The 72,089-nt window shown below is 37.0% G+C and overlaps 3 protein-coding genes across 5 annotated transcripts; all 3 read left to right on the forward strand.

The window, feature by feature from the left end:
- Positions 1 to 2,572: 2,572 nt before the first annotated feature.
- Positions 2,573 to 4,241, forward strand: LOC141401585 (uncharacterized). Its single transcript, XM_073981899.1, has 2 exons — positions 2,573 to 3,025; positions 3,127 to 4,241. Exons 1-2 carry the CDS (start codon positions 2,893 to 2,895, stop codon positions 4,110 to 4,112), a joined length of 1,119 nt encoding a protein of 372 aa, XP_073838000.1. The 5' UTR covers positions 2,573 to 2,892; the 3' UTR covers positions 4,113 to 4,241.
- Positions 4,242 to 10,840: 6,599 nt separating this feature from the next.
- On the forward strand, positions 10,841 to 42,434 carry LOC141401584 (uncharacterized). Of its 3 annotated transcripts, none has more exons than XM_073981898.1 (2): positions 10,841 to 11,106; positions 41,335 to 42,434. In XM_073981898.1, exons 1-2 carry the CDS (start codon positions 10,959 to 10,961, stop codon positions 42,291 to 42,293), a joined length of 1,107 nt encoding a protein of 368 aa, XP_073837999.1. In that variant the 5' UTR covers positions 10,841 to 10,958; the 3' UTR covers positions 42,294 to 42,434. The 3 variants fall into 3 exon arrangements, with proteins under 3 accessions (XP_073837999.1, XP_073837998.1, XP_073837997.1); XM_073981897.1 differs by lacking the exon at positions 41,335 to 42,434 and adding an exon at positions 11,333 to 12,467 and having other exon boundaries at positions 10,902 to 11,106; XM_073981896.1 differs by lacking the exon at positions 10,841 to 11,106 and adding an exon at positions 27,199 to 27,389.
- An 8,323-nt stretch (positions 42,435 to 50,757) lies between these two features.
- Positions 50,758 to 52,695, forward strand: LOC141401583 (uncharacterized). Its single transcript, XM_073981895.1, has 2 exons — positions 50,758 to 51,058; positions 51,300 to 52,695. Exons 1-2 carry the CDS (start codon positions 50,911 to 50,913, stop codon positions 52,370 to 52,372), a joined length of 1,221 nt encoding a protein of 406 aa, XP_073837996.1. The 5' UTR covers positions 50,758 to 50,910; the 3' UTR covers positions 52,373 to 52,695.
- Positions 52,696 to 72,089: the final 19,394 nt, after the last annotated feature.

Below are 72,089 nucleotides of genomic sequence, written 5' to 3' on the forward strand. Positions count from 1 at the left end.
TTTTTCAATGAAGGATTTTTATGATTTTATGGTATGTGGACATGTAAACCCATAATTTTTGATCATCAATTAATTGTTCTGTGTGTAACATAGGCGGTATATTCAGAAAAAGTGAAAGTCAGGTAAACGGATTTCGAAAAATATGCTACATTTGGTCTATTCCAATTATAATAATGGTAAATCCGCAAGAGAAATCGCTAAAATCACCTCTCATAAGCTGATAACTATATGCAACATTATATACCGCACCGTGAGAGAAGGCAGGTTCAAACTAAAGACGTCACATTGTAGGCCAAAAGTAGTAAATCCACGAATTGGCAGGAGACTGATTAAAGAAATTGACGAAAGACCCCAAAGCAGCACCAGATAATTGCTTTTTCTAATCAAAATAGAATTCGGAGTAAGTGTTTCACATGGAAAAGTCAGAAAAGTGCTACATAATAACAAGCCTTCATCATGAGTGACTAGGTAAAAACTATTGCCCTCCCAGCACAACATATAAAAACTATTCAGACTTGTTACAGACAACTTTTCATGCCATCTTAAGTATTGGGATGACGTTATATTTTCTGATAAGACTAAAATTATGTTGTACTATCACGATGGGCCTCAAAAAGTACTGCGAACCCCCTTTATAGCCATGGAAACACAGAATTGAATACATACCGCAAAGTTCGGAAAACTGTCAATTATGGTATTGGGTTGTATACCAACCAGTGACGTTGGTGACATCCAGATTTTGAAGGAAACAATGACAGAGTACGTTTATTTTCGTGTTTTAAAAATTATTTAACTAAAACCGTCAAGAAATTTGGACCTATTGACCTTGAAAATGCAAAAAATTTCAATATGAATACTACCAAGACAACGACCCTTCCTCATAAATCGTATTTATGTAGGACTTGGTTGTTATACAACTGCACCAAAGTCATTGACACCCGAGTCCAAAGCCTAAATATTAACCCAACATCGACGATTCATGGGTACACCTAAAGAAAAAAGTCGGGAATAGGTCGCCCACTAACCTGGGGTACTAAATAAAATGCAATAAAGAAGAATGGCTAAAAAATACCATTGGAATATGACATTCCGTAACTTATTTATTAAATTCAGATACGTTTACAAGCTGTTTTTGATGCCAAATGTGGGCATAGGAAATATTAAAACCAACTTTTCGAAAAATACCGTGAAAAACTGAAAAGTTGTGAATTTTGCAATTCTTTAGTTGACAGTGCAAATAATGAGTTGTACTCATTTTTGTTAATTTTAAGAAAATGTTTAGTAAAATTTAGCTACTTTTTATTTTATTATATTAATAAACATGTGTAAGAATTGTATTGTTAACAAAAATATTAATAATGATATTTATGTATAGCAATAAAATGATGTTCTTTTTAAAATTTTCTAATAATTTTGGTTTTGCAATAATTTAGTTGACTAACTGTATTTCTTATTAAACAGAAATCGAAAGAGAAGTGCTTGGGCGCTATCACACCCTTTTGAACAGGGCTGCTGTATACATACATACATGTATGTATGCATGTAATAATTTGAGCCCATGCTCTACTTCTCAGCATTCTAGCTTAAAAATAGAGTATTATAGAGAGTAGAGCACATTGTACAATTTCTTTTTGCAGCAAAGATCATCCATATACGTTAACGTGACTGCAACAACAATACATATATGTTCTCTTTATTCTCATCTGTCGTGGTTTAGCACAGGGCTGCTCATTTCTTCACGGTAGCGTAAATTCACTGATGGGCAGAAATGCTCGGCCTCACACACAAAAGTGTAAAAAATACATGAGTCTCTCGCAATTTGCCCACCATTGGCGTAAATTGAGAGTAATCGTCAGCCGTTGTTTGGCCTGCAACGGAGAAACACATGTTGAATGTGAGCACCACTGTACTCGCTCAGAGAGACTAATGCAGGGGAAGGCATTGTGACTCACAAGAGAGCCCATGTGCTCTAAGTGAGCGTAAATTGGTTATCGCTCACAGCCTGTGTAGATGCTAAAACATTGTGAACAACAACAAATTTACTCTCATTGAGAGCACAAGAGGGACCCAAAAATGTTCTCTGCCTCACTCTGGACTAATGCACAAAATATTTTTAGCACACTGATCACTGATGGGCAGAAATGCTCTGCCTCACACACAAAAGTGTAAGAAATACATGAGTCTCTCTAGCAATTTACCCACCATTGTTTTAGCACCACCGTTTTTGTAATCCAAATTTACGTATAAATTAGAGCGCTGAATGCATGTACTGCAAATATAAAACAACAAACATCAGACAAATAGTTATATGAGAGAACTAATGAGGCAGTTTGGGACATGGGCAAAGAGAGATAAAGTTCGGATTACGACAGTGTATATGCCATATACTATATAGGATGTGATCTAAATTATTGGTGCTCGCTTCCTTACGGTAGCGTAAAAACAAACAACATGTATTCTCTTTTTATTCCCGATTTGCCATTGCTTTTAATGGGGAGAGTGTCTTACCACTACTAATACACGAACTATTCTGAGCACCCCTGATCTAAATCTTTAACCTAAAACAGGAGGGAATATCGTTGCTTTGTTTGTGCCTTGAAGGCGAGTTGAGAGCGAGTTTCAAGAAGAGTACCGTTCCTTTGATAAAGAACTTTGCCATCTGGCAAAGCAAGAATAACATTTGGTTTGTTACGAGAACTTTTATGAGCTGACGTCAGTGCTTGAAGAATAAAGAAAAGAGGAAAGCGAAAATACAATTCGCCATTTAACAAGGATCGGCAAATTCATAGTTCAGTACTCTCTCGCAACAATGCACAAAACAGAGAGGAGTCCGATAGGTAGAGAAACACAGCTAATAAAGCGGCTTTAGTTGAGCGATAACAAGCAAGCGATATGGATGTACGACGCTTAATCGAAGAAGTACGTTTGAGACCAGTTTTATGGGATGCAGAACATCCTAAATACAGATGTCATGTCACAACGGGACGTAAGTGGAGTGAAATAGCAAAGCTGTTTAACATAACTGGTGAGTATTATATTACATATTACGCAAATAAAAATCTCTATCTTTATCAAATAACAACCTTTAATAAATTGAATTTGTTTTACTTTTGTTCTCATTCGCAGTTGATGAATGTAGAAAAAAGTGGAAATATTTGCGTGATTCCTATCGTGCTCGTCTGAACAATGCAGAGCGTCGCAAAGAGAAATCGATGGCTTTGGGTATCTATGACCCAGACAAGGATTATGTTGTGCCCTGGATGTACTTGAAAGAGATGAGCTTTCTGAAAGATTTTGTGCGAATAAAGAAATCGTTGGGAACTAATGATACAAATTCCGAAATTGATAACTCTGATAATATGATGGAAACCGAAAATAGTTTGACCGATGATGGAATTTGTTCTATCGAAGAAGCTGATGGAATTATTGATTTAGACGGTAGCGGCAATATGGATGAATTTCTTGCAATAAAAAAGGAATTTGAAGATCCAAGTGACTATTTAACCGAGATAAAGTACTCTAAAGAACACACCACCATAGCAGCAGCAACAACAACTGCAGACATTGAGAATTACCTACCGAATTCTTGTCAAGAACCAAAAACAACAACCACCAATAACATTGTAAATTGTTTAAGTAGCTTGAATTTACCAGCTGCAATAAAAGTAAAAATTGTACCTAAAACTTCCAATGGAAATCCACCACCACCACCAGCTCAAATATTGCCGCTCACAGACAACAACAGCAACAAATCCATACAAACTCTCTCAAATCCGCAAAACTCCCAAGAACAGCAAAAGAGAGTAAGTTTCCTTAAGAACCTGGAACAAGAAGAAGAAAAACTCATAAAATCGTCACAGGAAGACATGCAACTGTATTCCTCGTCTTCTGCCTCCCAAGTGGAAGATCCCGATCGCAATTTTCTCATGAGTTTTTTGCCTCACATGAAGAAATTGAATGATTTGCAAAATTTACAATTTCGCACTCAAATGTCACAATTGATGTTGAATATGTTATTGCCCATGCAAACAACAAAAAGTCAAGCCCCTCCTCCACTACTTATGGGAAACCCGCATTTAGCTGCTCAAAATAATATTACAAATAATAGATAAATTATTATACTATTTGAGGGAATTGTGGGAATTAAATGTTATCAGACTGAATTTATGTGTAGTTGTTAAAGATACCTTTATAGATTTGTTACAAATAAAATGTATACAAAATAAGCAATTAAAAAAAAATAGTTATGGTTTTTTATTAAAAATATTAGAGGGAATAAATACAAGAGGGGAATTGTTGGGGGATGTCTGCTTCAGATCGGGAAGAGTGAGAGAGACGGAGTAAAGAATAATAGTCGAGAGAAATATTATATTATAGAAATATTACATATGTATGTATGTCCGCCCATGAAAGTTGACGTAACAACAATCCTAATTTTTTTCTCTCCCAAAAATACTGCAGCACACCTATGAGAAAGATTGCAGCATTTTTTTTATTTTATTTTTTACATTGACATTATTTGATAAAGTACTGATGAGAGTTAAAGCAGAAAAGGAGAGGACAGAATTTCATCTTCCACAGGAAAATTAGATAGAGATGGATACAGAAAAAAGTAGATGAGAGATGAACACGGTAAATCATCACCGTTTACTTCTCTGATCGAGAAGGTGAAGACTTAAACAAGGGTTGACCATGACACAATAATTAAGGTAGATACATCGAAAAATTTCTACAAAAAATAACCTTACCAAAAATAATTAAAACAAGTAAGAACAGCGTTAATTAAGTTAAGACTAACTCCTTTGAGGAGGATAATATCTTAACTGACGATAATCAATTAATACTGATAATTTTTTTTAGTGGAGGTTTTCTACCCTTTGAGATTTGAAAATACCAAATAACATTCACTTCAATAAAATTTGAATTGAATTCAGAAGGAAAATGTAGTAACACTCTTTAGAAGAACACAAATGGGGCATCATCATTCTTCTTTATATTCTCTGACTACAGACTATTTGAAAATACCCTCGAAATACATAAAATTTGACAATACCAGTTCATGGGGTTAGATTATTGGCCTGTTTCTCTAAGAAGACTCAAATTCAAATTCGTTCGAATTACTACCAAACGCCTGTTATTTTAGAAAATATTTGTTTGATTGAAAACAAAAATGAATCAAACCTTTTCAATAAACGGAAGTTTTGGTAGTACTTCGAAAGAATTTGTATTGGAATAGATTTATTGAAATAGGCCATCAAACATAAATACCCAGCAAAATTTTAAGGAAGGGGTTCCATGTGATGACGTGATTTCATGGCATCTTTTGTATTGGTTCAAACGAAGTCGTGGAAGATCCGATTTTTTCATTGGCATTTGAACCAATGCAAAGGAAGCCGTTAAAGATACGATCTTTTCATCTGCATTTGAACCCATGCAAAGGAAGTAGTGAAATATCCGCCCTTTTCATCAGCATTCCATCGATCTAATAGAGATGAATTTTGAGTTTTTATTTAAACACATTTTTCTAAATATGGGTAAATCCTGCGTGACGAACGCTACATTTGTACGCGTTTTCGGGCAAAAATATTAAAATTTTTTGAACTTTCCAAATAGATGCATTGAATCTATACATGGTATTTAATAGAATTTGAGAGCACTTTCAAATGCTATAAAAATTTTTTTTTAACAAGTATAATTAGCGGAAAAAATTGATTATAAGTTATTGTGACGCACGCTACAAAAAGTGGAAGTAGCTTCCGACCTTGTGCTATGTTTTCATAATTTTTAGCAAATTTTGCATAATAAAGCACACAAAATGAAAATTTTAAAAGAAAGATGAATATAAGAGAATTCTAAAACAATTAATTTTTAGGCAAACAATTTTGTATTTTTTTTCCAAAATCAGCGAACCTAATGTGACGCACGCTACGTGATGCACGCTACATTTTTTCCAGTATATAGTAAATAAAAACTAGTGTATTTATTTTAACGAAACAATGTATATTTCTTGTAAATAACGTTATTTAAGTCATATTTTATGTTCATAAATAAGTTTATCAATGCGTATATGTTTATAAATAAATTTTATAAATTTTATTATCTGACGTTAGTGCGATTTTGAGCGCATTTTTGTTATATGACGAAAAATAATGTTTGCTTTTAATTCCGGGAATGCTCTTAACGTTAGCCCATCTCTCCGAAAGAATTCCAGCTGATTTTTGTATATAACTACTGCTTATATATAAAATAAAAATACCATTTGTATTCATTTTTGCCAATTTAAAAAAAATCATGGGCATTATTAAGAACAATATTCTGAGCTTTTACCATTTTCCATTTTTTTTTTTCTTTACGACAGCTCCGATTCCGTCTACTGCACCTTTTTTGTGAGCAGTTGCAAAAAATTCCACTCAAATTTTTCTTTGAAAAAGGGTATACTACTTAAAATGAATTTGTTTTTAAATTGACTTGCACATCCATCAGAAAATAAACATAACTTTGAAATATCATTTCATTTTTTAAGTTTCTTAACAATTAACTGAACTCAAATCGGTACGAAAACAGAATAAAACAAAAATAGAATACAAGAGAAAGTGAAAACAGAATTAAAAGGCAAAATTTTTGTTTTTATTTTTTGGGAGAACTCAAATCGTGACGAACGCTACAGAAATTAATGCACTGTAATTTTTTTATTTTTTATTATTGTAGATTTTTTTTCTATTTCCTTTAAAGCAGGATATTAATTTAATTTAAATTTATAGATGGATTTAAAAAAAAAAAGAAATTTCTGCCCACAGTATAAAAAAACATAATTTTTCGTGACGAACGCTACACCACTTGGATCTGTCTTTTCATACCTAATTTCACTTTTTCCAAAATAGTAATAGATAATATTTTCTGTCAAAATCTAAAAAAATTGAGTGAATAACAATATAGCTTTTGAGTTTACCACTTATGTTAACACTAAAGTAATAATATGAACATGTAAAAAATGTACAATTTTTGTATAAAATTAAAAAAACCTGAGGTAGGGTAGAATTTTGTAATAATTTTTGTGTTAATAATGATAGAAAAAAAAGTTTTTAACATATTTCTAAAATTAGATATCCGGTCTAATCTTCTGTGAAAAAATAAATTAATTTGGATAAAATAAAAAATTTTGGGCTGGTAGACTGTTTCTGGGATTTGCCCATATATAAGATTGGGTGACGTAGGGGATGGAGGATACGAAGGAACGATCCGAACCGGCTTTAACATGGCAAAGCCCAGGATTTATATTGGTTCCTCATTCATCTCAAGTGGACACTGACCACCCCGTGGTGTCACCTGGGGAACTGCCTTTAACACCCGCTAAAGGTAGTGAGCTAACATGTGCCGCGCGTTCACCCTTAAGAACATTAAAAACTTGGGTTTGGGCGTCGCGTTAGTAACCCTCCCCTAGAAAAAAAAAGCCTACTATGAAAAAACGAAAGAAAAGAAAAACAAATCCCCGCAAACGTTTTAAGGACCATGATCTGCGAATCTGCACCTGGAATGTTCGCACTCTTTATAGAGAAGGTGCAGTTTACGCATTGGCAGATGTACTTGAAAAGTACAAGGCCGACATTACTGCCATACAGGAAATACGATGGAACGGGAAAGGGGTCACAACAACACCTAAAGGTGACGCACTGTATTATAGCTGCCATGACACAAAACATGAGTTTGGTTGCGGATTTGTAGTTGGTCGGAGGTTAAAACATTTGGTGTCCAGCTTCACTCCAGTGAATGAAAGACTTCCTGCAATTCGAATAAAAGCTAAATTTTCAACATCAGTTTTATTTGCGCTCATGCTCCCACTGAAGAAAAGGACGAACAGACCAAAGACATATTTTACGAGCGCTTAGAAGAAACATATGACCGTTGCCCTGCTCATGACATTAAAATCATTCTAGGCGATTTTAATGGGGAAATTCATTCTCAGTGAAACGTCTGACAATGGTGTGAGGCTGATAGACTTTGCGGCTGCAAAAACATGGTAGTTAGCAGTACCAGATTTAATCATCTCGATATTCATAAGGGCACCTGGCTGTCTCCAGATCAAAGAACAAGTAATCAAATTGATCATGTTGTGATAGATGGAAGACATTCATCGAGCGTTTACGATCGTTCCGAGGCGCAAACCGCTACCTTATTGCAGCAAAGGTACGTACCCGTCTAGACGTTGCAAATAAACCACGAACAGACACAACGCGGAAGTTGGACATCGATAGGCTGCGAACACAACAGATAGCCGCAGCATATTCCACTCAACTAGCCCAATTGCTTAATGAGAGCACTCCTTGTCCCGATAACATAACAACACAATGGCAAGATATTGCCCACTCCATGCAAACAGCCGCAAAATCCATACTTGGATACCAGAGACCTCCACAAAGGAATTCATTGTATGACCAGGAGCGTCGTGCTGCTACCGACGAGAAAAATGCGGCATATAGAGCTACTTTACAATCAGTAGCAACACGTAGCGCACGAGAGAGATATCGGGAGAAAAGGAGAGAAGAGAAACGTCTTTTCCGCAAGAAAAAGAGAGAAATGGAAAAGCGGAAGTGTGAAAAAATCGAGCTGTACAGGAGCCAGAATGAAGTCCGAAAATTCCACCGAAGAATGAAACAGATGGCTTTGGTGCAGGCCCATCCTCCTATAGAGACCAACAAGGTAATCTGGTAACAGATACAGACAGCGGGCTCAGGATATGGAAGAAACATTTCTCCAATCTGCTGGTATCCAATAGTAGCGAAGACGATGATACCACAGATCCAATCCAAGAAGATTGTATTGAATGTATACCGCCCCAAGAGATGCAGATCGACACCTACCACCTTTTTGTCGATTATAAAGCTGCCTTCGACAGCCCGCTGCGTTCAAAGGTATTCCAAGCCATGTCTGAATTTGGTATCCCCGCAAAGCTCATCCATCTTTGCAAAATGACTTTAACTGACACGAGGTCCTCAGTTAAAATAGGAAAGAACCTCTCCGAAGAGTTTGGTACCAAAAGAGGTTTCAGACAAGGAGACAGCCTTTTGTGTGATCTCTTTAACATCCTGCTGGAAATGGTTATACAGAGGCAAACATCAAAAGAAGTGGCACAATCTACACCAATAGTCACATGTTACTTGCTTATGCTGATGATATAGACATCATAGGCCGATCAGTAAAAGAAGTAACTGATACCTTTATGAAGGTCGAAGGAGAATCTGCTAAAGTGAGTCTGGCGGTAAACGGTGAGAAGACCAAGTTGATGGTGTCGACGCGCAATGCGTCCATTGAGCTCGGACCTATAATATTAAGGTAGTAAAAGACTTCGTCTACCTCCGCACCTCCGTAAACACAACAAACGACATCAGTTGTGAAATAAAAAGAAGAATTATATTGGCCAACAGATGCTACTTTGGTTTAAGTAAGCAATTTAAAAACAAAGCCACATCTCGTCAAACAAAAATAACGCTCTACAAAACACTGATACTACCCGTGCTGATGTATGGCTCCGAAGACTGGGTACTTGCGCAAGCAGACATGGCAGTGCTTGGTGTGTTTGAGAGAAAAATTCTTCGAAAAATCTACGGACCAATCTGCGTTGACGGTGAATATCGACGTCGCATGAACCACGAGCTGTATCTGCTGTACAACGACATCAATATTGTTAAACGTATCGAGATGCAGCGATTGCGTTGGCTAGGCCATATCATAAGAATGAGCGATGATGACCCCGCTAAAAAGGTGTATAAACACGGACCGCTTGGCGGTGCACGCAGAATTGGCAGGCCAAGGAATAGATGGCGCAAACAAGTGGATGATGAGATGAAAAGGCGCGGTATTCCAGAGTGCGAAGCAACAAATAGAGAGAATTGGAGATCTTTTCTTAGTTCGGCCTATAGAACAAATGTTCTGTAATGGGCCAGCTAAGTAAGTAAGTCAATTTGATTTCTGACTATGTTATTATTGTGGTCTTGTGGTGGCTTCCAAGTATATAATCGTATCGAATGGAGACTAAACATAGTGTTACTAATTTAAAACTTGTGTTCTTGGCAAAATTGGATTAGCCTTCCTCCTCTTTCGTTACGTTGGCCTAATCCAAATTTAACTGTGACATCAGTTGTTTCTTCCTGTCTAACTTTCACATTAAAATTCCCCTGCATAATTGTGATATCATGGGGTTTCGTCATTCTCAATACTTTTTCCACATCACTGTAAAATTGTTCTACCTCCTCATTGTCGCCATCACATGTGGGTGCATAAACTTGTACAGCAGTTTTGACTTAGCTGCCGAAAAAAGTTTTGCATGCATTTTGTGGCAGCAAAGCGAATTTCGCACTTATCTTTAGAGTTTTTAGCTGCCAAAATGTGGCAGTTATCTGCTTCTGATATCTGTCTAAGAATTGTTTATTTGTTATATTATATTTATGTTATATTAGATGTGATTTTTACAGTTCTCTCTTTTACGAGTTTTGCTACTAAAAAGAACGGGAACGAAGCTTATATTTCTGTTTTCATAGAGTTGTTTCTGACCCTTCTTGAACTTCCTTCGTTATATGTATATCATAGATCGCATTTGTGCATAAACTATTATTCGGGATCAACAGTCAGTTCTGGCGCTCTTAATGTGCTTTATTTTTTCATTCTCTTATTCATTTGTCTATAGGTAGGTACATATTTTTTTTTATTATTTTCGCTACAAAATATTTGTTTAAATTTAACACAAAATTTGGCAACCCTCAGTTGTTTTTTTTATAGTACAACGACTAAAGTAAACACAATACAGAATCGATAGGGTCGCTTCGCGTTGAATATGTATGTATGAATATTACCTCCCAATGTTATGGAACCTATTTCGTTAAATTCGCTTCAAGTGTTGTTGTGTTTGGTTCGGCGGCTATGCAACGAACAACAATAACGAATCGACTTTAGTTGAACGAAAAATGTCAAACGGGTTGGATGCCGGACGCTTAATTTACGAAGTACGTAAAAGACCAGCTTTATGGGATTTAAAACATGTGCACAATAAATCGTATAAATTAATTGGCAAGCAGTGGAACGAAGTGTCAGCTATTCTTGGTGTGGATGATGGTGAGTAAAGCAACAAATAAAACAGAATTATTCGTTAATGTTTGAGTGGTTATTGCTGTGGTGGCGGCACAAACACACAAACGTAACACAATAACCACGTATGCATTGATGAATTCGCTTTGTTTTATCTCTCCCTCTCTTCGTTAACAATATGCGCTTTTGTGTGTTTCGTATCATTTGTATATTCTCTATGGTGTGGATGACGACTACGCTACACCCGGTTCAGTTGACCAAGTTCGACGTAAATGGAAAAATTTACGCGATGCATATCGTGCCCTAGTGAGACGTTCAGAAATTCGTAAGGAAAGGGATAAGGCATTGGGTATTTACGATCCACAAATTGATTATGACAGTAAATGGATATTTTTTAAAGAGTTGAGCTTTATACGGGACAATAAAAGAAAACGTCGTCGTCGCCATGAAATAGTCAAAGACGAGGGCAATAATTCAAAAAATGATTTAAATGAATCGGAATTGAAAGACATTTCCGAAATTAAAATTGAACAGACGCAGGTTGGTGACGATGAAACAGCGTATTCTGGTGATGATGATGATGTGGATGAGCGTTATGAAGAGTTTGAAACTTATGATGATCTTGATAATTTGGATATGTTACCCGAAGAGTTTCAGAGTATATCGTTGCCGGAACAAGAATTTAAAAGTATACGACCAGCAAGTATATCTGTTATTCCCATTGCTAATGAGAAACGGCAAACAGGGGACGATTCACATGAAGGTACAACTTATATTCCCAACAACGTTCCCACAATGCAACCCGAAACAAGCACACATCAGCCTTCAAATGAGAACACGGCGAATTGTCAATGTTCTTCGCGAACTGAAAAAAATGTTCATTTTCTAGAAAATCTTGAGCAAGAGGAGCATAAATTAATAAAATCTACCCGGGATGATATAAAACGAGCCACAAATCATACCGGTGATCCGGACTATAATTTTCTTGTTAGCTTCTTGCCACAAATGAAGAAAATGAACGATTTACAGAATTTACAATTTCGTGCACGCATGAGTGACTTGGTATTGAATATTATGGTACCTACAATGCACAATACGGCGCCACCACCTCTAACAGCGGCACCAATGACCTCCGTACGCAGAGAATATCGCGGTAATTCCCAATCTCTTAATGAAGAATGTGATGATAATGACTTTTCCATCAATGCAGCGACATCTACCAGTTAAACATTTTTGTCATAAAAATATGTATGTATATACTGTAGTATAAGAAATGTATTTTGTAAATAAAAATTGGTTGAAGAAAGTTGTCAAAAACAATGAAAGAATCTTGAAATAAATGATGAAGCCATGCTGATAGTACTCATTAACGAGCAACCAGCTAGGTAGGGTATAAATAAATGTATACTCCTAAATTCCTTTGTAATCTTGTTAAGAAACCTTATATATAAACATATATGTACAGTCTGTCGCAAAAGTTAGTATACACCGTTGAAACCAAAATGTATTAGGGATAAATATCACTATAACTTATTGAGAACAACAAACGATTAGTTTTATTTGATAGACAAGAAGGTTGTCTTCCGTAATAACAATTAAAAGTGGGCAATATCTGCATACATTAGCAAATGTTCGGTTCGAATCCCAAAAAGACCAAAATTTATGTCGCAAAAGTTAGTATACAACGGAGAATACTCGTAGAACGGTGTAAAAAATTCTTGATATTTTTGAACAAAATGAAACGAAATCTGTACTTAAGATCATAAAGAGTATATTAATTGGTTTTAATGACAGTTATAGTACTTATAGTGACAAGTCCAACGTACACTGGATCGTAAAATCTACAAAAATTGGTCATCTACAAATACAACAACTGTAGCGAAAAAATTCCGGGTGTTATGTCCTGTTTATGAATTCTAAAGCCATGAAATGCTCAGAAGAGCTCTAAAGTTTCAATATGGGGTGATCTTGATCGAGTTTCGACTTGTCCTGTTTGAAAGAACTGGAATTTCTTGAAAGAAACCCATAATTTTGATGCCATTGTCCTTTTGAAACATGTAATAATCCTTAATCCTTACACATAAGGACTTTCCTTTTGAGTTAATTTTCTTAAAAATGTTGCCCCTTTTCATATTACCATGAAAAGTAAATAGTAGGAGAACCTCAAGGGCCGTTGTAAGCCCTACCGTTATACTGTCCTACCGGCCTTTTAGCAGTATCGGACATGCTTCTCGCGTCCCTAGTGTCTAATGTACTACTAATGTCTAATGAACTACTTCTAACTGATCCATTTAGTTGTACTTTGGTCCTAAGTGAAGCGAGCACAGATTTTCAGAGCGTTTTTGTACTATCAATGCGTTATAACAGCAGAGAAAGCTCTGTATTAAAATTTTAAATTAGCTATCATATCCTTCTGTGGTGGTGGAGTATCACTGTAGTGCTTACACCAGAAATTGAGGTTCTCCTACTATTTATTTTTGGTGGGAATGTGAAAAGGGACATAATTTGTGAGAAAATTAACTGAAAAGGAAAGTCCTTATGTGTAAGGATTAAAGATTATTACATGTTTCAAAAGGACAACGGTCTCTAAAGTATGGGTTTCCATCAAGAAATTCCCGTTTCTTCAAAAAGAACAAGTCGAAACTTCATCAAGATCACCCCATATTGAAAATTTAGAGCTTTTCTGAGCATTTCATGGCTTTAAAATTCATAAACAGGACATAACACCCGGAATTTTGTGGCTACAGTTGTTGTATTTGGAGATGACCAATTTTTGTGGATTTTACGATCCAGTGTAGCTTGGACTTGTCATTATAAGTACTATAACTGCCATTAAAACCAATTAATATTCTCTCTATGTTCTTAAGTACAGATTTAGTTTCATTTTGTTCAAAAATATTAAGTATTTTTTACACAGTTCCACAAGGATTCTCCGTTGTATACTAACTTTTGCGACATAAATTTGGGTCTTTTTGGGATTCGAACCTTACATTTGCTAATGTATGCCAATATTGGGCACTTTTATTTGTTATTACAGAAGACAGCCTTATTGTCTATCAAATAAAACTAATTGTTTGTTGTTTTCAATAAGATATAGTGATATTTATCCCTAATACATTTTGGTTTCAACGGTGTATACTAACTTTTGCGACAGACTGTATATGCATATGACTTTTTGACATTTTTCTCAAAAATGATTTCCTGTAATGAGAATGAAGGAACTTTTGCCTATTTATGTCTAAAATAACATTCATTTTATTATAAAAAATAGGTAAAAAAACTTTTTAAGTTAAACGGTTTTATGTTAAACATACATTGCAATGTTTATGATAAATGTACTAAAAACCAAAAAATAATAAAATAGATACAGTCGTGGGAATTATAAACATATGCATAGACTAGACTAAAATAAAACCGTGGGGCACGTCAATTGTCTACAAATTATCGACTTACTGTGCGATAGAAGAATCGTTTAATTCGTCGTTAGGCAGTTGGCCCGCAGACGGTGAAGAAATTACTTACTATTTCTTGCTCATGGAAATTCCAATAGTTATACACTCCATGTAAATAAAAGAGATGTTTCAACTAGTTTATCGTTGGACATTCACACTGCTGCCTGGCGAGGAAGCGTTTCACTGCTCGTAGTTTGTCTTTAATCGTCAAAGTACTACTCGCTCACCACAATGAAACCCTAAAACTCACTTATAATCGAGCTTGCTAGCTTGTTTCCACATTCTAGCCCTACTTATCACACGTCCATCGTTGTCGGTTGAACAACTGCCTAATTATAGTGTAACATTACAAAACAAACATTTTAATCAACGATTGTAGACAATTGACGTGCCCCACGGTTTTATTTTAGTCTAGTCTATGCATATGTTTATAATTCCCACGACTGTATCTATTTTTTGGTTTTTAGTACATTTATCTTAAACATTGCAATGTATGTTTAACATAAAACCGTTTAACTTAAAAAGTTTTTTTACCTATTTTTATTTTCTAGTTTTTAGTTTTTATTTCGCATTCTGTTTAATTAATTTAGTGCTTCATTATTGCAAGGTTTCTTGCCCGTTAGTTTATTGCAGTCCAACTGTACCGCTAACGACGTATCATTTTTAGCCACCCTAACGCCACACAGTCCTCAGCACGATAAAAAATCTTGACTTAGGTGGTGGATTCAGGCTGGATTAATCAGATACCTAAATTACAGATTCAGTTTCTAAATTTAAATCTTAATTATACGCCATTTAGTGGCTGCGCCCATCTTAAATATTGAGGTTGTATAGTGCACTGTATTCTTCTTGTCAAGCCCTTTTATTTGATACCCATATTGCACAGTGGATCCACTTGTATGGAGAAAGTGACCAAAAATATTTAGAGTGTAAAAATCAAGGCAATGCCCCGGTTACAGCTTTATGCTGCCTCGAAGTGTGTTTTAAGAAACCACGAGCGTGACATTCGCCCCCCTTTCCCCTCTGGAGGGGGTATACGGTAAGAATTGTTTTATGCTGTTAATACAAAATGACATGAACAAAGGGCCCGATTATCTTATGATGCAGAAATAGGCTTGGGGAAACAGAACAATCTCCAAAACAACAAAAAATCCAACCAATTTAGCAGATTAAAAAAATCAATTTTTTTCTGAAAATTGGTAACATTTTTAATATACACATAGCCCAGAAAGTCTGCGTTCACCTTACTACTATTCAAAAACGATGCTAAAACTTTAATAAATAGGTAAATGAGATCAGTTTTTGTAGTTAGTTTCTGTAGGTAGAACATATTAGTCTATACATAGAGTGATAATTAACTATAAAAAAAATCGGAATTTTGAAGTCAATGCCCAGATCTGGACGGTCAAAGCTCAGTTTTGGACGGTCAAAAATATTATCAGAACGGGAGGAGCGTAACATAACTAATATAGTTAAAACAAACAGTCCGATAATTACTTCAAAAATTGTTGAAAATGTGAAAATGGCATCCAAAAAAAGTATTTATGCACAAACCGCCAGAAAAATACTGCATAAAGCTGGATATCATGGTATAGTCGCACGGCGAAACCCGTACATATCACTAGTGAACAGGCAGAAGCATATTGAATTTGCTAATGAATACATAAACAAGCCTCCAAGTATTCCGGAATCAAGTCATATTTTCGGCCGAAAGCATGTTCTATATGTTTGCAATGAAAGGACTTCAAACTGTTTGGAGAAAGCTCGAACAGCGCTTGAAAAAACAAAATCTTGTTTTACACTGTAAAAACTGGCGAGGGTGCTGTTTTAATTTGGGGTGTGTAGCAGCTTCTGGAGTGGGCCAACTTGTATTTATTGAATCGGTAATGGACATGTATGGTTACCTGAAGCGCAATTTGAACCAAAATGCAGAAGAACTACGAAATTTTGGTTGCAACAACATAACGTTTCAAAGCATACTGCTGAGACTGTAAGGTTTTGGCTCCTATATAATGCCCAGATCTGGGTTTTGACATAAAAATTCGGGTTTGTTTATAGTTAGTTATCACTCTATGTATGGACTAATATGTTCTACCTACAGTTTCGCCAATATTTCGATAGCTTTTTCCATAATTTATCTAAAATTTTCCTTTAACGATGCCAATTTCTTTGCCCTTGTTTTCCATTCTTGAAATAACTTACTTTTTTAAGTTAAGTATGCAAGCGACCTCACAGAATGACCAGTTGTGACAATATTGATTAAAAATGGGAGAAAACTTCAAAAAAAAATCAAAAAAACTAACGGTATTATTGCAACATACAAAGTGAACGCAGACGTTTTGGGGCTTTAATTTAGCAGTTGTAACACTTTTCTACCGTTATCTTCGTAATAATAATATATTTTCTGGAATTTTTCTTTTTATTCTGGTACTTAAGAGTGCCAATAACATATTTATGAAAGAAAAACTGATCTCATTTACCTATTTATTAAAGTTTTAGCATCATTTTTGAAAAGTAGTAAGGTGAACGCAGACTTTCTGGGCTATGTGTAGGTCTTATAGCGTTCTTTCTGTAAGGTACATACCGCCAACGTAAGACTAATTTGGAAGAAGATTTCTTCATCTTGCCACTGATGCCAATTATGTTAATGTACGTGGTCAGATAACAGAGTTATAGGCTAATTTATCCATAGAAACCCTATTCTAGGGTAGCTTTAGTCAGCGGCCCACCATTTATAGTCTGGCACTAGATGGCAGCTGATTTTAATACTGGATAATCTTAAACCCATGACCTACTTTGGAAAATTATTCCCGAGGTGGGCACTGGTGGGCATCATGACTAAAACCTTAGGTCAAATTTAAGTATATGATCGAATTGGCATTTCAAAATACACTAAAGAAATATGCAGCTAGCTAGAATTCCACAACACGCTAAAACACAATTTTTTCATGAAAATTAGGCTATTACCTCCCCCTATACAATCCACTATAATACTTTGATATACGTTTTATTTTCGCGATATTTTGAATATATTTACTTGCACTTAAAATATGGGTTGTACTCACAACAAAAAGTATTAGTCAAATGTTCCCACTTTTGAAGCTATTTTTAAGAAGATCGCGTTCGAATTAAACAAAAACTTATATATTTTTAAAAAGGTCCATGTCATAGCTGTGAGAGTTGCCAGGTTTTGTACGAAAATTTTGACATTCATTTTTTTATTTTTGGCCAATGGGTGGATCCACTGTGTATTGGTGGGATTGATAAAAAATTGTTATCAGCCATTTTGTAGCGGCCGCCATCTTGGATTTCAATTTTTATAGTATATTGTATTCTGCTTGTTGAGCCCTTTCATTTGATACCCATATTGATGGGATTGATAAAACCTACGTTATCCGCAATTTTATAGCGGCCGCCATCTTGGATTTCAATTTTTTTATAGTATTTTGTATTCTTCTTGTTGAGCCCTTTCATTTGATACCCATATTGATGGGATTGATAAAACCTACGTTATCCGCCATTTTGTAGAGGCCGCCATCTTGAATTTCGATTTTTTATAGCATATTGTATTCTGCTTGTTGAGCCCTTTCATTTGATACCCATATTGATGGGATTGATAAAACCTACGTTATCCGCCATTTTGTAGAGGCCGCCATCTTGAATTTCAATTTTTTATAGCATATTGTATTCTGCTTGTTGAGCCCTTTCATTTGATACCCATATTGATGGGATTGATAAAACCTACGTTATCCGCCATTTTATAGCGGCCGCCATCTTGGATTTCAATTTTTTTATAGCATATTGTATTCTGCTTGTTGAGCCCTTTCATTTGATACCCATATTGATGGGATTGATAAAACCTACGTTATCCGCCATTTTGTAGCGGCCGCCATCTTGGATTTCAATTTTTTATAGTATTTTGTACTCTTCTTGTTGAGCCCTTTCATTTGATACCCATATTAATGGGATTGATAAAACCTACGTTATCCGCCATTTTGTAGCGGCCGCCATCTTGAATTATAATGATAATGAATAAACATAATTGTATTGTCACCAAAATCCAAAGTGTATACAAAATTTCAGATTAATCGGTTGACAGGAAGAGGGTGAAATTTGAATTACTAAATTTGACCCAAGAATAAATAATAAATAAAACAAGTAAAAAAGTATCAGTCGGCTTTGCCAACAGAGATATACCCTCAGCCTGTGTATATTGAAACAATTTTTTTCCAAAAAACGCATGTATTTAGGGAGTTTTAAGAATTTTGGGCGTTTGAACTGACAAAAATGTTGATTAGGATTTAGTATCAAAAGTTTTGCGGAGGAGATACTAAAAAGAATGGATCTCCAGCCACTACATATGGTACCATAGGGGTTTTTTACAACTTCAGGGATGTTTGCTCAAGAAGTATGAACTTGCCCCTGAAACAACTTTTACCATCGCAATTGAGGCAGCAATGCAAGTTGCTTCAACAAAAATCAAAGTGATTCGAAAGCAGGCCTTAAAGTGAACATGTTTCCGAAATTTTGAGTGGGAGGTACCGGATGGAGTGGACAAATATAGTCCATATTTGAACCTGATCTATATCTGGTAGATATATTAGGATGTGTAAAGTATGGACCAATTCGGCCACTCTCTTCAAGAGTTATCGTACGCACAATTTTTCCGAACATTTTTGAACTTTTGTGGGGGAGGTACCTGAAGGAGTGGACCGATATGGCTTATCTTCGAACTTAAACTATGTTTGGACAAAATATTACTAAGGCCAAACTTTGGACCGAATCGGCAGACCTGTTCGAGAGTTATTTTGCCCTCCAACCTCCTCACACGGTGTCATATGGGTTTTTTGCAACTTTCAGGCTATTTTCTCAGGAAGTATGGACTTGCCCCTGATGAAACTTATACCGTCGTATGGAGGGCAGTGAATACAAGTTGCTAAAGCAAAAATCAAAGCGATTCGAGAGATGTTCCTAAACGGAACTTTTCCAAAATTTTGTGTGGGAGGTACCCGACGGAGTGGACCGATTGAGTCCATATTAAATGCTGATATAAGTCTGGTACACGCTCCACGATGGGCAAAGTATGGACCAAATCTGTTACACCCTTCAAGAGTTATCGTGCGTACAAATTTTCCGAACATTTTCGAACTTTTGTGGGGGAGGTACCGGAAGGAGTGGACCGATATAGCTCATCTTCGAACTTAAACTAAGTTTGGACAAAATATTACGAAAGCCAAAATTTGAACCGAATCGGTTCATCCCTTCGAGAGTTATCGTGCGCTCCAGCCAGCCAGACAGACAGACAGACGGACGGACATTGCTCAATCGACTCCAAATTGTCTGAAACACATTTCGTCCAAACATACTTGGGGTCTAAAACCATTATTTCGAAGAGGCACATTTTGCCCGTATGAAAGTGTATATACCCTTCATAGCCTAAAGGCTGAGGGTATAACAAACGGGGTGAGCTAAATAAAACCTTTTAAAAAAGTATCAGTCGGCTTTGCCGACAGAGATATACCCTCAGCCTGTGTATATTGAAACAATTTTTTCCCAAAAACGTATGTATTTAGGGGGTTTTTGGGCGTTTGAACCGACAAAAATGTTGATTAGGATTAAAGATCAAAAGTTTTGCGGAGAAGATACTAAAAGGAATGGATCGGCATTGACCATTATGGAAGTGGATCTCCAGCCACTACATATGGTGCTTATGGGGTTTTTACACCCTTCGGGCTGTTTGCTCAAGAAGTATGGACTTGCCCCTGAAAAAAACTTTTACCATCATAATTGAGGCAACGAATGCAAGTTGCTTCAAAAAAATCAAAGTGATTCGATATCAGGTCTTAAAGTGAACTTATCCGATATTTTGTGTGGGAGGTACCGGATAGAGTGGACAAATATAGTCCATATTTGAACCTGATCTATATCTGGTAGATATTTTAGGATGTGTAACGTATCGACCAATTCGGCCACTCCCTTCAAGAGTTACCGTACGAACAGTTTTTCCGAACATTTTTGAACTTTTGTGGGGTACCTGAAGGAGTGGACCGATATTCATCTTCAAAAACGGAAAAAAGTGAAAATGGGTAAACAGATTTCGGAAGATGTCAGAAAATTGGCCATAAAGTTCCATAATGAAGGAAAATCTCTTCGAAATTGGCAAAATCGGAAAATTGGATAACCTTCCTAAAATTAGGAGGACCAAAAATTTAGTGAATCGGAGGTACGCGCCATAGTTAGGACTGTAAAGTTGAATCCTGTAGAAAGTGCAGTGGAAATTGCGGAAAGCTTTTGTAATTCGTCTGAAAAATCTGTTAGTGCAAGCACTGTTCGATGAACACTTAATGCTAATGGCCTACATGGCCGTGTTCCAAGGAAAAACCCGTACATTTCCATTGCAAACCAAAAACGCCGTCTCAAGTATGCAAAAAAAATGCAAGGCTATGGATATAGCATTCTAGAAAAATGTTCTTTTTAGCGACGAAAATCGTCCAAAATATGGAGATGCAAGAATGCAGAACTGGAGCAACAAAATATGATTTCAACTGTGAAGTATGGTGGGGGTTCGGTGATGGTGTGGGGGTGTATGGCGGCTAGTGGAGTGGGTAGCTTGGTGTTCATAGATAGTACTATGAATAAAATGGACTACCTTAACATTTTAAAAAATAATTTACACCACAGTGTTGAGAAATTGGGGTTGGATCCTTCGTGGATCTTTCAACATAATAACGACCCCAAGCATACCGCGAAAATAGTTAAGGGGTGGATGTTTTACCAGATTCCAAAGCAATTGGATCATCCCCCACAATCACCGGACCTCAACCCAATTGAACATTTGTGGGAACACCTTGAAAGGCAAATACGAAAAAGGCCAATAACAAACAAGGATATGTTGAAATCGGTAATCCAGGACGAGTGGTCCAAAATAAACAGGATGTTACATCAAATCTTGTGAAATTGATGCCTCGGAGGTTGAAAGCAGTCATAAAGGCTAAAGGAAAAGAAACAAAATACTAATATTTATTTTTTTTTTTTTTTTTCATAACAGCTCTTTCTTTAAATTTAAAGTTTTGCTCAAATAATCGGTTGCTTGCCAGTGTGGCCGTTAATTTTTGGCAGTCATCAGGCAACCACAAAATATTTTGTGGTTGCTGGACAGTTTGACATTTATCGATATTTCCGAAAAATTGACAGTCAAAACTGATTGTGTGTACCCCGCTTTACAAAATGCTGTTCGATAACAAACTTGTTCAATAAAAGTAAAGTGAGAATTACTTGCAAGAACTTGCAAATACTTTTTACTTGCGAAGTTATCGGACAGGCCTAATTACAAGTTTATAACTGTTAATAGTTATTCTTGTGTTGAAATTACAAGTACAATATTGCAACAGTTATTTTTTACACATTCCGTATAAGCTTGATAGATATTTTTTCTGTTTTCAAATTAACAGGGTGTTTTTGTAAAAATGCTTGCCTGTCACACGGACCGTTCGTACTAAAACGTATACGTTCAAAATTTGGTTCTTGTAAAATTTTACGAACCATTCGTTTTTATCTGAAAGCTTTCGTCTATTTCATAAAAGCTTTTATATTTCAGGGTTTCCATGATACTTATTTTGTGAATTTTGCATAGGCATCTGCACGTAAAATGTGTTACTTCATGGCAAGCCCGATAAACAGATGAAAAACAAAAAATAAGAAAAAAATGTAATCAAATTTGTCCAAAAATAATTGTGATAATATGAATAAACGAATCTACATACACGCTTGTGCTTCTATGGAAATAAATAAAATTGCATTCCTTTCCCGTTTTCGTGTGTTTTGTGCCATTTATTACTCAAATTATTTAATTTTCATCCAAAACGATGGGTCTTTTCCATTCGTTTATTTTTGACGTATTCGTTCGTCTGATTTTGTTACGAAAACCAAAAAAATTACGAAAATAAAAAGCTTTCATTTGTTTGTCACACGAATACAAACGTCAACCGCTATGAAAACCAAATTGTGTCTTCGTTCATGAAATCGACGAACGAATGGGCAAAAACTTTTTACAAAAACACGCTGTAAGACCCTGGGACACCGTACAACGATTGTCGAAAGAAAATTAGTTATTCATCTGCTGTTCTAATAAAATCATAATGGGGCATAAATCCGTGAATGGGATCTGCAACAAGTCGAAAAACAGCGAAAGAGACTTAGTTATGCTTACTTAGTTATGCTGAAGGCCCAGACTTCGCTGAAGTCAACAAGCGGAAGACACGATATTCCAAATTTTAAAATAAAGCAACAAATAAAGAGGAATGGAAATGTTTTCTTAGTTCGACTTATAGGGCCAACAGCTTGGTCAAACCATGCCAAAAACTTCGAATGCCGTTACTTAAATAATAATCGAATACATTCCTTAAAGTTCAAGTGTTTCCTTGTTGATATCGTTTATTGTGACTGCCGTAGGTTGCCAGATAGGATGGTCTCATCCCCATGGGAAGCCGGTTGAGCTACCTGGTCCCGCATCTTCAATTCAATGTATTCTTTATTTTTCAAAAAACATTATAAAAATTACATTTTTGTACATTTATGATTTCTATAAAATATTAAAGAATTATACAGCATGGTTTGCATTCAAACCGTCTGCTGGAATGTTGATCATTTATTAATTCTTAATAATAATTTTGATTAGTAATTAAATTCTTCCATCAAAAATGTTCTATATATTAGTGCTTGCTTTATGAATTTATATAAATTGAGCCAGCAAAAAACTTCACCACCATTGAGTATATTTATTATTTCATTTGTAGACAAGGTGAGTTGATTAAAGAATTTTACGCGTATATATTTAAGTATAGGGCAACGTCCAATAAAATGTACTATGGATTCCGGTTCTCCAAGATTACACAGGGAACACCTTTGAACCTCAGGTGTCCCATGTTTATTGGAGTTCAACCAGAGTAGGTCACCTCTTGCTCTCATTATAAGCGTTATTTGGTCTTGGCTAAAATTGTCATTGCAATATAATGGCCCACTGCTAATATCTAGGTTTTTGTAGAATCGCTGAGTACTTTGTTGTGATTTTTGTATGTGATCATTAAAGGCGCTGGTTTTAATGGACGTTATTAGATACTGTGCAGCCTCATTCCATCTGTTCTTATCTAAAGTATCATTGCTAGTATCAATGTTATTTTCCGTTAGCTGATTCATAAAATCCTTAATACATCCAAGATTTTTGTTGGCCAGTTTCGTTGCAAGTATATTAGGCAATCTACTGTTATCAAGGTCAAATAAGATTTTGCTTAAGTATGACAAATGGAGGGAATATGTATATATATAACCTGGTTCATATCCTGTCTCCAAAGCTAGGATGTAATTAGGTATAGATTCAGGGAGTTTTAAAATTCTTTTAATAAAGTACCGGTAGAGTTTTTCCACCTCAGTAAAGTATCCATTTCCCCAAACTTGAGCACCGTAGCTATGAATGGATCGGCAAACCGCTAAAAACATTCTCCATTTGGATTTTAGTTGCACTGATGGTTTTGAGATGAAATTTTTCCATGTTGCATTTATGGTCATTTTTGTTGCTTCTTCCTTCTTTAGTAAATGCTTCGTGAAAGATAATTTTGGTGTTAACAACATCCCTAGATACTTGTACTCATTAATCTGGTCACCGAATTCAAGAGGCATGTAGTAATATGGTTGAACGAAGGTATGTATGTATTCGAAAGCTTACTACTAAATGTTGCGGGTTCTTTCCATACTTTCAATGTAAAAAATTTCACACTTTAGATTCACTTTGACAGTTCTGTTGATTTACTTTAGGGACGGGCAGAGAATACTAGTTTCGTCCAACGCCACTTGGACTCATCAGTTCTTTGCATTGAAGCAAAGAACTCTTCCCCAATTTTATGACGACTCGAGCTCAAGAATAAATGTGACCGACGAATTCGTCTAAATGCGAATTCAACAGAAACATTCAAAAACTCTCGTAGCCGCATATTAACTACTCCCACTGTTATGCGTCTCCACAATGCAGATAATCACCATAACTATGTTGATAGTTTCTCGAAAATAACAACAAACAAATCGTCCACCGTGCTGTGTGTCTATTTTAGATTCACTTTCGCAGTGTTGTTGTGATGTGTGTTTACTTTTTATACCCTACACCACTATGTGGGGAGGGTATTATAAGTTGGTTTTGGCCAAAAAGTTTGTAACGCATCGAAATAATGGTCGTAGACCCATACTTATATATATCAAAATGAATGAATGAATCGACGAGCTGAGTCGATCTGGCTATGTGTGTCCGTCCGTCTGTCCATCTAAACCTTGTAATCACGCTACAGGTCGCAATTTTGATCGGATCGTTACGAAATTTTGGGTATTGATGGGGGTCCCGGGGGGGAAGAAGCCTATTTTTGGTGATGGTCGGATAATATTTAGGGGTCGGAATGGGCAAAAAACTTATGTGGTTAAAATGACAACGTTTTTTTCAAAAGCGAATATCTCAGCTTCTATATGGGGTATACCAAAAGCAAAACCTGACAATGAAAGCGGAAAATATCACCGTTCTAATGATGTTCTTGTAGGTGATCCAACAACGAAGATATCACAATAGTCCAAAAGCGGAGATATCACAATAGTCGGTAATTCATCCCATTTTTCCATTTTTTGGAAATCACGCTACAGACCGCAATTTTGATCGGATCGTCACGAAATTTTGAGAGTTAATGGGGATCTCAAAGAGGAAGAAGCCTGTTGATTTTGTTGAGGGTCGAATAATATTTAGGGGTCGGAATGGGCAAACAACTTATTTGGATAAAAAGACAACGTTTTTTTCCAAAGCTAATATCTCAGCTTCTGTAAGGGGTATACCAAAAGCAAAAACTGACAATGAAAGTAGAAAATATCACCTTTCTAACGATGTAAAGTAGGTTCTCGTGGGTGATCAAACAACGAAGATATCGCAATATTCGCAAATTAAACCCAAATTTTCATTTTTGCGATTTTAGTTATAATGACGAATATCACAGCTTTGGTCGGATACTTTCCAAAAGCAAATGCAAAGTAGGTTGGCGTAGGTAGTCAAATAATAGAGATATCGCAATAGTCGTTAATGCATCCCTTTTTTCCACTTTTTCTGCAATCACACAGGTCGGAATTTTGATCGGATCATCACGAAATTTTCTCACAGATATAGAAGCCTATTGATGTTGGTGATGTCGACAGTAGTCAAATATAAAATTAAATATTAATTATTTTGGTTCAGTTCGCCTTAAGTCATTTGGTATAAAAACCAGATAGGTGAAAACTTTCGTATCTCCATAAAAGAAATGTTTTCGAGTGAAAAGATTATTCACAGAGGTAGTGGTGTAGGGTATCACATAGTCGGCCCCGTACCGACTATAGCCTTTTCTCACTTGTTTATTTTTAAAGCAAGCCCAGCTTAACCACAGATTTGTTGTTTTCAAATTTTAAAAACAAGTTCTTAAGGTGGGTGTAGTTATAATTGATTTACTTTAGGGAAGGGCAGAGAATACTAGTTTCGTCCAACGCCATTTGGACTCATCAATTTGTTTGTTGTTATTTTCGACAAACTGTTATTCTGTAGGTCCCGGGCCACACTAGAATAATTTCACTGAAATTTTAACATGAAATGATGAAGGCCTGCGTACATAAGCTGCCTTGCCTGCTTACTTCTGATAAAAGAATAAAAAAGAAAAGGGCAACCCAGTTCGAAATTTGCTCGGCCTTCTTTATTCTTTTATTTTTATTATGTCAAAAATTAAGCAGGAAATCAAGACAATCAGGCAAGGCTGCTTATGTACGCAGGCCTTGAGTCTCTAGATTGAGTTCCATAGTAGAGTAAAATAATAAATTGCTGTAATGGGGAATTCGGCCTAAGAGCGCTTAATTTCATGAAATTTTTAAATGAAATTTACTCTAGTGTGGACCAGGACAAGGCAATATTTATTATAATTGATGGCAGTCCATCCTGGTGAACTAAAAAACACTTAAAACGTCTTAGTTTTCATTGTTTACATATGGTAACCCTCTTAGTAGGGACACTATATACCTAATATGGTAATACTTGTTAATAGTTAATCCTTATTAAGAAAAAAAAATCATAAAATGTCATGATTTTTCAGTATTTTCCGAATAAATTGGGTATTTTGAAACCTTCATTACGTTTTGAAAACATTTGTTTCCCACCTTGTATAACATGTTAATTATTTGTTTTGGTTATTATTGTTGAACTACATGGGTTAATTTTTTTATTTATATAATAAATTGGGGATTTAGATTGTGCAGTGTATTCTGTTAGTCGTGCGAGTCACTGTAACTGCCCTTACACGGCGAAAAATATGTATTTAGCCATAATTTTGTTTCTGCATTCCAAACCGACCAAAAATACCTGCTATGCCGCTACAAAATGTGTAGCTGCTATATTGAAATTATTTTTAAGAAGTAAACCCGCTTTTCCATCTCCGGCCAATGACATTCTCTGTAGAACAACAACAATACTTGGATTTAATGAGGACGAGAGAGAACACGAGAGCATTTCGCCGTATCTCGTCGCTTATTCGTATAGTAACAATTTCGTTTTGTTTTTCGTCGTGTGTTGCATACACACACACACAACAACAACTCAAGTAATTACCAACAACAACAGAATTGTATTTACGAGAATGCAACATGCAGATGCGAGTTTAGTCCAAGGAAAAATATCAAACGCAATGGATGTCCCGCGTTTAATCGATGAAGTACGAACAAGGCCAGCTTTGTGGGATACAAGGAATTCTACAAACAAATGGCGTTATTCCATCCCAGAGCTGTGGAAAGAGGTATCAAACGCTGTTGGTAGTGATGGTAAGTTTATGAATATTAATATTCTTAGAATTGTATGTAAGTGAAGATGTGTGCACAATATACATATATGTATGTAAAATATAATGTATTATTGTACATATACAATATGGGAAATTCCATGAAGCGATAGGTAGTGTGGTAGATTGTAAGAAAATATTGCTATATGCAAAGACCAAAAGCGAGATTCTGTAACCTTTTTTTGCTAGAGATAGAAGAGCTATTTTGAACCTCTCATAAAAAGGAACAATAAAAAAATACAGTATGGGCCATTATTATATGTGTTCTTTTACTATCTGAAGGATTTGATAACGCAAAATAAACCAATTTAGAGGCAATAAAAATATAATTTTTACATTGAAAGTCATTACCAAGAAGCTCCTCCTTGAAATTCAATCATCACTTTTAACTTTATGTTAACCGGAAAGCTATAAATCTGTTCGGTAAATCCAAACTATAACAAAAGAAGACTTATAATAATGGGGGTATGTATGTTTTCGCAAAGACATAAATACAACAAGACATTTTTTGCTATCATTCTTCAGTGAATGGCTTTTGAATTTAACATAATGTTATATCACGATATTTAACCGAATTTACCTATCCAATTGACATAGAATTATTCTTGAATAGATCCTTGAATTCATAAATTTCGTTTCTGATACCATTAGATGAAATGTTCCTCCTTGGTTGCGACTTTGAATTAACAGCAATCTGTTAAGGGTAATGTTTCTATACAAAGTTTCGTAAACATTTTTTTGTTGCATGCATTTTGTCTAGTCTTAGTTGTATTTATTGGTGTGTCTTTTTACTTACTAAATGTTGCTGAAACAATTTTTTCAGCAACTTTTCCTTTATACAACTGTCAAAATCAGAAACATTAGTAATAATTATTACAAATTATCGAGTACGCAGACAGGCATATTGTCTTTGGTTTTCGGTTCTACCCATGGTAGAACAAATATAAGGTAAAGTAAATTCTACAACAAATACAACTCAACAACAACCACAAAGGAATTTGTTTTTGTTTGTAACGTTACTGTCACCGGTACATGTAAACAAAACAAGGAAATGTCTAAATATTATTGGAATTTATAAAACTAATATTTTTCACATGTGATTGAATATTTTGGAAAACATGAATAAAAATTCGTTACATTTTCGATTTTATGTTTCCGTATCATTCCACTAAATGCATACTTTCTCGCAGAAAGTAGAATTTTTGCAAAAATGTTTGGGGTCGCTAGAAATTCACTGAAAAGGAGAAGCTGGTTCAATCTTTTGTTTTTGAAATCAAAGAAGCACATATGTATTAAGGCTTTATTTTTTCAAATTTAACAAAATACCTCACATATTAACAAACGCTGTACCGCCTCTATAAGCGATGCGTTATTGTGCGGCTCGTCGTTCGGACTTGGAGGAGGTTACATATCATTGATATGAAGAAGTCCTTCTGGGAAATAGTTTTTTTCGGAATGATATATATATATATATATATATATATATATATATATATATATATATATATTAGCCTAAAACCTCCATGAAAACCTGAAGGCACCAACGGCGCAGGGAGTTTCTGATTCGTACAGTCTTTGGCCATCGTATTATTTCATCCAGTCATGTATCAGGTTGGGATCCACTCCTTCGGGTAATTCCCACAGAAAATTCGGAAAAAGTGAAGTTTAGGAGCTCCTCTTGCATCGTTTTGATTCTTTTTTCAGTAGATTGTTGTAGCGGCCTCATTTACAATGCACGATGGGGGCAATGGCAGGTTTTTGAGGCAAAAAGTCATTGTTCAATTTTCGATTGAAATCAAATAATAACGGAATTAAATTCTTAACACTTTCAAACCTCTAAAACCTAAAAATTACAATCTGGCAACGACCCACGGCGACATGCCAAGCTGTCAAAGATGTTATAATTATGATTCCGTTTATTTCTGACATTCAGTCGTAATTAAACAATTTAAGTAATTTTGGCGCCAAAACCTGATCTGTTGATATTATCTATTTTTTAAAAATGGAAAATACGGGCAATGGTATGTAAATTAAGATTATTATTAAAAATGTAAATGTAATATTAGATGTGGTCAATAATTTGTTGTGTCAGTAAGTGATGGTTTTTGATGTGGTATCGTCCATGTGTTCTTTGGAGTAGAACTTTCGACTTCAGGGTGCTTTCTCGTAAAAATATGTATCTGGTGAAAGGTGACAATGTCGGCTAACAGATTTTGAAAAGAATTTTTGCGTATATTTGCGAATAAAAAAATTATCATCTTCCAGATTTCGTAAAACTTAAAAAATTGGATATTTTTAATTTTTGGTTGGAAAATAAGCGAAAACCTAAACTCCTTATAGAATGGATTTCTGCAAAATTTAATCGAGGTGTCAAAGACAACTTCATGACGGAAGTTAAAAAGCAAATTTATAATATTTGTGCACGCCTTAACCAAAAATGGATAAAAAATTGGAGGTCAAAAAGTCGTGTATTACAATTTGAAAGCTTATGGTTAGCTAGCGACGCAGTATTTTCGGTAGAACAAGGTAATGATAAAAATAAGAGAGGGCGCCCTAATGTGGATTATAGTGAAGGAAGAAAACTTGCTTCGGAAGTCTGCTATGAACACGGCAACAGTACCAAACCCTTGATTCATGCCGCCTCTGTTTCGGCCAATTTGTCAAAAGAAAAATATTTAAACTATGTTCTCAAGGAAGTTCGGTATCAACCAACTAAATTGAGAAAACAATTATCTTCGACAGAGAAAATTTATGAACGATATATCCAAATCTGAACTGATTTCAATATGATGTCTCAATAATGTTTTCTAGACCAAATTCCGTCACACACTTTAAATTTCATCACAATTGGACATACAGTGCCCGGCATAATTATTTTGACAAGTTTGAAAAAATTATGTTTTTGATTTTTTACCGGATTAGTCGTCTACAAAAATATGAAAAAATATTCTGGCTAATCCTTTATTAGAGTACTTAAAATAAGTAATAAATTTTATCAATTCAAATTTACGATTGCACTTTTGTAATGGAAATAAAATTTCACTGCGTGGCATAAGTATTTTGACAAAATTGTTTTATTGATTTTTAGACCTCAAAAATTAAAAATGTTTTGTTTATACTTATGATTATTATTAGTTACGGTAAAAATAACGTGTTTCACAAACATCTGTGCCATTATGGACCCATTTACGGATCGATATTTCAAGGATTTAGGGATATTGAAGAAATTTATCATTAAACAACATTTTCGATGGTTTTCTCCCATTATCACGGAATATTTTGCGGATTTCCACTTTTTAATGAGAGTAGGAACATTTTTCTCTTACAAATGTGTCATTTGGAGGAAACTACTTTTAGTTTGAACCCGAAATACGTTCCAAACCTGCACCACAAAATTCAGCCTTACCATAGTAGCAGTGTTCTGCAAATGAATACATAACACTTCGATCAGTTTACTACCATGTAGTTATGAAAAATAGTTTAAAGTGCCAAAATATTCATTATAGTCCACAGCATTATCGATAAAAATTAAAAATCACAGTATTTTAAATGGTGGATCAACCTATTCCGATGCCTGGGTACATTTGGGCATGGCAATAGCATCAGGAGGATATTTATTTCACAAAGATATCAAACATTTTGGCGGTTTTTGGACTCAAGCTTACTGAAAAGTGTATTTTAAAATGAATTATGTTCAAATATATTTTTATTTGCCCACAATATGCTCCACAACAATGATCGATGGGGTGCAAATGATTTCGATTGAAAATCTAATTGACAATTTTTGTGGCTATGATTTATCAACCGAGTGGAATGGCAAAAAATTAATTCAAATTGATTTTTTTTCTAATGTTTAGAGTTTCTAGTCTTAATAGAGAGTTTGCTTTGACATCGAAATTGCTCAGAAGATGAGGATTTGTGTGCTTAAGTAAGATTAGATTTGCAATTCTGCTCTATTTACCGGAGAGCAACTTCTGTAATTTCACATTTTCTGACTAGATGGCGCATATTTACGGTGTTTTCAGTATTTTGAGATTAATTCGTTACAAAATAAATAGATAACTGCAGCAATGTCTAAACATTAGCTACATTTATCACCGAAAATTCAATTTTAAATTTCACTACAATTTTTGACACCAACATTCCCTATTTGAATTAAAAATCTATGACTGTCAAGTACATTTTTTCTTAAATGTTACTAATTTAGCTAAATAAATTAATTTCGTTGCCAAAAGGTTCCATTAAGTACCAAAAGTAACATAATTATGACCTGTCAAAATACTTATGCCGTTTTGCGTTTGCCTCCCTTTTTTAACATTCGCCTACATAATCACAAATAAAGATGGATTTTTTTTTGATCCACTAATTTTTATTTAGCTGAGAGGACAAAGAAAAACCCTAAACTGTTATTATCCTGCTATATTAATGCTGACTTTAATTATATGCCTTTTAACACAAATGTAAATTTTGTCAAAATAATTATGCCGGGCACTGTATATAGCGTGATTGCTATGAACCGATTTCGATATAATTTGGCATACTTTTTTTCTAGACGTAATTTCGTCACACATTTTAAATTTCATCGAAATTGGACAGAATTTGCGTGTTTGTTGCACCAAATACCTAAAATCGGGTGAAAATATATATGGGACCTATATCCAAATCTGAACCGATTTCAATATAATTTAGCAAACATATTTCTATACCAAATCCTGTTACACGTTTCAAATTTCTTCGAAATTGAACAGAAATTGCGTGTTTGTTGCACGAAATACCTCAAATCGGGCGAAAATATATAAGGGAGCTATATCCAAATCTGAACCGATTTCAAAATAACTTGGCAAACTTATTTCCAGTCCGAATTCCGCAACGTATTACAAATATCATCATAATTGGACAGAATTTTCGTGTTTGGTCCATCAATTACTTGAAATCGGGCAAACATATATATGAGAGCTATATCTATATATGAATCGATATCAACAAAATTTGGCAGATTAGCTTCTAGGCCGATTATAAACATCTGCACGAAATTTTGAAGGTCTAGCTTGCCCCTGTGATTTTTTGCCTCAAAAACATATCATCGGCCCCATCGTGCAATGGTACAATTTTATTCCGTAGTAAATCAATACTACCTGAGATAATGGTCAAAGCACCAAAACCCTCCCGGCAAATACTAAAATGTCTATTGTGCAAGATAACTCTAAAACTTTTTCAAAAATTTCTATCAAACTTAGTTTAACGTAATTTAATATTTCGAGTTGTTTATGAAGAAGTTTGGTTACAAAAAAGGTTTGGTATATATCAATGATTTGGTATACTCGTAAGTGATATAAAACGATTTTCAAACCCGTATTTGTTTTTGCAGCTAAGTCAAAACTACTGTAGCTATTTTCGTACAAAATTAGGGAATAAATTCTCATAGTTCATAATATCTACAACATTTTTTGTAGTATTTCAAATATTCCTCGGACTTTTTATTCATGTAAAGTTTTTAAAGAAAATTATCTTTATTTTTTATAAGTTTATTTTATAAGAGTTGGTTTTAGCGATTTCTCTGGCGGATTTACCAGTAGACCAAATGTAGCATATTTTCCGAAATCCGTTTTTCTGACTTTCTCTTTTTCCGAATATATCGTCTTTGTTACACACACAACAATTAATTATTGGCATGATGTTGTCATTAACAGGTGAAAATCAATTGATATGTTCAAAAAACCCAACATTATTGAAAAAAATTCTTGTAATAATTCCTAATTAAAAATCGAAAATTTGAAAAATTCTTTGTTTGCAATAATCTAGTTGACTAACTGTATGTTATTTTTCTTAAATCCACAATATAATTAATTATGCGATGATCAGAGAACAAGAATCTGTTGAGGTACCACTTCATTGTTAAGTATTTCAATTTGGTTTTGCTGAGAATAACCGTTTTCCATCTCACTAGGATTGGAATTATGTACCTAAGTTGATCGCAGGTTAATACGATAAATATCATTTCGGCTTCAGTAGAACGTCTCCAGATATTCCAATTTCTTCTTTTTTAGATTAAGTAACATTTGCTTGCGGAATTTATGTCATAATGTCCTATCTATTTCCGTATTTCAAAACCCACATTCATCTGATTAACTTGGCGTACTTATTTTATCTTCTCAATATACGTCCACGCCACCATCTGGATCCCAGAAACAGAATTGGTATACAGAGGCATAGCTTTGATCACCTTACAGTAACTCTGGTCGGGATTTACCTTAATACTCAAGTACACTAAGACCTCGCTTTGCGTCGTAGAACCGTTTCAAAAAAAAAAAAAAAAAACGAAAACACGGCTCAAAGTGAATTAAGTTTTTCTATGGAAACTAATGTAAAGTTCGGAGATAGGTTCCAGGGTTAGGAAATCGTTTTTTTTAAGAAGAAAATTGAAAAAGTACGCATTTAAAGAAGAAAAATTGTATAATATTTTATTATAAACAGAAAAAATAAAAAACTTCGTATTCAGTTAAAACAAAATAAACCAGGAATTCCATTCATTTATGAAAACACAAAAAAATTAATCACTTTCAGATGAGCCTGTAATGGACGTTGTCGTGAATCGTTTTTTTCACAATGTAATGGTCCAATGTTTGCTGTACAGCTTTTTTCTTCATCGTAGAATAGATTTCCTTGTAGCAATTGACACTTGTGGGAACAGCCTGGGACACTTTCACACTCCTTTCCTTGTCCGGATCGTTTTTTAAAAAATGTCCATAGCTTCGTTAATCAAACACATCGATTTGGAAATTTTGGTTGGAGGTTAAAATTTGTTCTTCGAAGATTTCTGATGAAGAGTCACTATTAACTTCTTTATTAGTCAGTTGTAATAGATCTTCATTAGATAATTCTCGGTTGTGTGAGGTTAGAAGTTAATTTATGTCAGTCTCCCCATGCCTTCAAAATAAGATTCTCTTGCTAAATTTGAAATTTCATGACGAATAGCTTGTGTATCATCAACATTTGTAGCGCATATTCGGTGAACACATTCAGGTCATATGTTGCTCCAAGCACCATTCATGCAGGATGGTTTTACGTCTTTCCACGAACCGGAAATAATATCTATTGCTTTCATAATATTGAATTTTTTTCCAAAACTCTAGAATAGAAGGCTTATCGCGTCCATCAGTCTCACTTATAAGAAGTTTGAATGTTCTTCGAAGGTAATAACTTTTAAAATTCGATATAACACATTGATCCATCGGCTGAATAATTGATGTCGTATTAGGTGGCAAAAATGCAAATTTCACGTTTTCTGATAACTCATCAAGTAAATTGAGTGGCCAGACGACTTGTCTACAAGGACCAAGGCCTTGAAACTTATGTTTTCTTTTTTGCAATATGCTTCAATTGCTGAGATAGCACAAGTTGAAACCCAATCGTGAAATAATGATGCTGTAATCCATGTTTTTTTGTTTGATCGCCAGTGAACAGGAAGCAAATTCTTGGCGCAACCTTTCATTGCTCTTTGATTTTCTGTTTGGTAAATGAGAAATGGTTTAAATTTGCATTGAAACCAGGAAGAAGTGTTAAGGCCTGCATACACAAGCTGCCTTGCCTGCTTACCTTACTTACTTCTGATAAAAAAATAAAAAAGCAACCCAGTTCGAAATTTCCTCGGCCTTCTTTATTCTTTTATTTTAATTATGTTCTAAATAAAGGAGGAATGCAAGGCAATCAGGCAGAGCAGCTTATGTACGCAGGCCTTTAGTCTATCTTTGCTAGCTTTAAATCCAGACGCAGATTTTTTCGTTTTAAATATAAAAGTTCTGCTAGGTAGGCGTTTCCAAAATAACCCAGTCTCGTCAACATTAAAGACTTGTTTCGGATCATAGCCACCTTCATGAATTAAAGCTTTTAACTCTGTCAAATACCGTTCTGCAGCAGTTGTATCAGCGCTTGGAGATTGGTTCCAGGGTTAGGAAATCTTTTTTTTAAAGAAGAAAATTGTAAAAGGACGCATTTAAAGAAGAAAAATTGTATAAAATTTTATTATAAACGGAAAAAAGTAAAAAAATAAGCATTCAGTTAAAACAAAATAAACCAGGAATTCAATTCATTTATGAAAACACAACTAAATTAATCACTTTCAGATGAGCCTGTAATGGACGTTGTCGTGAATCGTTTTTTTTCACAATGTAATGGTCTAATGATTGCTGTACAGCTTTTTTCTTCATCGTAGAATATATTTCCTTGTAGCAATTGACACTTGTGGGAACAGCCTGGGACACTTTCAAACTCCTTTCCTTGTCTGGATCGTTTTTTAAAAAAATGTCCATAGCTTCGTTAATCAAACACATCGATTTGGAAATTTGGTTGGAGGTTAAATTTTGTTCTTCGAGGATTTCTGGTGAAGAGTCACTATTAACTTCTTTATTAGTCAGTTGTAATAGATCTTCATTAGATAATTCTCGGTTGTGTGAGGTTAGAAGTTCATTTATGTCAGTCTCCTACATGCCTTCAAAATAAGATTATCTTGCTAAATTTGAAGTTTCATGACAAATAGCTTGTGTATCATCAACATTTGTAGCGCATATTCGGTGAACACATTCAGGCCATATGTTGCGCCAAGCACCATTCATGCAGGATGGTTTTACGTCCTTCCACGAATCGGAAATAATATCTATTGCTTTCATAATATTGATTTTTTTCCAAAACTCTAGAATAGAAGGCTTATCACGTCCATCAGTCTCACTTATAAGAAGTTTGAATGTTCTTCGAAGGTAATAACTTTTAAAATTCGATATAACACATTGATCCATCGGCTGAATAATTGATGTCGTATTAGGTGGCAAAAATGCAAATTTCACGTTTTCTGATAACTCATCAAGTAAATTGAGTGGAAACTTTTGTTTTCTTTTTTGCAATACGCTTCAATTTCTCGGATAGCACAAGTTGAAACCCGATCCTGAAATATTGATGCTGTAATCCATGCTTTTTTGTTTGATCGCCAGTGAACAGGAAGCAAATTCTTGGCGCAACCTTGAGAAATGGTTTAAATTTGAAATCGCCATTTGTATTGCCACTAAGAAGAAGTGTTAGTCTATCTTTGCTAGCTTTAAATCCAGGCGCAGATTTAAATATAAAAGTTTTGCTAGGTAGGCGTTTCGAAAATAACCCAGTCTCGTCAACATTAAAGACTTGTTTCGGTTCATAGCCAACTTCATGAATTAAAGCTTTTAACTCTGTCAAATACCGTTCTGCAGCAGTTGTATCAGCGCTAGCTGTTTCGCCTTTAAGTGCAATGCTGTGCAGATTTCCTCGAACCTTAAATCTTTCAAACCAGTCATGACTAGCTTCAAATGTTTCATTCATATATATATTGCTGCAATGTGCATTATCATTGGATACTGCTTTGCTTTTTAGGTCTTCAAATAAGCTTTTTGCTTTAGTTTGAATTGCCATCTTAATGATATTCTCTGCGAAACCTGGTTTTCAATCCAAACAGAAGGCAATGACCCCATTTTTATCATCAATGCACTTATGGTACGGGTGATCATTTTTACGTCTAGTGATGTTGCAGGTTTTTCAGCCTCACTTATTTTATCCTCACCACGATCTCTAATTGTTCTTACAGTTTATAACGGGTGGTTTTATCTAGGGCTGAGGTAGGCTCAGTCGCTGCCAGGGTCGGCCTAAGGTCCCACCAACCTTAAGTAAAACACGAGTGTTTACAAGTTTAATCTTTATTGTGAACTCTTGGTGTTTGATGAACGAATAATATATGTGTGTGGAGAGTGGATGCAATATTATTTAATATTATCGGGAGTGGCTCGGTAATCGTTCAGCTCTGCTCTACAAGACTCGGGTTGCTGTCGGCTCTGGGCAATCGGTAACTTTCGGTTCGGCAGTGGTGGACTCGGCTTTACAAGACTCGGGTTGCTGTCGGCTTGGGGCAATCAGTAAATTTCTGCTCGGCAGTGGTGGACTCGGCTCTACAAGACTCGGGTTACTGTCGGCTCGGGGCAATCGGTACCGTTCGGCTCGGCAATGGTGGACTCGGCTCTACACGACTCGGCTCTGGGCAATCGGGCGACTTTCAGCTCGGCAGTTGTCGGTTGTGGTTCGGTAATGCTTTCGGGTGGTTGTCGGCTCGGCGGTCGTCGGGTGTATGACTCGACTCGATGGCATTCGGGTTGCTGAAAGAGGTCGGTAAATATTTAGAAGCTTGATATGAGCGTTAAGCTTGCTAAGAGCTTGGAGCTTGCTAAGAGCGTTGAGCTTGAAAAGAGCTTGGAGCTTGCTAAGAGCTTGGAGCTTGCTAAGAGTCTGGAGCTTGCTAAGAGCTTGGAGCTTACTAAGAGCTTGGAGCTTGCTAAGAGCGTTGAGCCTGCTAAGAACTTGGAGCTTGCTAAGAGCTTGCTAAGAGCTTGGAGTTTACTAAGAGCTTGGAGCTTGCTAAGAGTCTGGAGGTTGCTAAGAGACTTGGAGCTTACTAAGAGCATGGAGCTTACTAAGAGCATGGAGCTTGCTAAGAGCTGTGAGCTTGCTAAGAGACTTGGAGCTTGCTTAGAGGCTGGAGCTTGCTAAGAGACTTGGAGCTTACTTGGAGCGTGTTAGAAACGTCTTGTCGTACTTTGTCGGCTGGTGATCGACGACTTCGGTGAATAAACCCAGAATACATATTCGGGTAGTTACACGAAGTGAATGAGAATTATTATAAACGGTGGTTATCGTTAATTACCCCCAAGTTAAATTTGTCCACTATACTGACTGTGAAGTGGTCGTTGATGCTAACGGATGCATGTAGAAATACATATATGAAACGGTCACGTTACAAGTTGTTGGAGCCACACCAAAAGCCTTTGCTAGGTTAGGTGTGGGGGCGTGTAGTGTATATATATATATATATATATATATATATATATATATATATATATATATATATATATATATATATATATATATATTGACTACGCCACTCGGAGACCTTTCGGTCCATTGTGATCATCCATAAAGAAAAAGAGGTTCAGAATTACCTGAAAAGACAAGAGAAGAGAAAAGAGAGAAGAATAAAGAAAAAAGGGTGTGGTTTGGAAAGTAGTAATAAATGAATTATTAAAAAGAAAAATGAAGATATAATAAAGAAAGAGAGGGTGGTTTATTTGGCGATGGTGGAAAAAACTGTCAGAGAAGGAGTTACGCTTATGTGTCGCGCCGTCCCAGCCAATTCAGATTTTTGATTATGTTGTTTATGATTGTTGGTTCCATGTTTGAGTAGAAGGTTAAGCTTGGAGGAAAGCGTATTCCTGTTAATCTATATCGCTTTCGAGTTAACATCGAGCAACGACATAAAATATGCTCGATCGTCTCCGTTTCCTCCTCATCATCACAGAGCCTGCAATAGTCCACGCCATAATCCTGCCATTTGCCGACTCCCTCAATACCCTGTTTTCTGATTTACTCAAACTTAAAAGTGAAGTTGTTCTCTTTGTTGAAAGATTCGGCCAAATGGCCCTTGACATCTGCCTTCTCGTTTCCCACAATGTCACAGTGTCCCGGTACCCAGCAGAGTGGGACAGCGTTAGTGAGGTTCGCCAAAGCAGTTCTACACTCAAGAACGGCCTCAGACTTGATATTGGGGGATTTGATGGCTTTAAGAGCCGGCTGACTATCAACGAAGATAGTCACCGGTTCAAAGATTTCAACATCCAGACTTTTTATCAACTCTGCGGCCATTTCTGCTTGGAAAACACTACAGTCGCTGTTCAACCTATATGAGTGTTCGAGGCAAAGCTTCTCGCAGTAGACGCCAGCTCCGGTACCTTCTTCTTGGAACCGTCTGTATAGAAAGCTAGACCGTCCAGAGGAGGGTTACTACGGATCTAGTCATCTCTACTAGGGATAACGACCTCAAAATCATCAAATCTATGGATTGGTGATAAGTAGTCGCTGAATTTCCCCTGCTGATTCAAGCTAAGGTTTGGCCCTAGCTCCCGAAGAATGCATGCATGACCATAGGTGCTGTCACGACAACGATTCAATTCATGTAGCCCTAGGGCACTACGTGCTGCTTGACCTTTGATGCTAAGTCTCGTGGGCAAGAGGTTTAGCATCGCATTCAGAGCTGCTTGCGGTGTACTTCCAAAAGCTCCAGTTATCAGGATCGAGGCTGCCCTTTGCACCTTGTCTATGTTGCCAGAGTTCGATTTATGTCGAAGCGCATGCCACCAGACAAGACATCCATAGGATAGGATGGGTCTCACAACAGTATTATACAACCAGTGTATAATAGCTGGATTTAACCCTCAACTTTTCCCAATCGAATTCTTACATGAATAGAGTGCGATCATACCTCTCTTCGTCCGTTCCTCGACGTTCTTTTTCCATCTCAATTGAGAATCCAGGATTGTACCTAGGTATTTGGCCTCAGGAGATAGATGTAACTGCACTCCATCCAATGTTGGTGGTATGAAGTCGCCGAGCTTACGCTTTCTGGTGGACAATACCAGTTCTGTTTTCGTTGGATTTACACCAAGGCCATTTGTGGTGGCCCAACGGACAGCTTTGATAAGGCTCTTTGCATAAGCTCCGAAATTGTGGACAAGAATTTGCCAGTTATGCGACAACCTTGATGCCCTGATTGTCGAATTCCGCCAAAATATTGTTTATCACAAGTAGCCACAGCAGCGGTGAGAGTACACCTCCCTGGGGAGTACCTCTAGTTACTGTCTTCCTTGTTGTCAACTCCCAAAAAAAAGCCTTTGCTATGTCCACAGACTTCTCTGTCTTATCACATCGTCCCAAGATGTCCAAACTGATAGTTTTTTTACTTTTGGGGAGCACTCTTTCCACTCATTTGAATTCGGAAAATAGTTATATTTTTGTAGATGAAATTACCCATACAAAATTATTATTTTTATCAAAAAACGGAGCACTTATTGATTTTAATGTATGTGTTTTAATAACGTGCATTGATGTCTTGTGCTATCATTTACATGCATACTAATAAAAAGAAGAAGACAACGAAATGTCCACTTTTTCTCAAAGAGACAAAAGTGTGCCATCTTTCAAAAGAAAATTAAAAAAGTCTCAAACTTAAAACAGCGCAACAGCGAACAACGCATAGGGAAAATTGGTATTAACTAACCAACGACGCAACTTCGAAAACAACGCAAAGCGGGGTCTTGGTGTACTTAGTTTTTGCTGAAATTATGTGTAGGCCTGTGCCTCTGAAGTTATCTTGAAGGTTTGTGACAGATTGTTTTAGACACGACAAGAGGCAAATGTCATCTGTGGAGGTCAGGTAATTTTAAAAGGTGTCATCTATTAGCCATTGGATACTGCTTCGTTAAACCGTGGTGTAGATAGTACCACTTCACTTTTATCCGTTACATTTTGTATCAAAAAATTTTTTTAGCGAATAAATTAAATAAAATGGAGAATAGAGAAATTACAGGTACAGGTGGACCTCGATTATCCGTAATGGTCGGGACCGGAGGCATCACGGATAATCGATTTTCCCGGATAATGGAGTAATACTGTTTCGCATATATTTTTAATGAAAAAATATGCGTTATTTCAAATATTTATAGATAAGACCAATTTTCTATTTAATGTGAAGTTTAAACGATTGAAATTACTCTAAAATAATTCATTTGTGCCTTTTATCAATGCACTTATTCATGGAATCGCCCATATCTTGACTGTCCTCGTTTTTGTTATTTTTAAACATTTGCCATTTTTCGCTTACACTCTCGTCTCTTTTCATATACTCTCGCATACAAACCAACTGCATGGATGCCTGCCTGCTTGTCTGCTGCACTATTGATTTTGGTATACCACCATTTCGCCCAATTGCTGTGTGTCTCATGACTGGCTGGCTTCATTTCGCCTTCATTTGATTTTGTGGTTGCTGCTGTTTGGTTCGTTATTCATACACACATATCCATACGTAGTCGAACAATGCAAACGTAAGTGGAAGAATTTACGCGATGCATATCGTGCTGAGGTTCGACGAACTGAACGACGCATGGAGAGAGACAAGCTAATGGGCGAGTATGATCCGACTGCAAACTACAACAGTAAATGGGTATATTTTGAGCCGATGAGTTTTATTAACGATTGTAAGCGAGCGCATTACACATCGGGCGGTGAACATGAGAACACAAGTTCCAATGACGATGAAGCTGCATTCGACGAAAGATATCAAATGGATTCCACAGCACGTAATCGCCAACACCAACATATTAGTGGCGAGGATGGCGATAAACATGCACCTAAAGATGTCATTACTGGCGAAGATGATGACGATGACATCGTCAACGATATGCTGTTTGAAGAATTTCAAAGTATTGCCACACCTCAGGCGGCCAGACGTTTATCGGCTACATTATCCCTAGGCAATTCATTGGATCAAAATCTCTCGAATAGTTCCATAGAAAAACCAACAAATTTATTAAAACATCATTCATCGAAAAATGATGGCGAACCGAAAGACTGTAAAAAATGTCCATCAAAACGACGCAATGAAGATTGTGTCCATTTCCTGGAAGATCTTGAAAAGGAAGAACAACAACTGATTAATTCAACTAAACGTGATATCCGGAGAACCCTTTCACACATTGATGATTCCGATTATAATTTTCTGGTGAGTTTTTTGCCACACATGAAGAAAATGTCGGATTTACAAAATTTGCAATTTCGTGGACGAATGTGCGATTTGGTATTGAGCACATTGGCGCCCAATATGTCGAGACACAATTCACCGGCACCGCCCCCTTTAACACCGGCACCCCTTATTATTAAAGTGGAGCGTGGAAATAGCAGTACAGCAATAGCACAGCCGGAATCGACAACAAATCAGGATAAAGCTGCTGCTCCCAGCAGAAATGATGACGAAATTGAATTTTTTTGAAATCAGTAATGATGCAAAACTATTTTAAGAGTGATTTTTATCTTTTGGCATTACACATTTTTATTAAATTAAAAAACGATCTCATTCTTTGAGAAATATATATGATTTATTGCAAATATAACTATATTAACCATCACAAAACTGTGTTATAATCTGTGAGGTGCAAATTCAATGGATTTATGGCTAGGATTTAATCGACGTACAGTCTACGTACACCCTACAAATCTCGAGTTTTAAGGGTAAGGAAACATTTTTATGAAAATTCAAAGTACATAGTTCTATTTCATATCCCTAATGAAAAACATTGAATACAACAAAACTATATTCCATAATACGAATAAGGGTAAATGAAGCTCAACCTTAAAAATACCGAAAGTCTGGAGGTACCGTTGTATGGGGGCTATATCAAAACGTGGACCTATATCGACAATTCTCTGGAGGAATATTATATACCAAATTCTAAACATCCTTGCAGTAATAGAAACAAAATTATGAGTGAAATTTCAAATAAAGTTGACAACACTGTTACTATCGGTAGACCTTTACGATTAATTTTTATTGATCGCTAACTTACCTAATCTTCTTCTTTATTTGCACATCCGGTATTCGGATATAAAGCGATCATACAATATAATAGATATGTTCTTTGTACATTTTATTTTATATACTTAATTTTATGTTATGTTAGTGGTATTAGTTCTCTATTTCTTGCAGCCTGTATTAGATTTCTTTCATTACTGTGTCCAGTCCAATCCTGGATGTTTTTAATCCAAGATAACTCTTTTCTGCCTCGAACTCGATTTCCTTCAACATTGCCTTTAATAATGGTCTGGAGAAATTTGTACTTATCGTTCCTCATGAGATGTCCTAGGTATGCAATTTTACGGCTTTTGACAGATTACAGCAATTGTCGATCCAAATTCATTTTTCTTAAGACTTCTTCATTTGTGACCTGCGCAGCCCAAGGTATTTTCAAAATGCGAAGGCTTCGAGTTTTTTCTCATCAACTTTTTTATTGTCCACGCTTCTACTGCATATAATAATGTGGATCAAATATAACATTTTACGAATCTGGTCTTTGTCGAGAGACTCAAGTCATGGTTAGTAAGAACTTTCTTATATCTGTAGAAAGCACCTCTGGCTAACTCCACACGACGTTTCATTTCGTTTGACATGTTCCATTGTTCGTTCAACAGTATTCCCCAGTATGTAAAGTTTTTAACGCGTTCGATTGTATCATCTTTTATTTTGAGTGTTGTATTGTAATTTTGATCCTTTCTGCTGATTACCATATATTTTATCTTCTTTATATTTATCTTAAGGCCATATAGCTCGCTTACGCATGTAAGTCTATCTAATAGTTTTTGCAATCCTGATAGGCTCCAGCTATCAGTGTGGTGTCATCAGCATAACGTACATATATTATTTATTAATGTTCCATGCACTTTTATACCTATGCGTTCAGTTTCAATCGATTCATGAAATATCTTTTAGTAGTATATGTTGAACAGCAGAGGTGATAAGATGCATCCTTGTCTGACCCCCTTAGATATTGATATTTCATCAGTTAGTTCACCATTTACTTCTATCCGGGCTTTCTGATTCCAGTACAGGTTTTGTATGCATCTTATTTCTTTTTCTTCAATACCAATGTCTCTCAGAATAGTCATTAATTTATCGTGCTGGACGTTGTCGAAAGCCTTTTCATAGTCAATGAAACATAAAAAAGGTCCTTCTGCACATCTCTACATTTCTGAACAAGTACTTGAATGCAGAGAAGGGCTTCTCGGGTACCCATAGCCTCTTTGAACCCAAATTGAGAGTTTCCCACAGCAGCTTCACATTTGGCATATATCCGTTTATGGATACTTACTTACTTACTTAGCTGGCCCATTACAGAATATTTGTTCTATAGGCCGAACTAAGAAGAGATCTCCATTCCTCTCTATTTGTTGCTTTGCACACTGGAATACCGCGCCTTGTCATCTCATCATCCACTTGTTTGCGCCATCTATTCCTTGGCCTGCCAATTCTGCGTGCACCGCCATGTGGCATGTATTCATACGCCTTTTTAGCGGGTTCATCATCGCTCATTCTTATGATATGGCCTAGCCAACGCAATCGCTGCATCTCGATACGTTTAACAATATTGATGTCGTTGTATAGCAGATACAGTTCGTGGTTCATGCGACGTCGATATTCACCGTCAACGCAGATTGGTCCGTAGATCTTTCGAAGAATTTTTCTCTCAAACACACCAAGCACTGCCATGTCTGCTTGCGCAAGTACCCAGGCTTCGGAGCCATACATCAGCACGGGTAGTATCAGTGTTTTGTAGAGCGTTATTTTTGTTTGACGAGATGTGGCTTTGTTTTTAAACTGCTTACTTAATCCAAAGTAGCATCTGTTGGCCAATACAATTCTTCTTTTTATTTCACAACTGATGTCGTTTGTTGTGTTGACGGAGGTGCCGAGGTAGACGAAGTCTTTTACTACCTCAATATTATAGGAACCAACTTCCACAGTCGGTCCGAGCTCAATGGACGCATTGCGCGTCGACACCATCAACTTGGTCTTCTCACCGTTTACCGCCAGACCCACTTTAGCAGATTCTCCTTCGACCTTTATAAAGGTATCAGTTACTTCTTTTACTGATCGACCCATGATGTCTATATCATCAGCATAAGCAAGTAACATGTGACTGTTGGTGTAGATTGTGCCACTTCTTTTGACGTTTGCCTCTCGTATAACCTTTTCTAGCAGGATGTTGAAGAGGTCACACGAAAGGCTGTCTCCTTGTCTGAAACCTCTTTTGGTACCAAACTCTTCGGAGAGGTTCTTTCCTATTTTAACTGAGGACCTCGTATCAGTTAAAGTCATTTTACAAAGCCGGATGAGCTTTGCGGGAATACCAAATTCAGACATGGCTTGGAATACCTTTGAGCGCAGCGGACTGTCGAAGGCTGCTTTATAATCGACAAAAAGGTGGTAGGTGTCGATCTGCATCTCTTGGGTCTTCTCCAGGATTTGCCGCAGGGTAAATATCTGGTCAATGGAGGACTTGCCAGGTCTAAAGCCGCATTGGTATGGTCCAATAATCTCGTTGACCATTGGCTTTAGTCGTTCGCACAATATCCCTGACACGATCTTGTAGGCAATAGGGAGTAGACTTATGCCCCTATAGTTAGAGCATACAGTCTTATCTCCTTTCTTGTGGATGGGGCACAGGATACTCAGGTTCCAATCGTCGGGTACTCGTTCTTCCTGCCAGATGGTGCTAACTAGCTGATGAATACACCTTATCAGCGTGTCGCCTCCGGTTTTGAACAGCTCGGCTGGTAAGCCATCGGCCCCTGCTGCCTTATTATTCTTCAGCCGATTTATTGCTGTCTTTACCTCATCTTGGCTGGGCGGAATACATTCAATACCATCTTCTGGGATTGGGACTGTGGTATCTTCGTCGTCTTCGCTGCTATTGGATACCAACAGATTTGAAAAATGTTCTTTCCATATCCTGAGTACACTATCTGTATCAGTTACCAAATTACCTTGCTGGTCTCTACAGGAGGATGTGCCTGTACCAAAGCCATCAGTTTGATGCTTGACTCTTTGGTAGAATTTTCGGACTTCATTCTGGCTCCTGTACATCTCGATTTTTTCACACTCCCGCTTTTCCATCTCTCTCTTTTTCCTGCGGAAAAGACGTTTCTCCTCTCTCCTTTTCTCCCTGTATCTCTCTCGTGCGCTACGCGTTGCTACGGATTGTAAAGTAGCCTTATATGCCGCATTTTTCTCTTCGGTGGCAGCACGACACTCCTCATCATACCATGGATTCCTTGGTGGAGGTCTCTGGTATCCAAGTATGGATTTTGCGGCTGTTTGCATGGAGTGGGCAATGCTTTGCCATTGCGCTGATATGTTATCGGGATGAGGAGGGCTTTGATTAAGCAATTGGGCTAGTTGAGTGGAATATGCTGTGGCTATCTGTTGTGATTGCAGCTTACCGATGTCTAACTTTCGTGTTGTGTCTGTTCGTACTTTGTTTGCTACGTTTAAGCGGGTGCGTACCTTTGCTGCAACAAGGTAGTGGTCCGAATCAATGTTTGCGCCTCGGAACGATCGTACATCCAACACGCTCGATGAATGTCTTCCATCTATCACAACATGATCAATTTGGTTTCTTGTTTTCTGATCTGGAGACAGCCAGGTGCCCTTATGAATATCGAGATGATTAAATCTGGTACTGCTAACTACCATGTTTTTTGCAGCTGCAAAGTCTATCAGTCTCATACCATTGTCAGATGTTTCACTGTGGAGACTGAATTTCCCGACTGTTGGGCCCAAGATATTCTCCTTTCCAATTTTGGCATTAAAATCGCCTAGAATGATTTTAATGTCATGGGCAGGGCAACGGTCATATGTTTCTTCTAAGCGCTCGTAAAATATATCTTTGGTCTGTTCATCCTTTTCTTCAGTGGGAGCATGAGCGCATATAAAGCTGATGTTGAAGAATTTAGCTTTTATTCGAATTGCAGCAAGTCTTTCATTCACTGGAGTGAAGCTGGATACAAGATGTTTTAGTCTCCGACTAACTACGAATCCACAACCAAACTCATGCTTTACGTCATGGCAGCTATAATACAGTGCGTCACCTTTAGGTGTTGTTGTGACGCCTTTCCCAATCCATCGTATTTCCTGTATGGCAGTAATATCGGTCTTGTACTTTTCAAGTACGTCTGCCAATGCGAAGACTGCACCTTCTCTATAAAGAGTGCGAACATTCCAGGTGCAGATTCGCAGATCATGGTCCTTAAAACGTTTGCGGGGTTCGTCAACTTTAGAGGGGTTTGTTTTTCTTTTCTTTCGTTTTTTCATAGTAGGCTGTTTTTTCTAGGGGAGGGTTACTAACCCGACGCCCAAACCCAAGTTTTTAACGTTCTTATGGGTGAACGCGCGGCACATGTTAGCTCACTACCTTTAACGGGTGTTAAAGGCAGTTCCCCAGGTGACACCACGGGGAGGTCAGTGTCCACTTGGGATGAAAGAGGGACCAAGATAAATCCTGGGCTTTGCCATGTTAAAACCGGTCAGGACCGTTCCTTGGTATCTTCCATCCCCTACGTCACCCTCCGTTTATGGATACTTTTTATGGATACTTTTAACAAAAAATTTTAGAATGTGGCACATCAAGCTAATAAGTCTGTAGTCGCAACACTTTTTTGCATTTGATTTTTTCGGTATTGCAAAAAAGGTTAAGATTAGCCAATCATATGGATATTGGCCTGTATTATATATGTGATTAAATAATTCCACTATCAATAGTATATTATTTCCATTTCTAGTATTTCTGAGGGGATTTCGTCGGGCCCTGTTGCTTTCTTGTCTTTTAGAGACGTTAGAGCTTGTTCCAACTCAGATCTCGTAAAAGGGGTTCCAGTGACGTCAGCATTCAAGTCGGTTATATTTTTTGATAGATTTTCATCTGTGAACATTTGTTTAATATATCGTATCAATAAATTCTTTTTTTCAGTTGCTTCGAAGATCGGCTGGTTATTTTCATCTACGAGAATTGCTGGAGCTATTGTTCTGTGAATTCCTGCCGTTTCTTTCAACTTTTTATGTAGGTTGAAGTCGTCATGCATGTATTAGAGGTGTTCAATTTCTCGGCATTTTTGATTAAGTAATACACCCAGAAAATATTAGGCCCTCCAATGTTTCATTAGGAAATAAATGAATATTACCAAAATAACCCAACATTTTACGCGTCAAAATAAAGTTTTCACTTTTGCCAATCGCAAGATTTTTTCCCTGGCTTTCCGTTTAACCGACATCATATCCTTAGTTATTTAGGGGCATGGTGGAATAAGAAGGTGTTACATCAAATCATGTCAAACGTCAAATTTTCTCACAATAATGCATTACTGTGAATGGCTTTTTTACATTTTGTATGTGATTTTATTCAAAATAACGCATTTTGACAACTGGTATGAAGATCAGCTGTTTTTGGCGTTACACCTTATTATTTCACCATGCCTTACACCTTATTATTTCACCATGTTTAGGGGTAAGTTGCATAATTAAAATATTGAATAGTACTCGGAGGTTCGCTTATCCAGAAAGATTATTGTGTAGCTTGAATAAGATTTTCTAATTCTTCATTTAATCATATTTTGATTTTTTAAGCAGACATTTAGACTTACAATCTGTTTTTGCTGATTTCAAACTGCTTGCCACTTGTCACACAAATCGTTCATATTAAAATGTACACGTTCAAAATTTGGTTCTTTTAAAATTTAAAAAAAAACATTCGTCAAAAATTAAATATGAAATATGCGCGTGTGCTTCTATGAAAATAAATAAAATGTCATTCCCCTCCAGTTTTCGTGAGTTTTGTGTCATTTAGTCCCGGTAAACACTACAGTGATTTCAATGAAACAATTGTGATATAATAATACCAACTTATGTCTTCATTTGGTGTCAAAACATATTTTTAATAAAAAATAAATAACAAATATTTCTCTTCTATAAAGAATATCTGTGTTCCTTTTTTAATGGAAAAAGGGAAAACTGTCAAAATTGTTCAAAATCGCTCTGATTTCTGTCAAAAAAAAAAAAAAAAAAACATAAAAATTCAATTTTCTTCTTTTATTTCACAGTTTTTAATTTTTTGTTCATATTTTTCTTCATTGTCAAGTGAACATCAAAAGTATCGAAAAATCAATTCTACCATTTTTTACCTGAAGAAATACGTCTGGTAGCCTGTGGAAGAATAGAAAGGTATTTCTGCTCTCTCCTCTCTCATTCTCTTAAAAATGGCTTCCAGTTTTTCACTTTTTGGGGTTAAGGAAGGCTTTGCAGGTTAAAAACGGTAGCTTCGTTCCCGTACTTTTTAATAGTAAAACTCGTAAAAGAGAGAACTGCAAAAAAATTGTTCTCAAACACAAGTTTTTTTAAAATAGTTCGGGAACGGAAAAATGGAAAATACATCAAAAAATTGAAACAAATGTCAAAGTCGGCGTATCAGCCAATCGGACTCCACGATGTTACTATTTTTTACTCGCCCAAATTTGTCGTGTAAAAAGTTTTTAAAGAGAGCGTCATTCAGCGCCATTTTTGTTTAAAGAGAAGTGAACATTTTACGCATAGATGGTCAAAATTACTCTTAAATACGTTTTAAGGGAAACATTAAAACAGCCTTTTTGTAAGCATTTTTTACTTTTTTAATATTTTTAAGACACATACGGCATCTAAACAACTATAAACAACAATTTTGTTAAAAAAAAACAATAACAGAACAATCCGTAAATGTTTATTTATGTTGTAACAACGAAAAAGAGAAACAAACCACAGCAACGCTGGCGTGCGAGAAAGCCCATCTATGATTTTACGACTTTTTTGTGTACGGGAACTCTTTTTAGGGTAAAATGTGTAAAAGTGGTACAAATTTTAAAAACTTTTTAGTTCTGGAACAAAGCTGGTACGAAATGGTAATGGAACCCAACTAACGTTTCTATTTAAGATTCGCGAAAAATATTTTACCATTTTTTTCGTGCAAAATAGTTTGACAGCAAATGAAGACTACGGCCTGAACTCGCCTCAATTCGCCTTTTGAATCACCTTCTTAAATTCGCCTTGATTATGTGTTTAACAGCACATTTTACAATTCTTGGCTCCCGTTGACAATACAGTTTCAATCCCACTTTTTACATTGAGGTTCTATTGTTACTCGTATCTTTTTTTCAAATACAATACCTTTCACAGCTGTTCAGCTGTTAATGGCATCTAAAGGATGGAAACTTTGTACATGTTTTCTTCTTTACCGCATGTGTTTATTATTGTCTATTTAGTTTGTCTCATGTGTATTTAAACCATTCTATCTTTGATTGGTTAAGGTAACCAAAATCCGACCTATAGCTCTGTGGATCATCGGTATTTACCTTCCATAGTTTAGATACATACACCATATTTGCTCTGTTCCTTTACGTGCCTGAGGTTACCATTTTTAACCTGCAAAGCGTTCCTTTTGCCACTGTTACCATTTTTTAAAAGTAAAGGAATAGACCAATTAATAATTTGATTAATAATGACGCCGGTCTCAAACACCGAGTCTAGTGGGATGTGCAATATTGCAGCTACTCAAAACCGCTTCAAAAACAACAACAATCGAGTTATAAAACAATTTTTAATACAGCCAGTCTCACAGACAATTTCGTCACCATTGGCGGGTTAAGATAAACAGACGAATAATAATAGGTACTTCTTTGCCCTGAGTCAGTCGAAAACCAGTGTAAATAAAACATTGAAACTTCTTTTGTTGTCTTCATGGGTATTAGGAATGTATACGATACAGAACTTACATAGTGTTTCCATGGCAGAATATTTTTTGCAAACGAATCAAAAACCTAAACCCTACAATAAAAACAAGAATTTTATATGTATACATACATACATATTTTAGGTATGTACTGAGAATCCAAGGCAATGTGTGTTCTCTACAATCCACAAACACCACCAACAACAACAGCATATTCTCACTGAATTCGCTTCATTCTTTGCTGTGCTCTTCTGTAGGGTAACGACAAACACTCCTAACGATGCGATATTAGTTGAACGAAAAATGTCGAACGGAATAGATGCTAAACGTTTGATTCGTGAAGTACGCGTAAGACCAGGTTTATGGGATTTAACACATTGCGATTACAAATGCCATGCAATCGTCTGTAGACAATGGAAAGATGTGGCAAATGCTCTTGGAGTTGACGATGGTAAGTAAAAGAAAACCAGAAAAAGTTATTCGTTACCTGACTAGGTTGTTAGTTCATTGCTTATCAACAATACATGAAAACAAGAACAACAAATTAAGTAATGGTTTTTATTTTTTCTATTTTTTCTTCTCTTTTTATCGTTCGTCTTTTGTGTCGTTTGGACAATACCTCAATGCTTGTGTGTGTGTATAATCGCTGTTTGCGGACGAAATCTGTGGTAACCCTGCACTCGGTGATTTAGCCGAACAATGTCGACGTAAATGGAAAAATTTACGTGATACATATCGTGCTTTGCTAAAACGTTGCGAATTTCGTAATAAAGTTTCCAAGTGGCCATATTTTCAAGATCTAAGCTTTATAAAGGACACCAAGCGCAAACGTAGAAAACGCCATGAAATTGAACAGGATCAAAGCACAAATTCAACAGAAGATTTCAATTCAACTGAAGATTTTAATGAATCTGTAAAACAAAATATTTCTGAAATCAAAGTAGAACCACCAACCGTTGGTGGTGGTGGTGGTGAATTCTATTGTATTGAAGAATATGAAGATAATGAAGAAATTGATGATTCTAATGTAGATGCAGAATTTGAAGATTTTGATTCCGTGGACATGACAGAACAGTTTCAAAATGATTTGTTACCAAAAGAATCCGAATTTGGACGTATACCGGCGAAAATATCCATAGTCAAAGTATCACCAGCAACTAATGAACAGAAAACATCAGTAGAAAATGCCCAGATGCCATTGGCCACAGAAACTGCAAATTCATTGAATAATTTCCAGCGAATATCACCAACACCTCGAGCAACATTGCCTGTACAGCCAAGAATTAAAGTGGCAGAACTTCCAAAAGAAAATGTCGATACAGCAATTCCCAGTGGCAGCGACAACAAAAAAGATTGCCACTGTTCAGCACGGAGTGAAAAACGCGTTCATTTCCTCGAAAATCTTGAACAGGAGGAACAGAACTTGATGCAATCCACTCAAGAAGATATGAAACGTACTACAGATCATATCGGCGATCCTGACTATAATTTTCTTGTCAGTTTTTTGCCACAAATGAAGAAAATGAATGATTTACAAAATTTACAATTTCGTGCTCGCATGAGTGATTTGATATTGAATATTTTGGTACCCACCATGCTCAATACAGTGGTTGTACCGCCACCCCTAACGCCCGCGCCAATGTCCAGTCAAAGAAGTCATGAACAATCACTGCAGCACCTTGCATTCCAAAATAACAGCCATCAACGAACTCATGGAAATCATACCATAAATCCAGCTACATCGACTAGTTCCAAGTATTTGTAATGGAATAAAATGTATTCATTTATGTACACTAATACCTCGATTTGCGTTATTGATTGGTTCCAGCGTAAATCGAGACAACGCAAATCAAAACACTGTTTCCCCATGTTTTTGAATAATCTCTTCACAAAATTCAAAGCCACAAATATTAGTTTTTAATAACGCAAACCGATTAAGCAGCGCAAATCGAAAATTAATCTATTATTTTTTGCTTAACAAAAATCGAAACAACGCAAATCGAGGTATTAATGTAGTTTGTATTATGTAGTTTATTTATGAACTAAAACAGAAAATCGAAATAAATATAATTTTTTTAAATCTTTAAATTATTAATAATTACTTCCAATTAAAAGTATACTTTATTTGTCGACTGTAGGTAACTAGTGGAGGAATAAAATATAGAGTATACTCCTATGTATATGATTAGAGGTGTCAAATAGGGACGAGATATCTTCAGAAGACAACTTACACAAATTGTGCATTTCGCAAGGCAAGTACATTTGAAAAACAAGTACGGCGGTAAGTTCGGCCGGGCCGAACTTGTTATAATACTCTCCACCACGTGTTGCATTGAAGTAAAATGAAATAATCAGCAATTTCGGTAAAAAATGTTGCTTCCGAAATTAGGGAGGTACCGTGCATACCTACAAATTTCTGGCGGAAAATTTGTAGATTCAAACAAGACTGTATACCAATTTCCGATATTTCGATAAGATAATGCGGCTAAAAACTATAGAAAATCAAAAGGTATGCTTCTATGGGGGATATAGGTAGACCTGGACCTATAGTGATAATTCTCTTCTGAAATATTTTTTAATCCCATGGAAATCGCAAATTTAATGGATGTTTTCCGTATTGGGACAAACATCGAGTCGCGTTACCAGTTGCCATTTTTACATTGTGGATGGCAACAGTCGCCTGACGCCGTCAAATCCTGTTGCCACAAAGTTCATTTTCGGGCGACAACAAGTTCGCTGTGTCCGTGCATATTTACAAGTGAATAGAAACGAAAAATTGAAACATAAGCTACATTTTCATTTATTTTAACCCGGACCAAAGATATATTTTACGAGCGCTTAGAAGAAACTTATGACCGTTGCCTTGCCCATGACATTAAAATTATACTAGGCGATTTTAATGTCAAAATTGGAAAGGAGAATATATTTGGCCCAACAGTCGGTAAATTCAGTCTCCACAGTGAAACATCTGACAATGGTATGGGGCTGATAGACTTTGCAGCTGCAAGAAACATGGTGGTTAGCAGTACCAGATTTAAGCATCTCGATATTCATAAGGGCACCTGGCTGTCGCCAGATCAAAGAAAAAGACATAAAAATGATCACATTGTGATAGATGGAAGACATGCATCAAGCGTGTTAGATGTACGATCGTTCCGAGGTGCAAACATAGACTCGGACCACTACCTTGTTGCAGCAAAGGTACGTACCAGATTAAACGTAGGTACGTACCAGATTAAAGTGCGAACAGACACAACACGGAAGTTGGACATCGGTAAGCTGCAATCACAACAGATAGCCACAGCATATTCCACTCATCTGCTTAATCAAAACACTCCTCGTCCCGATAACATATCAGGACAATGGCAAAACATTTCCCAATCCATGTAAACAGCCGCAAAATCAGTACTTGGATACCAGAGACCTCCACCAAGGAATCCATGGTATGACCAAGAGTGTCGTGCTGCTAACGAAGAGAAAAATGCGCGATATAGGGTTACTCTACAATCAGTGGCAACGCGTAGCGCACGAGAGAGTTATCGGGAGAAAGGAGAGAGAAAAAACGTCTTTTCCGCAGGAAAAAGAGAGAGATGGAAAAGCGGGAGTGTGAACAAATCGAGATGTACAGGAGAAAGAATGAAGTCCGAAGATGGTATTTAATGTATACCATCCGGCCAAGATGATGCAAAGACAGCAATAAACCGGCTGAAGAATAATAAAGGCCTGCGTACATAAGCTGCCTTGCCTGCTTACCTTGCTTATTTCTGATAAAAGAATAAAAAAGAAAAGGGCAACCCAGTTCGAAATTTCCTCGGCCTTCTTTATTCTTTTATTTTTATTATGTCAAAAATTAAGCAGGAAAGCAAGGCAATCAGGCAGAGCAGCTTATGTACGCAGGCCTTAAGGCAGCAGGAGCTGATGGCCTACCAGCCGAGCTGTTTAAAACCGGAGGCGACACGCTGATAAGGTGTATGCATCAGCTAGTTAGCTCCATCTGGTAGAAAGAACGCGTACCCGACGATTGGAACCTGAGCATCCTGTGTCCCGTTCATAAGAAAGGAGATAAGACTTTATGCTCCAACTATAGGGGATTAAGTCTTCTCCCTATCGCCTACAAGATAGTGTCAGGGATATTGTGCGAACGACTAAAGCCCATGGTCAACGAAATAATTGGACCATACCAATGCGGCTTTAGACCTGGCAAGTCCACCATTGACTAGATATTTACCCTGCGGCAAATCCAGGAGTAGACCCAGGAGATGCAGATCGACACATACCACCTTTTTGTCGATTATAAAGCAGCCTTCGACAGCCCGCTACGTTCAAAGGTATTCCAAGCAATGTCTGAATTTGGTATTCCCGCCAAGCTCATTCGGCTTTGTAAAATGACTCTAACTGGCACAAGATCTTCATTTAAAATAGAAATGAACCTCTCCGAAGAGTTTTGTACCAAAAGAGGTTTCAGGCAAGGAGACAGCCTTTCGTGTGATCTTTTCAACATCCTACTAGAAAAGGTTATACGAGAGGCAAACGTCAAAGGATGTGGCACAATCTACACCAATAGCCACATGTTACTTGCTTATGCTGATGATATAGACATCACGGGACCATCAGTAAAAGAAGTAAGGTCGAAGGAGAATCTGTAAGGTGGCGGTAAACGGCGAGAAGACCAAGATGATGGTGTGGACGCTCAATGCGTCCATTGAGATCGGACCAACTGTTGAAGTTGGTTCCTATAATTTTGAGGTAGTAAAAGACTTTGTATACCTCGGCACCGCCGTAAACACAACAAACGACATAAGTTGTAAAATAAACAAGTAAGAAAAGTCTATAGTCGGACGGAGCCGACCATGGGATACCCTATACCACTATCCCTGGAAAATCGCTCTCCACGGAACTTCTTTTCAATGATTGTGAAAATTTAATTACCAAATATCAGAGATGTAATGTATAATACTTATGACCAAAACCAAAAAGTTATCTAGCATGACAAAGACATTTTTGTAGCAGGAAAGGAAAATTTAGTCCACACAAACTAAAATGTAATGGAACCCACTTATGTAGTACTACTACTTCCGTTGTTTAACCGCTACGTTATTGAAATTTTTACCAATTTCACACAAAAGTTTCAGTCCATTTAACCCGCTAAGTATTTTCTGATCTTCACGTTGGTTTGTAAACTTTGTTTAAAATTTTGCGGGTTAATATTTTGACCTACAGAGCCGCTACAAAATTGGTTAAAATTTTGTTTTTGGTCCATTTCATCCCCTGAACATTTCACGATCATCACCAAAAACTAATCATTTCTATTCTGGCCCGAACACAATCTGCTTAAAAATTTGTTATTGAAGTTCAAATTGCCTTAAGCTTGTTTAAAATTTTTAATGGACGGACACATACCGCTAAATCGCTTTATCTCGTCGAGATATGAATTTTGGCATACCAAATAAGGGGTCTAGGACGAATATTTCGTAATGTTACATAAACTATTGGAGAGACAATATGTAGCATGGTATAAAAATGTGGTTCTCTACACAGAACCCAATATATATTAGGCAGTAGGCCCGTTATCTAGCAAACACTTTATTGCAATTTACATCAGAGGAAAGGTCAGTAGTTTTTTCCATATGTAGGCTACTTTGCGAAATATATATGTCCTCAAGGAATTAAAATATCGACCAAAAATAAAATTTGTATATTTTTCATACAAAATTAATGGTCCATTTCACCCGCTAAAGAATATCAGATCATCATTCACAATTGTAGGCATCTTTTTCGACCTATACTCTTACCCGGTGCAAAATTTCGTGTCTATTGATGTATAATTGCGACTTCTAGCGAGTTTATTATTACACTAGAAACAAATAATGGTATATATTAGGCTGTAAACTCTGTTATCTGATCATGCACACCAACGTAATTGGCATCAATTGAAAGGTCAAGCGTTCGACTTTCAAGTATATCTCACTTGTCCGGAATGTCACTTCAGGGAGTTAAGATATAAGCTGTATATTAAAATTTTTCGCAATTTTCACACAAAAGTTTTGGTCCATTTAACCCTCTAAATATTATCCGATCGCCATCTCAAAATGCAAGCTTCTACTTTGTGATATACTCTTACCTTATTTAAAATTACGCGTTTATCGGACTATTATTGAGACCTACAGAGCCGCTACAAAATTGGATAAATATTTTGTTTTTGGTCCATTTCACCCGCTAAATATTTCACGATCATCACCAATAAGAATAGGGATCTATTCTGATCTGAACTCGACCTCCATACAAAATTTCGTGACGATCGGTCCGTAATTGCGGCCTGGAGCGTGTTTACAATTTATAATGGACAGACGGACGGACGGACGGACTGACGGACGGACACACATCTCAAAATCGCTTTATCTCGTCGAGATATGAAAAATGGTATACCACATTGGGGGTCTCCGACGAATATTTCGCGGTGTTACATGAATTTTTACCAAAACAAACTTATAATACCCTTTTCCACATTGTGGTATAGGGTATAAAAAAGAATTGTATTGGCCAACAGATGCTACTTTGGCTTAAGTAAGCACTTTAAAAACAAAGCCACAAATCGTCAAACAAAAATAACGCTTTACAAAATACTGATACTACCCGTGCTGATGTATGGTTCCGAAACCTGGGTACTTGCGCAAGCAGATAAGGCTGTGCTTGGCGTGTTTGAGAGAAAAATTCTTCGAAAGATCTACGGACCGATCTGCACGATATCAATATAGTCAAACGTATCGAGATACAGCGATTGCGTTGGCTAGGCCATATAATAAAAATGAGCGATAAAAACCGTATAAATTCGAGCCAAAAGGCGGTCACGCAAAATTGGCAGGCCAAAGAATAGATGGCGCAAACAAGTGGATGAAGAGATGACAAAGCGCGGTATTCCAAAAAGCGAAGCACGGTTCGGTCTATGGAACAAATGTTCTATAATGGGCCAGCTAAGTAAGTAATGATAAAAATTTATAAAAATAATATTTTTATTTTTTACACACAAGTGCCGAAGTTACTTTGGCATATACGTTTGCTACGTATTGATTTTTACAACTGTTAAAATTAGAAAAACGTAGAAAGCCAACAAAAATAAAATATGCATAATTTTTTTTCGCACTGATTTTATCGGAATGTCTTTAATTCCAATTAGTCTACTTTGACATTGAAGGTTTTACCATTTATTCTGACCAGTGACAATTCTAAATTCATTTTTGATTTTTTATGGTAAGATTTTGTTTGGTTGCGTTACAAACCCTATGACCCAACCCAAATTTTTATAGTCGTTAAGGGCAAACGTTGAATATATTTACTCACTACCCTTAATGGTTGCTAAGGTGGTCCCTGGCAACCGAATAATAAAACGGGGAAATAGTAGCCATTGGCGATCAAAGAGGAGGGATCGTGATAAATACTAGACTTTGACGTATTACAGCCAATCGATCGTTAATTCATATCAATACATAACTTGCATCACCGGATGATGCCATACTGTGCATTTGTATTCCAATATTGAAAATGTTCCCAAAATGAAAATAATCCTCTATTTAACTCATAAACCAAAGGATTTGTTAAAATAAATATTTGCCCAAAAGAAATCAATCACTGGTAGTGAATGAAAAACTCAGTACCTTCACTAACATTTCCATATTAGTGGGAAATTCCAAAAATGCTAGACCTATGCACGTGTTACGTTCATTTTGCCACCGGCAGCAAAATCCCAGGGATTATCTGCTCGCTGGAAAATTTTCCCATTTTATTTCCGCATGGCTACTTCGAGCTGGTCGACAAATATGCATTAACGTAAACTTGTGACTTTTAACACCTGATGGCTATGGACTGCCCATCAAATGGTATGCTAACAGCATTCATCGCTTGAAGATGCATTGGAAGCATACACAGATGTACACACATGGTCGGTCGGTCACAGGTGACTATTAAAGGAACTAAGATGCTGCTAACTTCATAGAACAACAACAATGGTTGGTAATTAAGATTGAAAAAAGAATCTGAATGGAAATTTACATTGTAGTTGAACGGAACAGAACATCAAAGACAGGTTGCAGACACCACTTTTACACAATGGCATGGGATGGGCTGTTAGGGCTGCTAACACTTTGTTTGGCCACATCTTTATGAGGAATTTAACACGATTTACACACAAACTCACGAAACATCCAGTTATGGTTGACTAACAACAAGACTACGGGGATAGCTATGCACAGCTATTAACACTTTTATGGTATTTTAATGATGTTGCATTTCTTATGGCATCTCAGAGCTGTGATTTTCCGTTTTTGTTTCTTCGTTTATGGGCATTTAAATGAAATTTCAAAGAATAAATGCCGACAAATATGCAAATTGACTACTCGGGAATTTCTTTATGTATGAAAACGACATATGGCAGGGAAATCACGACGAAGGAAGGGAACCCTACAGGTATCAGATAACACATTACATAGGGTATAGCGATGCACTGCCAGGAATTGGTTCAGATTTTGTAACTATTAAACAGTACTTATTGTAATAATTATTGTTGACCTTTATCTTCTTAAGACTCTTTTGACTCGACATCAGATGAGAATAAAAAACAAAGATTGTTTTTTTTTTCGATTTTTATTGTTACAACATAATTTTTTTAAACATTATTATGGAAGGATATTTTTACTGAAAATTATAATATAATGTGTTTTGAAGGTTTACGTCTGGAGGACAGAGTAATAGGGAGCCACCTTTCCCCTTTTTTTGAAGAGATTATTTATAATCGAGGTACTTCATAACTTAGACTTAATGTAAGGTCACATTAGGCAAATATTTGCTCCAGCGACTGGCAATTTCAATGCATTATTTATGCTCACATATTTAGAAACAGAACAAGTAAAAAAGTATCAGTCGACTTTGCCGACAGAGACCCTCAGCCTATGTGAATTGAAACTTTTCAGAATTTTTGGACATTTGAACTTGCCAAAAAATTGGATTAGGATTAAAGTTCAAAAATGTTGTGGTGGAGGTACTTAAAGGAATGGATCGACATAGTCCATTATGGAAGGGATCCTTTTTTTGTAGAGTCATATCTTTTCGATAGATATCACGCCCACCAGTAATTTCAGTGGGTCATCGTATAACCTTTGGGCCAGTATGCCAGGAAGCATGGACTTGTCTTCGGATAAGATAATATCGCTGTGAACAGGAACACAACAAACAGCAACGGTATACAATTCCAAAGGATCTTCAAACAGACCCTAAACTGCACTTAGACACAAATGTGAAACGTTTGTGATGAAGGTACCCTAAGTATAAAATATTAGGAGATCCAAAGTTTGGACCAATATGGTTGCCCCGTTCAAGATACATCGTTACCAAGAGATACACATATACCATTTTAGTGACATTTGTAAAATAAGCGTCCTTTCGTCTCTTCATCCACTTGTTTGCGCCACAGCTCGTGGTTCATGCGACGCCGATATTCACCGTCAACGCAGATTGGTCCGTAGATCTTCCGAAGAATTTTTCTCTCAAACACACCATGCACTGTCTGCTTGCGCAAATACCCAGGCTTCGGACCCATACATCAGCACGGGTAGTATCAATGTTTTGTAAAGCGTTATTTTTGTTTGACCAGATGTGGCTTTGTTTTTTATTTTTGCCTTATTAAGGCGAAGGCCATTTATAGTGATATTTAATTAATTCTCTTTCGAGTTGAGCTGTTAGGCCTTTAGAGATACATTGAAAAATTAGGAGTCTACCGAAGTCCCACGCATCCAACCATTACACTATGTTTCACGGGTGGTAAAGCCGATCTTTAGGTGTATTAGGATGTTGGTTTTGTGGCAGACGAAGGCAAAGCTTGGAAACTAGTATATATATCGCACTTCATTAGATAAATGTACAGGGTGTTTTTTAAGCTAGATAGAACTTTAAATTGTAAAAAGTAACACAAAAAATTAAATTTTGATGAAACTTTTTTTTATTTGTTTCAGTATACTCTGACAAATCATCATGAATAGACTCACGCTTGAACAACGCTACGAAATTATCCAAATTTACTTTGAAAATCAGTCGTCGATTCGCGCAACTTATAGACGACTTCGTCATTTGTATGGCGTACATAATCGTCCATCTGAAGAAGCCATTCGTCGAACTGTGGATAGATTTCGTACCACATACTCTCTAGAGGATGCAATAACACCAGCACGTCGAAGGAATGTGCGTACTGAAGACAATATCGCCGCTGTAAACGAAAGTGTGGAAGAAAATCCAAATTTATCGATTCGTCGTCGGTCGCAGTAATTGGGGCTCTGTCCGTCCACTACGTGGAAAATTTTGCGCAAAGATCCAGCTGGTGCAGGAATTGAAGCCACGAGACCATTATATGCGTCGTTCTTTCGCCGATTGGGCTCTAGAGCAGTTGGCAAATGACCCGTTGTTTTATCGCAAAATTGTGTTCAGCGATGAGGCGCATTTTTGGCTTAACGGGTTTGTTAATAAGCAAAATTGCCGCATATGGAGTGAGACCAATCCACAAGAGACCCTACAGACTCCATTACATCCAGAAAAATGCACCGTATGGTGCGGTTTTCACGCTGGTGGCATCATCGGACCTTACGGTCAATGGAGATCGTTACCGCACCATGATCAATGATTTTTTGTTTGAAAATATGGATGACATTGATCCGGAGGATGGCGCTACGTGCCATACGGCGAACGCAACTATCGACTTATTGAAATCAAAATTTGGCGATAAGTTGATTTCGAGAAGTGGACCTGTCAATTGGCCTCCAAGGTCGTGCGATTTGACACCTCTCGATTATTTCCTGTGGGCTACGTGAAGTCACTGGTTTATGCTGATAAACCAGCAACAATTGATGCCTTGGAGGCCAGCATTGTTCGTGTTATTCGTGACATACGGCCAGCAGTGCTCGAAAAAGTAGCCAAAAATTGGACGTCCAGAATGCACTTCGTCAAGAACAGCCGCGGTGCCCATATGCCCGAAATCATTTTCAAATGTTAATGTCACGTATTGATCTTTCTAATAAAAAAAAATTGATTACAATTTAATTTTTTGTGTTATTTTTTACAATTTCAAGTTCTATCGGGCTTAGAAAAACACCCTTTATATGCGAAATTATGTCTTTGTTTTTAAACTGCTTACTTAAAACAAAGTGGCATCTGTTGGCCAATACAATTCTTTTTTTATATCACAACTGATGTAGTTTGTTGTGTTTACGGCGGTTTCGAGGTATACGAAGTCTTTTACTACCTCAAAATTATAGGAACCAACTTCCACAGTTTGTCCGAGCTCAATGGACGCATTGCGCGTCGACACCATCAACTTGGTCTTCTCTCCGTTTATCGGCAGACCTACTTTAGCATATTCTCCTTCGACCTTCATAAAGGTATCAGTTACATATTTTACTGATCGTCCCATGATGTCTATATCATCAGCATAAGCAAGGAACATGTGTAGATTGTGCCACTTCTTTTGACGTTTGCCTCTCGTATAACCTTTTTCAGCAGGATGTTTAAGAGATCACACGAAAGACAGTCTCCTTGTCTGAAACCTCTTTTGGTACAAAACTCTTCGGAGAGGTTCTTTTCTACTTTAACTGAGGATCTTTGAAGTCATTTTACAAAGCCGGATGAGCTTTGTGGGGATACCAAATTCAGACATGGCTTGGAATACCTTTGAACGCAGCGAGCTGTCGAAGGCTGCTTTATAATCAACAAAAAGGTGGTAGGTGTCGAAGTGCATCTATTAAGTCTTTTCCAGGATTTGCAGCAGATATTTGCTCAATGGTGGACTTGCCAGGCCTAAAGCCGCATTGGTATGGTCCAATTATCTCGTTGGCCATAGGCTTTAGTCGTTCGTACAATATCCCTTACACGATCTTGTAGGCAATAGGGAGCAGACTTATGCCCCTATAGCTAGAGCATACAGTCTTATCTCCTTTTTATAAAGCCGAATGAGCTTTGCGGGGATACCAAATGTAGACATGGCTTGGAATACCTTTGAACGTAGCGGGCTGTCGAAGGCTGCTTTATAATCGACAAAAAGGTGGTAGGTGTCGATCTGCATCTCTTCGGTCTTCTCCAGGATTTGCCGCAGGGTAAATATCTGGTCAATGATGGATTTGCAAGGTCTAAAGCCGCATTGGTATGGTCCAATTATCCCGTTGACCATAGGCTTTAGTCGTTCGCACAATATCCCTGACACGATCTTGTAGGCAATAGGGCGTAGACTTATGCACATATAGTTAGAGCATACAGTCTTATCTCCTTTCTTGTGGACGAGGCACAGGATACTCAGGTTCCAATCGTCGGGTACTCGTTCTTCCTGCCAGATGAGCTAACTAACTGATGAATACACTTTATCGGCGAGTCGCCTCAGGTTTTGAACAGCTCGGCTGGTATGCCATTGGCTCCTGCTGCCTTATTATTCTTCAGCCGAGTTATTGCTGTCTTTACCTCATCTTGGCTGGGCGGTATACATTCAATACTATCTTCTGGGATTGGGTCTGTGGTATCTTCGTCGTCTTCGCTGCTATTGGATACCAACAGTTTTGAAAAATGTTCTTTTCACACTATCTGTATCAGTTACCAAATTACCTTGCTGGTCTCTACTGGAGAATGTACCTGTGCAAAAGACATCAGTTTGATGCTTGACTCTTTGGTAGAATTTTCGGGCTTCATTCTGGTTCCTGTACATCTCGATTTTTCCACACTCGCGCTTGTCCATCTCCCTCTTTTTCCTGTGGAAAATACGTTTCTCCACTCTCCTATTCTCCAAATACCTCTCTCTTGCGCTACGCGTTGCTACGGATTGTAAAGTAGCCCTATGTATATGCCGCATTTTTCTCTTCGGTAGCAGCACGACACTCCTGGTCATACCATGGATTCCTTGGAGGAGGTCTCTGGTATCCAAGTATGGTCTTTGTGGCTGTTTGCATGGAGTGGGAAATTGAGCTAGTTGAGTAGAATATGCTGGGGCTATCTGTTGTGATTGCAGCTTACCGATGTCTAACTTTCGTGTTGTGTCTGTTCGTACTGTGTTTGCTACGTTTAACCGGTAGTGGTCCGAGTTTATGATAGATGCATGTCTTCCATCTATCACAACTAGATCAATTTGATTTCTTGTTTTCTGATCTGGAGACAGCCAGGTGCCCTTATGAATATCGAGATGATTAAATCTGGTACTGATAACTACCATGTTTTTTGCAGCTGCAAAGTCTATCAGCCTCATACCATTGTCAGATGTTTCACTGTGGAGACTGAATTTCCCTATTGCTGGGCCAAAGATATTTTCCTTTCCAATGTTGGCATTAAAATCGCCTAGAATAATTTTAATGCCATGGGCAGGACAACGGTCATATGTTTCTTCTATGCGCTCATAAAAGATATCTTTGGTGAGTTAGTCCTTGTCTTCAGTGGGAGCATGAGCGCAAATAAAGCTGATGTTGAAGAATTTTGCTTTTATTCGAATTGTAGCAAGTCTTTCATTCACTGGTGTGAAGCTGAAGACCAGGTGTTTTAACCTCCGACCAACTACAAATCCGCAACCAAACTCATGCTTTATGTCATGGCAGCTATAATAGTGCGTCACCTTTAGGTGTTGTTGTGACGAACTCGAACTGAAACTAAGTTTGCATAAACTATGAAGAAGGTCAAATTTTGAACCAAATCGGTTAATCAATTCGAGAGTTATCGTGTTCTCCAGCCACTACATATGGTGCCATAGGGGTCTTTTACACCTTTCGGACTGTTTTTCAAGAAGTATGGACTTGCCTTTTGAAAAACTTTTACCGTCGTAATTGAGGCAGCGAATGCAAGTTGATTCAACAAAAATCAAAGTGATTCGAGAGCAGGTCTTAAAGTGAACTTATCGGAAACTTAGTGTGAGAGGTACCCGAGAAGTGGACAAATATAGTCCATATTCTTTCATGATCTATATATGGACCAAATCGAGTTATGGTGCGGGCAATTTTTTCGAATATTTTTTGAATTATTATGGGGGAGGTACCTGAAGAAGTGGACCGATATAGCTTATTTGCGAACTTAAACTAAGTTTGCACAAAATATTACGAAGGCCACATTTTGGACCGAATCGGCAGTTCCATTGGAGATTCACGATGTCAAGGTAATTTTCTCAGGAAGTATGGCCTTGCCCCTTATTAAAATTTTGCCGACGTATGGGGGGCAGTGAATATAAGTTGCTACAACAAAAATCAAAGCGATTCGAGAGCCGTAGTGCGATTCTCAAACTCATTTTTTGAGTTAACGACAAAAATCGTTAAAATTAAAACGCAAAATTATGAATGAAAAGTACATATAAAAGTAGACAACTTTATGGCTACTTGTTATTCGTCACTAATAAAATATCGCCGAAAAATATCGTTAATTACCGAAATTATAAGCGTTTTTTATTTTGCCGAATTACCGACAAAAATTCGAAAAATGTGTTCGGTAATCGCACTACTGGTCCTAAACTAAACTATTCCGAAATGTTGTGTGGGAGGTAACCGAAAGTGTGAACCGATTAAGTCACAAAATCGGTCACTCCGTTTAAGAGTTATAGTGCGCACAAATTTTCCGAACATTTTCGAACTTTTGTGGGGGAGGTACCGGAAGGAGTGAACCAATATATCCCATCTTCGAACATAAATTAAGTTTGGACAAAATATTACGAAAGCCAAACTTTGGACGGAATCGGCTAGTCCGTTCGAAAGTTATCGTGCGCTCCAGTCAGCTAGAGAGACAGACAGACATGGCTAAATCAACTCCGAATTGTCTGAAACAGATTTCGTTCAAACATACTTGGGGTCTAAACCCATTATTTAGATGAGGCACATCTTGCCCGTATGAAAGTGTATATACCCTCCTCGTTAGCAAAAAAGCTGAGGGTATAGACAAAAAATATGTACAGAAGAATATCTCGCATAACTTTAAATCAATGACATACCCCAGCAACAGGTTGTCCGCTCTACACCAACACCAAAGACAACTTCTAATCAGCTATGCCAGACACATTCAACAGGTACTAACGTGGTATAAGGATAAATAGGATTAGCAGCAAAAGCAACAAATAATTTCTTGAAATGCATTTTAATTAATTTCGTTACGCACGTGCATAATTTCTTGCATGCCTGTGCGTTTGCATTAACCAAACACGAAGAATAGGCAGAAGAACAACAGCTATAGTTAGACAGGATTTGAACGGATCAGCAATGCCATTTTATGGCTGTTTTTCTGCAACGAATGTAGATTTTTATGACATCCTGTTTTAAAGATAAACCAGCAACGGTTAGTAGGCAGTTAGGCAGTCTTTTCTTGCCGACACCACAATAAGCAGCATTTCAAACACCTTCTTCCAACGGACAGTATTGCAGTAATCATGGTGTGTTAATCACGTCACAGTCAGAGATTTGTGGACGCATTCGTCTTAAAAATTCCATGCCACAAAAACACAGCAGTTGGTACTAAAGCGAAAAATCAGCATTAGCCACTGTTTTAATGGTTTGGTTTTCAAGGAATGGAAGAAAAGCTAAGCGTATAAATTCGTACTGATGTAACGCTTGTGAATTTCCTATTGGGAATTACCTGTTTTTTTGATTGAAAGTACTTAAATTAATTCGCATAATAATTAAATAGGTGGAAGAATTTTATGATGCATCTTTTTAATAGTAAGACTATAGCCTATCAATGAAATGACTTCTTGACAGTCTTTTGAATAGGCAACTTAAAGATGAAAAATTATGGCAATCTGATCGATTGTATGCTGGCATTTCGGTCCACTCCTTCGGGTACCTCCCACACAACATTTCGGAAAAGTTTAGTTTAGGACCTGCTCTCGAATCGAATAATAAATTGTATTCACTGTCCCCCATACAACGACGGTACTAGTTTCACCAGGGGCAAGTCCATATTTTTTTAGAAAATAGCCTGAAAGTACAAAAAAACCCCTATGGCTTTACATGTAGTGGCAGGAGAGCTCTATAACTACCGAACGGATCTGCCGATTCGGTCCGAAATGAGCCCTTTGTAATATTTTGTCCAAGTTTAGTGTAAGTACGAAGATAAGCCATATCGATCTACTCCTTCATGTACTTCCCCGACAAAAGATCGCAAATGTTCGGAAAATTTGTGCGCACGATAACTCTAGAAGGGAGTAACGCTTTGGTCCATACTTTGCACATTGTGAAGTTTCTACCAGAAATAGAGGAGGTTCAATATGGACTCAATCGGTCCACTCTTTCGGGTAGCTCCCACACAAAATTTCGGAAAAGTTCAGGTTAGGACCTGCTCCCGAATCGTTTTGATTTTTCTTACTACATGTTGCACTCAAAGCCCCTATTACGATGCTACCAGTTTTTTGAGTGGCAAGCCCATACTTCTTGAGAAAATGACCCGAAAACTGTAAAAAAACCATACGGCCAGAAAGCACCACCTTCGAATTTCAACACCAGTCACGAGCACGACAACTCTCGAAACAAATACTGTATTGGTCAACGCTTTGCATATCGTAATATTTCTTCGAATATTAAATAAAATTCGAAGGTTGTGCCTATAGGTCAACTCCTTCCAGTACCTCCCCCGAAAAAGTTCGAAAATATTCGCTAAATAGTACGCGCGATATCTCATAAACGGAGCAACAGATTTGGTCCAAACTTTGGATCTCGAAATATTTTGTCCAAACTGACATTATGTTGAAAAGTGTGCCCTATCGGTCAACTCCTTGGGTAAAATCCACACAAATATTCAACATTTCTGTGCGAAATTTTTACCGAAGGTACTCCTAGTGGCCTTGTTTGCCTGTAACAAAGCCATCAGTTTGATGTTTCACTGTTTGGTAAAATGTTCGTCTTCATTCTGGCTCCCGTACATCTCGATTTTTTTCGCGCTTCCGCTTTTCTTGCGAAAAAGACGTTTTTCCTCTCCCCTCTTCTCCGGACGAATTGTAGAGGGGTTTGTTTTTCTTTTCTTTCGCTTTTTTCATAGTAGGCTGCTTCTTCTAGGGGAAGGTTATTAACCCGACGCCCAAACCCAAATTTTTAACGTTCTTATGGGTGAAGGGCGGCACATGTTAGCTCACTACCTTTAATGGGCAGCTCCCCAGGTGACACAAGGGGCCAAGATAAGTCCTGGACTTTGTCATTTTAAAGCCGGTCAGGGCCGTTGCTTGGTATAGTTCATCCCCGAGGTCACGTGAATATTGGGCTCACGAAAATATTCGGCTCCACATTCTTTTTGGCTGATAAAATCGTGGACGTCAAGACAATGTCGACAATGAAGAGAATACTACTTTTGATCCTCTAAACACATATTAATAATTTGTAGCAAACTGACTCATTTCTCATGGTATAGGGAAATATGAAAATAACAAAATATTTAAAAATATTCCTCTTACATTTTCAAATCCACGACTTTGCCGTTATAACTTTCAATTTTGTTTTTGTTCAACATTCCATTTTCCTTTTCTAGCCGGGAATTGATGTTTGGTTTTGAATGGTGCCGCTCGGCCCTGCTACATTGAAGTTCAGCTGTATGGATAATTGCCTCAAACGGAGTCACATTTGTTTTATGTGAAGCTTGGCTTTCGCATTACCTTCCTTCATTGGTTTTGGTTGGCTTGGTGTTTTGATTCGGTGCATAAATATTTCTTTCCACATTTGTGAATCCAGGTGTTTCACTGACATGACTCCTACTCCGGTGAACAGCAATTAAATGAAAACAACAAAGCCAGCGACAGCAAATGACGACGGCAGTGACAATAGTTTGTTTTTCGTTTTTTTTTTTCGCTGAGCCACAATAAAAACATGAATTCTTTATGCATTGCGTTAACACTGATTTCTTGTTATTTGTTTTTGTTTCCATTCCAGAGACTCATGTCAGCCAGCCACCATAGAGAGCTTAAAATAAATAACGCCTATTTTCTTTACAGTGAAATCAACGGTTGGAGGGGGAGTAAAGCAGGAAACATAAATGCAACAGAGTCAAGCTCAAGAACACACCTTAACTTTATAGGCATTGATTCAGTTTGTTGTTGTTTGGCAAAACAATAGAGGAGTTTTTTTCCTCAAACTCTGTCTAGTTGGAACACATTATTCTCATGAAGGAAGGATTGTGGTTTACTTTATGAAAAAATATCTTTTAAATATCTTTGGACTTTAGAATACCTTTTAAGAGTAGTTGGTCTTCTGCATACAAATGATATTTAAAGTTCTCTTTTTTGAAATACATCTGAAAAGTATTCTATAGACAGAGATATTTAGGGGTCTTTTGGATAAGCAAGACATTTTAAAGGTTTTCAGTTTATAGAAGACATTTTGTAGATCTGCTGTTTATAGAAGACCTTGAAAGATATTCGGAAGTTAGGCGACCCTCTGTCTGTGGTAGAACTTTTTAAGGTTGTCGGTCTATAGACGTAAGGGATGAAAGATACCAAGCAACGGCCCTGACTGGCTTTAACGTGGCAAAGCCCAGGACTCATTTTGGTCCCTCTTTCATCTCCAGGGGACACTGACCTCCCCATGGTGTCACCTGGGGAGCTGCCTTTAACACCCGTTAAGGGTAGTGAGCTAACATGAGAACGATGAAAACTTGGGTAGTAACCCACCCCTAGAAAAAATGCTACTACGAACAACAAATATGTTCTAACCAGAGTTTCGGAGTAGACGTGTATTTAGCTCGACTCCAGACCGTTTTTTCACGACTTTGGCACCGACTCAGAAGGTAAATGCCTATACCACTTAGAAATTTGCAGAAAAATTAAACTTGTTGGTCCATATAGGCTAATTTGTTGGCTTTTCCTAAAGGGCATTAGTACTCAACTTCGAAACATAAATTTCTGCCGTTTCTGAAACTAAAATGTTCATGGATGAGAAAAATCAAAAAACAAAAAAATCGCCGAAGGCATTTTCAAATAAATCGCGGTCAAAGTTCAAATTTTTATGGCTTTTTTAGGTTTTCACGATTTTACTTGGAAACCGCAAGCCCTATCGAAATGAGATTGAAACAAGTAAAAGATTATAAGTCGGCTTTGCCGACAGAGATATACCCTCAGCCTGTGTATATTGAAACAACTTTTTTCCCAAAAAACGTATGTATTTAGAGGGTTTTAAACATTTTGGGCATATGAACCGACAAAAATGTTGATTAGGATTAAAGAGCAAACGTTTTGCGGAGGAAATACTTAAAGGAATGGATCGACATTGACCATTATGGAAGTGGATCTCCAGCCACTACATATGGTGCCATAGGGGGTTTTTACACCCTTCGGGCTGTTTGCTCAAGAATTGTGGATTTGCACCAGAAAAAACTTTTATCACCGTAATTGAGGCATAATGGTCTTAGACCCCAAGTATGTTTGGACGAAATGTGTTTCAGACAATTTGGAGTTGATTTAGCCATGTCCGTCCGTCTGTCTGGGTGGCTGGGGCGCACGATAACTCTCGAACGTATCAACCGATTCGGTCCAAAATTTGACTTTCGTAATATTTTGTCCAAACTTAGTATAAGTTTGAACATAAGCCATATCGGTCCACTCCCTCAGGTACCTCCCCCACAAAAGTTCAAAAATGTTCGGAAGAATTGTGCGCACGATAACTCATGAAGGGAGTGACCGTTTTGGTCCATATTTTACACATCCTAATATGTCTACCATATGTATATCAGGTCTGAATATGGACTATATTTGCCCACACCTTCTCACACAAAATTACAAAAGGTTGCAACCCTATATTCGTGTGGACCCAATGTTTGGATCCCAACATATATTTTTCTAACATACATATATTTTTCTGTGTTTACAGAGTCATAGCCTGCGGGTATTCAGATTTGGGCAAAGACTTATTCTTTATACCCTCCACCATAACATGGAGGGTATAATTAAATTTGTCATTCCGTTTGTAACACATCGAAATATTCATCGGAGACCTTATAAAGTATGTATATTCTTGATCAGGGTAAAATTCTAATTCGATATAACCATGTCTGTCCGTCCGTCTGTCTGTTGAAATCAAAATACAGCTCGCAATTAAGATAGAGCTTTGTAATATGGTATAGAAGTTTCTATTACTCCTACGATGTTTGGTATTGCAAATGGGCTATATCGGTCCACGTTTTGATGTAGCCCCCATAGAACGGTACCACTCCATTTTCGGTGTTTTCAAGGTTTCAGATTCGAAATGACTGAAATTTGGTACATAATCTTCGCTGAGGGTATAAAACCTCCCCATAATTTTGTTGGTATAGGCCCACGCCATCATATAGCCCCCATAGAACGATACCTCATGATTTTCGGTATTTGAAAGGTTGTGGATTTTAAAGGATGTTGACTATATTCCTCCGAAATTTCTGAAATTTGGTACTTAGTCTTCATTGGAGGTATAAAACTTTCACCCAGAATTTTGTCTGTTTGAAAGTTGTGGCATCAATATTCCACCGAAATTGTTGAAATTTGGTATTTAGTCTTCCTTTGGGGTATAAAATTTCCATATAAAATTTGTTGGTATAGGCCCACGCCTTCATATAGCCTCCATAGGACAATACCTCCCGATTTTCGGTATTTGGAAGGTTGTGGCCTCAATATTCCTCCGAAATGGGTGCAATATGGTATTTAGTCTTCGTTGGGGGTAATAAACTTTCCACAAGAAATGTTTCGATACCGGTTCATGCCTTAATATAGCCCCCCATAGAACGGTACTTCCCGATTTTCCGTTTTTTGAAGGTTGTGACCACAATAATCCATCGAAATGGCTGAAGGTTGGTATTTAGTCTTCGTTGGGGGTATTCAACTTTCCCCTCTAAATTTGTCGGTTTATAGCCCCATAGAACGGTACATCCCAAATTTCGATATTTTGAAGGTTTGCCCTCAATACGAAAAAGCTGAAATTTGTTATTAAGTCTTTGATGGGGTACAAAACTTTCCACTTGAAATTGTTAGGTATAGGTTCACGCCTTCATATTGCCCTTATAGAACGGTACATCCCGATTATAGGTATGGCTAAAATTTGCTATTTAGTCTACGTTGGAGATAAAAACCTTTCCAACTGAAATTCGTCGGTATAGGCCAACTTTTCGATATAGGCTCCATAGAACGGTACCTTACGATTTTCGTAATTCTGAGGGTTATAACGTAAATATCCCACCGAAATGACTGAAATTTCTTCTTTAATCGTCCATGAGGTTATAAAATATTCAAGAAGAGAATTATCAGTAAAGATCCACGTCTTCCTATATTCCCCGTAGAAAGTTTTACCTACATATTATGTATTACATAATCTTACCGACATATCGTAATGCTTGGTTTACATTTAAGAAATCCACTCGATTTCAATTGTCAATTCCATTGATTAAACGTTAAACGAAATCCAATGGATTTCACATGATTTTTCATTCGTATTCGTATACGCAAAGGAATCGACAGTTGAAATCGAGTGGATTTCGTAATGTAAAACATGCTTAAG

The sequence above is a fragment of the Musca autumnalis genome, unplaced genomic scaffold (assembly GCF_047663935.1).
Source record: "Musca autumnalis isolate F117 unplaced genomic scaffold, ASM4766393v1 scaffold_4, whole genome shotgun sequence".
Taxonomy (NCBI): domain Eukaryota; kingdom Metazoa; phylum Arthropoda; class Insecta; order Diptera; family Muscidae; genus Musca; species Musca autumnalis.

Excerpts from the sequence above, each read along its gene's own strand:
- LOC141401585 (XM_073981899.1), top strand. The coding sequence starts at position 2,893 with ATGGATGTACGACGCTTAATCGAAGAAGTACGTTTGAGACCAGTTTTA. Across the intron at positions 3,026-3,126 it reads AAAGCTGTTTAACATAACTG|TTGATGAATGTAGAAAAAAG; the intron begins GTGAGTATTATA and ends TCTCATTCGCAG.
- LOC141401584 (XM_073981896.1), top strand. The coding sequence starts at position 27,209 with ATGCAACATGCAGATGCGAGTTTAGTCCAAGGAAAAATATCAAACGCA. Across the intron at positions 27,390-41,334 it reads AAACGCTGTTGGTAGTGATG|TCGAACAATGCAAACGTAAG; the intron begins GTAAGTTTATGA and ends ATCCATACGTAG.
- LOC141401583 (XM_073981895.1), top strand. The coding sequence starts at position 50,911 with ATGTCGAACGGAATAGATGCTAAACGTTTGATTCGTGAAGTACGCGTA. Across the intron at positions 51,059-51,299 it reads TGCTCTTGGAGTTGACGATG|CCGAACAATGTCGACGTAAA; the intron begins GTAAGTAAAAGA and ends TCGGTGATTTAG.